We start from the raw sequence: 72,089 nt of genomic DNA on the forward strand, positions 1-72,089 counted from the left end.
TACCTGAAGTATCTAAATATACCAAGGACGAGGCTAAGTATTTGCTTACAAATTTAGCTTTGCTTTGCTTTTTTTATTTTTTATAAACGTGTTATTTTAAAATGGCCCAGAGTACCACCGAAGAGGCATTAAAGAACGAAATGCATATCGTTATAGTTTAATACCTGTTCTTATATGCAATGCATGAAATGGATAACTGCGTTTAGTTGTTTCCAATCAATATGTGACCTTTTCATTTACACGTTTAGACTCGCCGCAAGAGTCCGTATGAGCATTAATAAATTTGATAGCACATTATTGTTTTATCTGATTTCTTAGTTGATATCTTTTTTCTATTAAACGAGTTAAAGCAAACTAAAATTTGCATGAACACCGTAACTTTAAATAAGGAAAAATAATATGTCTGTCTGTCAATATTTAACCCACTGATAAATAGCTCAGTGGCAAATATTGGCATAGATATTCAAGAGGATAATGTTTTTAAAACTAAACAAGTATTCTAATAGGTATGTTATATCGCTTACGTTTCTCGCCGCAATAAAGCCATTTTGTGCTGATGCGGCGTAAAGCAATTACCAATCATCCAATATATAGCTAACGTTTGTGCGTGGTAATGTATACCTGACTATCAAATGGAAATGACTATCAAATATTTGGGTTTTAGGGTTCCTGATGAAAGGCATACACCATTTAGCAATTCTTGTTATTAGAGGCAGTCTTGTGCGTTCCAAATTTTTTGATTTATCTTCAAGTTTTAAATAATTACACACGTAGAAAATTAAAGTAAGTATTCGAAAAGCGAGTTTGCAAATTTCTCCATGGATATGATATCAATAAAATCTAACGTTATTAAAATTCATTTTAACGACACACGAATACATTCTTGCCGTAAAACGAACATTTTGCTCTTTCTATTAACTCACTATAAGACAAGAATTCACTGCCGGTCATTTAGTAAATTGTATTTCTATATGCATGTACATGTATAGAAAAAACAAAGCAAGTATTTCATGCAGTAAATTTAAAACTGTACAACTATTATTTTGTTTCCGTGACAAATGGGATATACAAAGAAACGATTTTACCTAAAGCTGGTCTAAAAATTGTAAAGCCAAATTGAAATATCAATTGAAATTAACATTAATATAATACTAATAATCTTACTTGAGTGAACCACCATGAAATGGAGACAAACAAATATCGCCCCTAACAGCCACATATTGTCCATTTAACAACGAACTCCCTTGGTTTTTACTTGATATAATATGTTTTTGATAGGTAAATTGGATAATGATTTAATCACATCTATTACTTTCAAATTATTATTATATTAAGAGGCGTAATAACCATTATAAAATGATGATATTTTAAAACAAAAATTGCCTCCATAAAAAATATGCTAATTCATATATGTCATAAAGTATTTTTGTACTTAAGGTTGTTGCTATGTTCCACTTTTATTTTAAAGCAAAGTTGATGAACTATTTTGTAAATGAAGGCCAAAGTAATATACCGCTGTTCAAAACTCATAAATCCATGGATAAAAACAAAATCGGGGTAACAAACTAAAACTGAGGGAAACGCATTAAATATAAAAGGAGAACATTAAAATGTAACACACACAGAAACGGACTAAGCATTTAGACAAAATCCTATGAGAATAACAAATATAACATCCAAACCAAATACATGAATTTGGGATAGATAAGTACCATGACACGTCTTATAGTATTATGAATTCAAACTCAAAAATAAAAGAAACCAAACACAACTTTAAAATGTAACACACACAGAAACGAACTATAATATAACAATGATCATATTCCTTTTTTAAAGCAAAAAAAGGTGGTTTGCCAAACCTCCCTCTTTTCTGGCCATGTGAAATATAACATTAAAATGTCAACACAACATTACAGGACTACAATATCAATACATAGAACACAATTGACAAAGAAACACCCGAACAAAAGTTGGAAAGCCGAAACAAGTACAAAGTTGAACAGCATTGAGGACAAAATATTGTGAAATGTTCAAGTCCATGTATTGAAATTTGGATCCTAAGATTTCCTATTGGCTATACATATCGGATGTATATCGTTATACGATACTGATAGGTGTCTGTCTATTGCCTCTTGCCGTGTACAATGTACAAACTTCCGAAGCAAGGTTGTCGGCTCTCCGAATTTCCCTAAGTCCTGTGTTTAACACCATTGCATTCAGCCGTACTCACACGTGCAAGATCTTACAGAACGTAATCATCCGCAACGCATGCATACATATTTTCGTTTATTGCATATAAAGACATTCAAAACATATTTAATATTAAATTTTAAGGTTCAATTTTAACGTCACGATAATTTGAACCCATTTGATCGTTCTGTTGAAATTGCGTACATGCAAACTGATTGGTTTACGTTTTCAAAGTTGCCGACCGCCTGCCTGCAAACCTTACCGGTATCATTATGAAGTTGACTTTAAACAAAATAACTGTTCAGAATCATTGTCTATGAGATCATTTAATTGTTTAGATGCTATGTCTGGATTTTAGTGTACCATTTAATATAATCCTCGTTTCTGGATACATTGTAACTACCAGAAATTAAAAAAGGGGAGTGGCATTTTGCACAAAATGTTAGCGTCTTTCTCATGAAATTATAATTAATGTACAGGAGTTTGTAATCTAACAATAACGATGAGATAGAGAAGAAAAGACAGAAACTCTACTGTAAAAGTAACTCCTGAGGTCAATGAAAATGTCTGCCAAAAAAAAAAAGAATCAAATTTTGACTTTAAGCCCAGAAAGTATACTATAGGTAAGAAAAACAGGCAGCTTTCATGAAATTCATCTAGTTAGTATTGTGCTGTCATCAATGTTATTTGTACAAGGCTTAGAAATAGGTAGAAAGCGAATGATCTGATTGGCTTATACTGACATGTCATTATTAATTCAAGTCGCAGGTGACGTGATGTTGGTTCAAATCCAACTGGTGACTACAAATACATATGTTTTTAATAAATCCTTCATGCTTTCCCTTTGGTGGACTTTGGTGACCTAAATTTTTTATTGTTGTTTTCGAATAAGCGACATGATTGTAAAATTTAAGCGATTTCTGTAAAAATTTTTATTTATTTCTATATTACCGCTATTTCTCATAATAGTTCAATAGAAAAAAAAGAACATTAACAAAAATGTATGCTTCATTCGATGGCAGATTGTGAGCGTAAATGAACAATGACCCCATTTTTTTATTTCATTTTTCTATTAAGTATAAGATAAAGTTCATTTAAAGAAAATATAGAGAAATCCTATATTAGATAATAAAAAAAATGATTGAGACCCGCGAGCCCCCTTAAGGATCTATAATTTAATTGTAAAATTTGCAATGATTGAATTTTGTCCAATAATATTTTTGTATCTTTTTCCAATTGAACAATATTTCTCAACTAAATATTTCATACTATAATACATGTACTAATATCATGAATATAATGGGAATGATTATTATCAAAGGTACCAGGATTATAATTTAGCACGCCAGGCTCCCGTTTCGTCTACTTAAGACTCATCAGTGACGCTCATATCAAAATAGTTATAAAGCCAAACAAGTTGAAGAGCAAAATGTCAGATCTCACAATTAAACCTTTTTTGTATCAAGCATGTACCATAACAAAAGATCTGTTAAATATAAACAGGAGAATTTTTACCTCACAAACATGCATGCAGGTTTTTTTTTAATATATGAGCATACGCCATTATTCTGCAGACCTTTGATTGGTTCTTTTGTTTTTGACAACCAAATAACAGATATAATGAAAAAATCTCATCGTATAATATAACTGTATTGCTTATAAATTTAAATTATATATCTTAATATTAATTGATAATCTATACATGTAATTATTGATTTATCATTTTTTTTTTTTTTTGTATATTGTTTTTAACACTGACAAGGATAATTAAAGTTGATTTTTAAAAATTAAAGATATGGAGTTGAGAGGTCTGTCGGTAAAGTTGAAACCAAAACAGGAGGAAGCTGTTCAACACATCCTACAGGAGAGATATGTGATCTGTAATTTGCCAGTTGGCTATGGGAAAAACCATGATTTTTATGTCCTGCCAGGTACATATTATGATATATAGTTATAAGATGTGGTTTGAATGGCAGTGAGACTCTGCACAGAAAGCTATCAAGGGCACCATACAAAATAACAAGATAAACCATTTAAACCGGAAAACCAACAGTTTATATTAAATCAACAAACACTTATGAACCATTTCAACAAAAGACAGCCACTGAATATCAGGTTCATGACTTCGAAATGTATTAATATGCTCCAACCTTAACTCAAACTAAAACAATAGTTTTAAATACAAATTATAGAAAGACACACTATGAATACCAATTTGAGAGGGCTTGTTTGATCTTGTATTCAAGTATTCAACAGATACGTAAATATATATATTGACAGTTTTATATGAATTTAGCAATCAAACCTCCCACTGAAACAGTGGTGTTAATGCATTGTTCTTTTTTTTGGGAAGGAGGTAAAATATATGTCTTATTTCATTTTCAATACATTTGTTAAGGGCTTATGTTTTCCAAAAAACACAAAAACAAAAATTTTATTATGTGAATCAATGTGTTGTGTATACAGAGCTTCTTAAATAAGAGAAGAGTGCCTTCAAGGTGTTGGCTGTGTGTCCTCTAACTGCACTAATGGAGGACCAGCTAGAAAGACTAAAGATTAAACAAATAGCTGGATTATTGTGGATGCTGCTGTTCCTGTGATAACAAAATGGTTAATCATCTAAAAATAACATTGAATTTCTATTTATGTTGCTTATTTTGGCAGGCGAATTATTGACAGTACTCATTTTATGTTCATGATGTTGCTGAAATTGCCTTTTCAATTTTGATTCGTATCTTTTGCAAATGCAGTCCTCCTAGATATGACATTGTGGTTTTTCATCATTTTCTTGCGACTTAAAACGAAATCTCGGAGTTGGATTTGAATTGACACTAGCCATCTTCTGAATCGCACTTAGTGCATGGGCGTAATGACATAGTTTTAGTATTACGTAACGTCCTTTGGGCTTCCAAGTGGAGCTGAAAGGTTAAGTTTTTCAATAGGCTGTTTGGCAAAAAAAACCGTCTGGTTTTCTCGAATACAAAGACGAATTTAGAGGATACAGTCTCCCATTTATGGAACAACAAATACGATTAATGCATCATCTTTACAAATTAAGATATATTTTATTGCTAATCAAAGCACCCACAAGGAGCAGAACAATCAACATTAAGTACATACAAGTGATTCAATATGATTAAGACACAATGTTATAAAAAAAAATATATATTTATTAAGACAAGTACAAGAATACAACAAGCACAGTGTTTGATAATATATGAGGGGTCACTGGGCATTTCTATATCTATATATTATTTAAGGAAACTTTTCTATATGAGGATAAATTTTCCAATAATTCTCCCAGCTTCTGGAGTATGAAAGTATCTTCAGAGGACATTAGCCAAAACAATTGTGATTTAATATCTAAACCAATAAAAATTTTAAACCGTTGTTCTATTTCATTTAAAAAGATGAAACAAATATTCGAAAGTTTTGTGGCACTGAAGAAGAAAATGAATTTCATCCTCAATCTCAGTACCACACAATTTACATATACGTTCTGACACTGTCAGATTTTTGTACCTTCCCCTCTCAATCTCTTAATCGTGAGCACTGATACGGAATTTTGTTAAATAATGTCTATATCTAAAATTTTCCTGCAAAAGGTAATTTTCTAAGCAAAATCTGCTTTTAAAAAGTCAAGTTCTGAGATTGTTACCATGTAGTTTATTGCCTCTGAAATCATTGTTAAGCTCAATTTGCCATATTAAATCATATTTTGATTGAATCTTTTTGCATAAATAGTTTTTTAACTTTGTCTTTAAATTTATTGCATAATTTTCATTGATGCTAAAGTATTTAAATAAAATTTGAATACTGTTATACCAGTTCTTTTTCTGCTCATCATGTAGAGATTTTGAGAGGTTGAAAGCCTCTTTTAATAATAAGTCATCAGATTTTTTTAAACGTATATAATATTTAAACATATTTAACAAAACCTCCAAAAATAAAGGATATCTGCCCAGTTCATCCATAACTGCAATATTAGTCGCTTTTTTACCTACTCCAAGTATAAACTTACAAAAGCTTAAATGAGCCTGCTCTACTGCCAGGTCTCCGCATAGTTTTTGAAATAGTTATCCCCTTGAGTGCACGTGTTAAGTTTGTGAAAGTTAATGTCACCCCATATTTCACTGCCATACATTAAGACTGATTTGACTGTATGGTCAAAAACATGAATAAGAGTGTTTTTTTTTTGGTTTATGACCTGAGAAACACTTTTTTAGTTTAAATAAGGCCTTTAACCCTTTTTTATACATTTCATGTTGGGCAACTGTAAATTTGCCACTCAAGTAGGTATAATTTTTTGTGTTCGTTAGGGGGTATCATTTAAATGAAATTGAGTAGAAAAAAGTCTACCCGAATTGCTAAAAATCATGACTTAGGATTTAGTAATATTAACGTCCAGTCCCCCGATTATTGCAATAGATCTGTAGTTTATCAAGACATTTTTGTAGACCCCATGGAGTTTCAGAAAGCAAAATTAAATCATCTGCATACATCAGACATTTAAGTTTTGTATTATTTAGTTTAACTGGAAAGCAATCCTCATCAAATATATCTGTAATATCATTAACAAAAATGTTGTATAAGATGGGACTTAAATCATCTCCCTGTCTCTCTCCTATAAATGATGAAAAAGTGTCAGTTACATGATTAGTGTCAATTTTCACTGACGATAAAGTTTTACTATATATATCTTTAACAACATTAAAAAATAGATCACTAACACCAAGTTTTCTTAATTTATAAAATAAGCCTTCATGCCAAACTTTATCAAAAGCTTTTTTGAAATCAATAAAGCAGGTATACAAATGTTTTAAACTTGTTTGAGTATATTTATCAATAAAACATGTCATGACAAAGCTATGATCTGAAGTACGCTTGCCTTTGCAGAAACCAATTTGAAATGTTATTTCTTTTAATACAATTTTTTTCTAATCTTTTAGTAAGAATTTTTGTAAATACTTTACTGAGACACCTAGTCACAGTTAGTCCACGATAGTTTGATGGATCATCCTTTGAACCATTTTTAAATAAGGCAGTTATAAAACCATTACCCCATATCTGAGGATAGATTCCAGTTGAAAGTATTTTTATTAAAAATATGATTTAAACTTTTAATTAGAAAACTTTGACTGTTTTTTATCATTTCATTTGAAATACTGTCTGGGCCACCTGATTTTTTATTCTTTAAAGTATGAATTGCATTAGAAATTACTTTATCTGTGATAAGGATGTCTAACTCAGTAAAAACTTAAGCATTTTTTAAATTACGTAAAAATTCTATTATGTTAGGAGAAGGAGTTACTGTTTTTTTTGTTAAGATCTTTAAAATATTCAGGACACTCCGTGCTTGTTATATTTGATGATTTTCTGTTTTTTTTGGCTGAATTTTTAAGGGATTATAATAAAGTCCAATAACTTTTTGGGTTTTCCTCACGCAAATTATCAAGTTGATCTATAAGATCAGCATGGAGTTCTCTATATTTAGTTTTTCTTGCTTTTCTGTATTTTTTTAAGTAAAGCAAAGAATGAGGATCTAATATAAGGATCTTTGTTATATTTTTTTAAAAAGCTTTTCTTTATCGCATAACTGGTTTTTTTTTCCATATTTATGAGGAGTAGGTCAAACCATTTTGACTGTTGACTTTTCTTCACTTTAGCAGTACAAGTATTTACCTTTTTTATAATCTTTTTCTTAATAGAAATATAAGCTCCTCATAAAGGATATTATTCAGATCTTGTATCATAATATTTGAGTCACCAGTATAATTTGTATTATTAAATGTTTTTATTTTTTCTTGAACCAATGGTGAAGCTAGAGCATTTTGGAATTTCTCTGCAGAATTTTCTTCCCGTATATATTGGTTAGGTATAGAGTAAACATCTTTTTGCATTGCATTAAATATGCAGTTAACTTTTAACATTGTGGTCACCTGGCAGTGATCAGAGAGATCGGCTTTAAAATCATGAACCTTAAAAAATAGTATATTACTTAAAAGACTTTCGGAGGATAAAAATTAGTCTACCACACTACTACCCATAGGGGTGTGGCAAGTACGCTGACCTATATAATCACCAGGGGTTACATGTAAACGCGCGTTTGGCGTACTAAATTATAATCCTTATACCTTTGATAACTATTTACTCATAACAGCACTTAGTTTTTTGCCCTTTTTGATGCGACTGGCATACAAGTGATAGCGCTATAAAACCCGGTTCAATCCACTGTATCAAGTCAAGTATATATATATGACTTTTTTTTTTTTTAATTTGCCAGTTGATTAAGGACTTTCCGTTTTGAATTTCCTCGCAGTTCGGTATTTTTGTGATTTTACTTTTTATTTGTATATATCGGTATCTTACTAATTATGAGGATTGTGCATGCCAGGCTTTACTATCTAAACTTGATGTTTTTGGGTTTAGGACTACTTAAAGTTTTGATTTGAAATTGAACCACTGAATTTTACTTTCTTATTATCCACTTGTTTTTGGATTAATAATAGTTGTTTCTTGCAATTTTCTTCGCTAGTTTCAGGTATAAGAATAAGTATTGGGTGTTCTTTTTGCGAAAGTACGGTTATGATGTTGTATTTTTTTTTTAGCGGATAGGGATTCTGCCATATATGTACTGTATATAACAGAGATCTTGAAACAAGAGACTCTCAAGAGCCTGAATCGCTCACCTTAATTTTTTTTGTTAAATCTCTCATCAATGATTATTTTGGCTTTTCAATTTATTTAAATGTTCTTTGAATCGTCCTATTTTCTTCAAAAGCAAAAAAAAATCATTTTCTCCTATGTTCTATTTTAGCCATAGGAGCTATGTTTCTTGACATACAAGGAGAAAAAAATATAAAATTTATACTAGATACTCTGAAACTAATTTAGCCTAAGTTTGGCTGAAATTGATACAGCAGTTTCAAAGGAGAAGATTTTTTAAAGTAAGTCAACATGATGAACAAATTGTGAAAAAAGTCTTTTAAGGGCAATAACTCCTTACGGACAATTTTGGTCTAATTGACTTATTTGTAGATAATTCTTTGCTTGACATTTTTGCTATACATTGTTTATCCGTATCTATAATAATATTCAAGATAATAACCAAAAACTGCAAAAAATTCTTTTAAAATCATCAATTCAGGGGCATTATACATGTACCTGCAAAACCAGTTATCCGATTCGGCTGAAAATTTCAGGACAAGTAGACCTTGACCTAAGAAATACTTCAACTTTCTTGTCTTATTTGCTCTAAATGCTGGAGTTTTTGAGATATAAGCCAAAAACTGCATTTTAACCTGTGTTCTATTTTTAGCCATGACTGCTATGTTTTTTGACGAAATAAAAAATAAAACACAAACTTTATTTTATACACTCTACTGATCATTCAGTTGAAGTTTGGTTGAATTTGGTTTAGTAGTTTTAGAGGAGAATATTTTTTAAAGTTAGCAAATATGATGAACAAATTGTGAAAAATTGTCATTAAAGGACAATAACCCCTTAAGGGGTCAATTGACAGTTTTGGTCATATTAACTTTTTTGTAGATCTTACTTTGCTGATCATTTTTGCTGTATACAGTTTATCTTTATCTATAATAATATTCAAGATAATGACCAAAAACTGCAAAATTTCCTTAAAATTACCAATTAAGTGGCAGCAACCCAACAATGGGATTCATCTGAAAATTTCAGGGCTGTTAGATCTTGACCTAATGAACATTTTTACCCCATGTCAGATTTGCTCTAAATGTTTTCGTTTTTGAGATATAAGCCAAAAGCTGCATTTTACCCCCATGTTCTATTTTTAGCCATGGCGGCCATGTTTGTTGATAGATCAAAACTTCGGATACAATTTATAAACTAGATACCCTTCAGGTTAAGTTTGGAAGTATTTGGCCTTGTAGTTTCAGATGAGAAGATTCTTGAAATAGTTTACGACGACGACGACAGACGACGGACGACGACGGACGCCAAGTGATATCATAAGCTCACATGGCTATGCCAGGTGAGCTAAAAAGCAGAAAAGAAATGTGGTGATTGGGGAATTTCTTGATTGTTTGCATTGTCGTTAGAATGCTTCCTCTTCACAAGAATGTTCAAATTTTCTCCATTTTCATTACAGTATGACCTTGCCATTTCGAATAAAACAGGAATAATATTTGATAGAACTTTATGGCTTTTTTTATCACTTCGTTAAGGTTCCACTAAAGTCAAAATATAGGACACTTCATAAACATATAAACTTTGCCTGTATGTATCAACCTATAATGAATAAAGTCAAAAACTATGAGAACATATGTTCATTTCGAAATACTTAACATAAACACACATTGTAAATTGTAAATAAACCTGAAATTGTTACGTTGTGGCCAAACCAGGTCTTGGGGTGAGCACTTAATTTTCAAAAAAATCTGGAGGCCTGCTAGACGACTTGATTTGTTTAGAATTGGTGTAGACGAATACTGTTATATATAGACTTTTGTACATGTTGTGACTTGTGTTTTTGCATTGTAAAAGTTGTGACATATACATTATTTTTGTACATGTTATAACCTGTACAAAATCGAAAATTGTACACGACATATGTGACGAAAGGCTATGCACTAATAAGGGCGAATTCAGTAGTTACTGTCCCCTTTCTTATTTGAACAATAAACAACGAAACATTGGAATTAAAAGGTACAGTTACAATTTCTTTATCTGTCTTAATACTTACCTTAAACTTCATCGTATTATTATGTTACATGTTATTTAAGTTACAGTGAGGTTAATCATTTGATAACTTGCATTATTTCGGACTACATTCTACTTTCCAATTCAAGTAGTTATGCATATCGCGGACTATTTCATAAACTGGCAAATGAGTTAACTTGTATGAAGAATCTTCGGGTACCGTAATATCTTCCTTGAGATAAGGTATTATCGTTTCATTACTTGACATCCCTTGTTACTATGATATGCTCAACATGTCACAGTCCAATAAAGGTATACTCATCCAGGGTTGACACACCCTCGTTACTAGGCAATATTGGATAATGGTATTGTCCAAAAGTGGTATATCCCAATCATCCAGGGGTATATAAACAGCAGTCAGCAGTCAGTCAGGGTTGGTATTACGATTGGACAAATATGCCATTAAAACATATGTATGTGACAAATCAACATGAGCTTGCCCTGCATTACATGTAACAGTAGCCGTCCATACCAATTTTAAGCAAATTAAGTCGTCTCGCAGGCCTATAGAATTTTTTGAAAATTTGGTGTTCACCCCAAGAACCGGTTTGGCCACAACGTAACAATTTCAAGTTTATTTACAATTTACATAGTGTGTATATGTTAAGTATGTTGAAATGAACATATGTCTCATAGTTTTTGACTCTATTCATTATAGGTTGACAAATATAGGCAAAGTTTAGGTGTTTATGAAGTGTCCTATATTTTGACTTTAGTGGAACCTTAACTTACAACGTCATCAAAACTCATTTTTTAAACACAGTGAATAGTTATCAAAGGTACCATGATTATAATTTAGTACGCCAGACGCGCGTTTCGTCTACTTAAGACTCATCAGTGACGCTCATATCAAAATATTTCTAAAGCCAAACAAGTAAAAAGTTGAAGAGCATTGGGGAACAAAAATTCCAAAAAGTTGTGCCAAATACGGCTAAGGTAATCTATGCCTGGGATAAGAAAATCCTCAGTGACGCTCATATCAAAATATTTATAAAGCCATGAATAGTTATTTTCAGAAATTCGATTTGAGCGACGCATTAAAAACTTTTGAACAGTGAAAGGTTATTTGATTCAGGTACAGAGTTAAAATGATTAACGTGCAGAGTTAAAATAAAACAAGCTATGCCCTGAAAGAGTAAAAATTAAACAAAAAAGTATGTGCAGAGAGCATGGTACTTTTTTTACACGAGGCACCTTATTTAACGTTCCCATTCTGACTGGAGGTGGTTGCGTCTTTGTACATCCCTCACAACTTAATGAACGCCCCCCCCCCCCCCCCCCCCCCCCCCCCCCCCCCCCCCCCCACACACACACTTTGGAAAGGGTACCTGTTGGTCGGTAAAAGACCTTATGCGGCCATATTTCTATACCCTATCACATTTACTGGTCAAATTCGTTAGAGTAGAGATAATAGTGTACTTCGTGAAGATGAAAGGGTAGCATTTTGTTTACTATACATCTTTCGCTTTAATATATGATGGAAATGATATTGCAAAATTTTTACTTGCATGCTGTATAAAGTCTATGAGGAATAATTTAAATCAGAAGTCCAGAGTAAATATGTGATTTTGTACATCATCTCTCAAACAGTAAATGGTTTTACGACTTGATTTGTTATCCGTGGGAAATATATTTAAGTTGATATTTGGTGTAATTGCCAACACTTTTGTGTGGGATAAGTAGGTGTAATGGTTTTTTTTGTTTTGTTTTTAACATTTAAATGTCAGAGTAATGTTCACTGTTTAGAGAAATAAATTGTTGTTATAATATGGACTGGAAGGAAATCGCTGTTATTTTGAAAAACTGGTGATTTCGGCAAGATTTGATATAATCTGAGTTGTTATGTTGAAAGTTTAAAACACTTGACATTGAACTTTTTACCTAGTACTTAATTATAATTCACAAATTACAAGAGGTTCAAAGGCGTTACAATATCCAAACATGGTGAGGTTCATTACTATCAACCACAGAGATATGTTATTCCCTGAGGACAACGGCCGAGGGTGATTGACATACTTTAGCATTGATAAATAATTGTGGCAAGAATCAACTGAAATCAAGTCAACAATTGTTATATCCTATGACTTTTTGTCTTCAATAATCTAGTATTTGGTCAATATAGAGTACATTGTAGTTTGCAATTTATGTGTACGACTTTTAATGTTAATATAGAAAATTGTTTTATAATATTTTAGGCTGTAATTTCTAAAAGAAAAACCCACATTACTTGGTAATAATCGTTCATTGGATGCAACTTGTTTAACCACGTGAGACAATGTAAACAAATCAATCCGCTGTCAATGTACGTCCCTTTAGACAGAATTCACACCAATAAACAATAATTAGATTTCTTAATTGCCATCGACATGATATTTGATCATAGAAATTGGAAAGCGGCTGCTGACAAATGCATTTTAAATTTATTGCATTTAATAATTTTATCGGACCAAATAAGCTCATCATAGATACCAGGAAATTTAATAAGTGTCCCGAGATGAAAAAAAAGATTCATATAACCGTTGTATACAATACGTGGTACATTCTTAATTTTTTTTTATTCGAGCGTCACTGACGAGTCTTTTGTAGACTAAACGCGCGTCTGGCGTATATACAAAATTTAGTCCTGGTATCTATGATGAGTTTATAGTAATACTTGAACTCTCTATATATTGAATTAAGGAATGCAACATAAATTTGATTCCACTATAAGTTTATTTATATGCATTTTGAGAGGTTATGTTTAGTTTTGGGAATGCATGTATAGCACTATTTTCTTATATTTATACTTTACTATAATATTTTGACTGAATTGTGACATTCCATTGAATTTTCAATTATAATATAGTATTGGCGCATCTACTATTACCATGCTTTATGGAAGGAAGACAACTTTTATTTTTGAAAACAAATATAAATTAAACACAAATTAAAAATGGAGTTAGAACTCCATTTTTAAGTTGTGTTTAATTTACTTTTCCAGCCAGTTCCTTGTGTCATTTTCATATATTATTTAAACAAAATGAAAATAATACTTTTAAATATTTTTTTGTGTCCGAATTGCTTTTCTAGATTTACCTTCACCAGGAATGCTCAAAGCCAAACATTTGAAATCCGAAGATGAATTAGCTTTGTTTTTATATGCCTATGACGCAGAATTTATCCAAGGGTTTGTACAGAAAAGAGAGAAAAAAAATAAGTCCAGTCTTTTAATTTCACCTTTCAGTATATTGATGATGTACTGTCTCTTAATAATAATAGTTTCAGTTCTCACTTACATTTAATATATTCAAGTGAACTTGAAATCAAAGATACTACCGACACAGATAAATCTGCTTCACATTCAGACCTTTTTCACGAAATGACTACTGATGGTAGGTTGAATACAAAAATTTATAACAAACACGATGATTTTAATTTTCCTATCGTCAACTTTCCATTTCTGTGTAGCAACATCCCAGCAGAACCAGCATATATGCTTCTCAATTGATACGTTACTCTACAGATAGCTCAAAGTACGTTGATTGTGAACGAGGAATATTACTTCTCAAAAGTTGATAAGACAGGGCTATGAATCAATCAAAGCAAGTTCATCGCTCAAGAAATTTTACGGTCGCCATCATGATCTGATTGGCCATTATGACAAATGTGTGTCTTTCCGTCATTACCGAACTGAACAAAGAAATAACACGACGGGTGCCGTATACGGTGCAGGAAATGATAACCCTTCCGTATTTCATTCCCGGTTTTTAGTGGAAATCGTGTTGTTTCTTATTTATTATTTATAACTGTTGATGTAAATGTCCCTTGGTCTTGTGAGTCTTATTTACTCCTTGGTTTTGATTGTTATTGTCTTAGTTACGAAACCATTGAAAAGCTATATGTTAAAAATATCTAAATTAAATAGCCAACTTTGTCTGAGGGATTTGAACCCTTATTTTCTTTATAATTTCAAAATTTATAAACGGACAATTTTAGTAAAGTTTGTCAAATCATGTCAGTACCGAAGTACTGAATACTGAGCTGGTGATACCTTAGGGGACTGATAGTCCACCAGCAGAGGTATTGATCCAGTGATGTAAAAAATTGAAAACAACACGTTTAATAATGTCTTACGTCAGGAGCGCTTTTCTGGATTTAGCTTCCTCAGGAATGCTCAAAGCCAAACATTTGAAATCCGAAGATGTATAAGTACCGACACCGTTGAAGAGCTAAATTCATCTAAAGCCAACTTTGGGTTATCATACTCGTTTTCGTAAGTATCACTTATAAACCAAGTTAAGTTTGAATCTTGTTAAATAGACGTTATTAACCTTAATGATCAGTATTTACACTAAAACAGTTTAGCTATCGTCCGAGTTGAACAGGTATGATAAAAACATAATAACTGGCATGGTGCTCAATACAAACGGGTTTCTTTCAATCTTTGTTATTCAAAACTGATAGATTTGTGTGTCTGAAGCTTGAATACCAAGTAAAAAAACACAGATCATTCAAACGATCCGACAACAGTAAATCTAGAAATTGTTTTAAATCATCAATACCCTGCATTCATGTGTGTTTGAGCATTTAAAAAGTTGTCAGTGTACTCTAATAATTCTTTATATGTGATGTACTTTTAGTCATATTTTCAACAACAATACACTACCCTATTTTATCGTTAGATATGTATCACATTCGGACATTTAAAACGTCTTTCGTTTATAATATAACAACTTTATAAAAATGGTATATTTTATGAACTTCTATCTATTATCGTGGTTACATTCAAATTTAATTGCAAAGTTTCAACATGATAACATCTTAAGATGTTGTAAAGTACGTTGATTTATAAACATGGTGAAAACAATATTACCGCACCCAATACGTTGGTTCGTTCATCAATTTCATTGTCATAAAACTGTGTAACTCTATTCGAAACAGTTGGGACTCCAAAATAAATACGAATGTGACCGGCATTCATTACTGATAACTTTTTTTGCCAAAATACGACTAAAACAATTGATGCCTTGATGGCAGTTTGTACAAACTATCTTGTGAATTTGCCATATTAAACTATTGTTATGTTATTGGTGATATAAAACTTTTGACTCGCAAAATTGAAACTGCACATTAGAAAACAGAACGAATTACATTGCACGCAGTCGCAAAGCAAGCAAGCTAGAGATGCAAATGCAACAAAACATGTAAAAGAAAGAAATCTGATTTACTTGTGGCAGCAAGTGTCAAATGGAGCTAGAGTGCCAAACTGGGATTTAGATAGAGAATAAGAAACAGAATTATTTCATTTCAATTGGTTTAATTTTAAATTATTGACTTGATTCATCTAATTGTAATACTCAATAAAAGTTTTTTGATAAATGTTGTCTAAAATAAACCCATATGGTTGAATTACATGTATGCTCGTGCTAGACCTTATGGGTATACTAGTACAGTCCGATCGTACGCGTTTGGTCGGACCGTACGAGTATACGCATACGGTCCGGATCGTTCACGTACGGTTCAAATTCTCATATAGTCTGGGACATGTATATTAATCCGTGAAATTATAGTACATTACTGTTTGAATTAAATATTCAAAAGTGTTCGGTGAGGAATATGTTTATGAACACATTTACTTTGTTGTTGTCCTTAATGTACGTTGAATTTGTCCTCTTAACGTTTTAAAGAAGACAAAAATAACTAAATTTTAACAAAATGTAAATTTGTAATAGGGTATACGTATCAAAGATTGACATCAACCAGGATTTTAATTTATAAGCTTTTAACGCGTCTAATAAACTAAGTGTATACATTTGTACTTGTGTCTACTAGTGCCATCCTTCATCATCTGATAAATATATTTTGTTATAACTTCAGTTGTTCATTGCTTCATCTTTTCTCATTACTTAATGTAATGTATCAAACCTGTTTCAGTAAACATTGTAAAATGCGTGCAATTAGATGATATCTGCAAGAAAAGCAACATGATTTTAATCAATTTTGTTCTTATAGAATATTTTTTATAAAACAAACAGTGGGATTCACATGAATGATTGAAACATTGAAATCTTGAGTTATATGTGTGTGTGTGTTTTTCAATCTAGCTGTGAAGAAAATATTATTGAAAGTATGGATGAAAATGGAAGTATTTCGTTCAACTCTAGCGAAACAGTCTTTATTTGTTCATTAGATAGCACAAGTATAGTTGATTACCATTATTGGATATTACATTTAGGAGCTGCTATAGTTTATATGTTCTCATGTTTTGTAATTTTTACAATTATTCAATTAGTAAAAAATGGAACATGGTCAACAGATAATATTATGTTTCTGACGTTACTTTTATGTGGATGGTGTAATGGAATATTTGGATACATCCCGAATCACATTATCCGTATATTTGAGAGAAACGGTGATTCACATTTTATAAACAGTGATGGCTATGTTTACAATAAATATAGTCGGTATCCGATTTGTCGTATAAATTATATACTAGAAATAGTTTTACCTGGGATATTTTTTGATGTTTCTACATTTGTTTTGACAATTCTCGCTGGTTTAAAGGTTGCTGCAATTCAATTTCCAATATGGATTCGATGTAACTTGAAAACATCATATTGTTGTCGGTATATTTCAGTTGGAATACTACTGTCTATAACCTTAAACATGTCCCAGATTTTTATTAGGAATTTTCCGAGAGATGCTAACAAAAACACATGCTGTGATGTGATTGAGAAGAATTATAAAGTGTTTCATAAAGTGTGTGTTTATGCATGGATAATTTTACAAATAGTAAACTTCTTAGCATTTTTTATCGCGTCAATATCTATTTTGAGAGGTGTGAGTAAACACAAATTGAATCGTAAAAACAGTAATGATAGTGTTAGAAAGCGGAACAAACAAGCGCTAGCGAAAAATATAGCAATTGTTGCAGTTTTTATTCCGACTAACACTGCAAAGATGTTGTATCAACTCCATATCAAACTCAATATTTTTACATTAGGAACTACCATACAATCTTTACAGTTATTTACATTAGTTGGATTTATTTTGTGCTCATTCCTATACATTGTTATCAGTACAGAACTTACTTCGGTCTTTCTTAATATTCATTGTTTTAGTTCAAAAGTAGAAATGAAACATTGTAACGTTGAATATATACATCATCATGTTAAAGAGTTGCAACAAACTCAGATCTGCAGAAAAGACGGTCAGTAAAAAGTTGCGAAAAAGTTTGTAAATTTTTATTACAATTATAAATGCATGTTCTATAGTCGTCAATGCTTAAAACATACAATTGTATGGTTTAGCAGCTTCAACTATTGGTAGAATTGCATGTGCGTTCTCCGAACTGCATTTTTTAATTACATCGTATGTACAACTTGCCTATCTATCTATTATTCTGAAAAAAGAAGAAAAAGATCAATTAAAATAAAAGCCATCACCAACCTACATCTGTACATACAACATGTCAAACCAGTAAAAAAAATATGCCAGATAAAAAAATTCTATATGATGACCTTAGTTATTAGTAACAAAGTTTTAGGCAGTAAACTCATACCAAGTCTCCGTGTTTTAATATTTTATTATAACATATTTAAGTTATGTCCATAAACATTAAAGTTGTATCAAGATATACGTTGTTTCAGTGCTTTTTTTTTTTTTTTTTTTTTTTTTTTTAACATAGTCACATATAGCATGTGCAGTCAACTGTTGTATTTTAAATGGAAATAAATATTATACATAATAGGAGTGCTTTCGTATTTTTATGACCCAACTAATGGAATATGGATTTGAATGAAACTTAGATGTAATGTTATAATTGTACTACAAAAGAAAATTTGAAATAAATATAAGTGCAGAATGTTATCCATGTGGTGTATTGGTCAATTAAATTCTAATGTACTGCAGATAGAGAACTAGTTGTTAGTTTACACGTCTATGTTATTGTTATTAACCCTTTTCTGCTAGGTCCCATTTTATTTGTTTTGTTATTGTTCGTAATTATTGCAAATCATCAATCGTCAAGGATACAAATGGTAGTCAAAATAAAAATACTATTTTTAATAATTCATAGAAATTTGGTGAATACCTTGATGCGACAGCAACACAAAGACATAAAAATATCAAAAAGATATTCAGAGGGCAATATAGATTATTTTTAACTCTCAATCAATCCAATTCTTTAGCAGCAAGTGTGACAAAAATAATTGCAATAAACCAAATGCAAAACTTCATCACCCATCTTTTCAAATAAACAATAGCCAGTAAGATATGAATAAGAAAACTTTAGAAAATTCCCAAGACGAAAATTAATTACTAAAATCATAATTATTAATTAACTGTTTACAATAGTTGGTTAGACATGAGGTCAGGTTATTGGCAGTGCGGCCTTGATGAACGAAATAGAAAGTAGAAAACAAGAAAGAACGGATAGTAATGATAAAGAAAATATGGGCATGAGCCAAGTCGAGTTAAAACGTCCAAGCTCCTGGAAACTAAAGAACAGAGACTGGCTAAAATCCGATCAGTTTTAAATGACTTATCGAGTGAAATCGGTGATAATATCACCATCTGCATGGACTCAGATGAGGAAGTAAAATATAGTAGGGCAAAGAAAAAGGGTGATAATTTAGATCTTGAGCTTCACCTATCAGAAATGGAAAGATCAAGCCTGGATAGAGTGAGGAAATAAAAAACCTATATAAAGACAAAGGTCCTCCTCTACCTCTTCTTTCGGCTCAACCATTTCCTCTTCATCCTCCTCTCCGTCAGATTAATCGGAAAGAGACTAATCCAAGAAAGTGGAAAACACATATACCATATATAGTGGAACCGATTAGTGTTGTAGAAGAAGATAGAACGGTAGTTATAAGTAGTTCCACAGCACAAGTAGAAACATTTTTGCAAACGTTACAAGACACCAAGAGAATATAGTCACTTGAAATATTGATGAAGTGAGATTTGAAACTAGCAAAACTACTCTTAGAGCCTACCCGTCATGTGTTTTCGCTCAAATGCTGCAAACCTTGAGTCCGATCAGGCCATCTTAGAATGTGTATGTTTTTATAGAGATTCAGCCCACTTTCAAAATTATTTTAAACTATCTGCGCAACAACTGTATTGTGGAGAAACGTTACCTCCCAAGAGAATATAATTATGTACATGAGTTGATGCTAGAGCCTTAAAACTACCAACTGTCAGGACTAAGTGTGGCTGTTGAGGATAGACTAAATGATGTGTGTATGCAAGATGAATGCATATTGATTGAGTGATTGAAAATAATAATTCCTTAACTGTTTAATTTTAATTGTTGTGTTGGTTTGTGTCTTTAAAAGATACAATTAAAATAAAATAAATAAAATACTGAAAATCAAAGCACCTAAGTCCTGTAAATGTAGGATGATACCTAGGAAAAAGATGTACTGGTATAGATGAAGTTGTGTGTTATTCAAAATGAATAAATTAGTTCTCGTTAACTTAAACTTACAGACTAATGTATTTGGGGACCAAATCCTTAAAGGTGGGACAATGTAATGCCGGCCTCCTCCCCCCCCCCCCCCCCCCCCCCCCCCCCATTTTGTAGTAAACTTATGTTTTTATAGTTCAGGAAATTATTGGGAATAAAGGGTTAATATAAGTAAGATGCCCCAGATTGGAAAGAATAAGAGAATTTGCTATTATTTATTTTCGGTTATTGGTACAAGAGGAGTTTCCCTAAAGCACGGTAGATTTTTGTTTGTCAGGAAGTTTTGTTCTCGTACGGCCTCCTTATTTTCTTGGTATTATCACATGACATGCTTGTCATACTTGTTTTTGTTGATAATAAATAGAATATCCACACTAGTTCTAGTTCGCTTAATTGGTATATGAAGTAGAATACAATCCAAACTACACGAGAAGACTTGCCCCAGATCAGCGGGTTACAATAAAAAACGGACAATTGTTCAGTTGGGATTTAAATCTCATTTGCACACTTGAAATATTTACATTAATATAAAAGGACATATGTGTATTGAATAGTTACTTTTTCAACAATAAACTCAGATTTAACTCTTCTTATGTTCTATTAACGATTTTAACATGTTTACAGTCCAAACCCATCTTTATTGATGAAGATCAAGCCATATTTACCAATAATATCAACATTACGGGAATTTCCCTTTTAAGGTACATGGTTGCTGATTGGTAGACAATATGTAACGAGCTCTGTCATTGGTCAGTTGGAAATATAAAAGCAAAAACAACACCAGGACGGAGAGATTGTTGGGTTAACAAAGTTGGAAAGCGGAAAAAAATAAATAAGAAGTTAAACTGTGTCTGATAATTACAACCAAGTGTTAAAAGTTAATAAATACTGTATATAATAATATATATAATATAATAATATATGCTGAATTCTCTCTATTGATTGTCTTTGGCATAAAATGATAGAATGGATCCAAAGCTATGTATGTGACTTGTCATTAAAAAAAAAAAAGACACGGAAAATTCTCGTTTGCTGTATGTTAAGTTAGCATCACCTCACAGATTTCTTGTTGTAAACAAGCAATACGTCGGGCGATTCGACGAAATTTACAATACGACCGACACGAGTTAAAAGAGTCAAACAGGCAATTTTTATTCAAATATTTGTTTGATATGTTTCACCTAACAAAATTAAGAGAGATGAGGGGTTCCAAATCAACCAAAGGCTACGAATGAGTCTGAAATGACAATGAATTTATGAATGACGGTCGACAAATGAAAACATAAAGGTAACACTCAGCAGTCAAGTTGCTGTCTGGTCTTGAAAAAAGTATTCAATATATCACTTCGGCGAAACAGACATTCCGGCCAGACATGCAAACCCGGCCTAAAAAAAAACGTTCGTTTTTAATTCATCATGTCAATTTAATGTTTAATAATTCTGTTGAAAATTTTCATTTCTTATAGCAAAAAAGTCAACAAGATTATTGTTTTCAATCAAAATACGGCCAGAATTTTTATTTAATGCAAAAATCAGTCAGATTTTTTTCTCTCTCAAATACCTTAGACTGCGTCAAATCAAATGGTTCGTACCTTAGACTTTAAATCTATCTAGAGCTTATACTGACTGAGGTTCATTATTCAGCTATCATGTTATTTTAAAATTGGCTGGAGCGTTTGGGGTTAAACATGTTTTCGTAGGTAAATAATATTGATGTAGATTTTTCTTCTTCATGAGAGTAATAGATAAAGAGTATAACTTTCTGTTTTGTTGAATTGTGAAATAGAAGTCACTACGTTCTTATTCAACCATGTGTCGCTTTGAAGGTATCATGGTTGTCATCCTCAGCCTAAGCAATGTGTTGCTGTATAATTTGAATTTCAAAATCATGGACTGAGTGACGTCTTTTAGACGCACTGGTCAACTCCACCATAGCGAATCACATGACTTTGACATAATTAGTAAATACCCGTGAAAAATATCTTTATAAGTAAAAAAGTGTCGCATAAAAATTAAATACACGGGAAATGGCAAAGTTCACGAAGTCTAGTCTGATTAATCATTCTAAAAAAAAAGTGCAGGCAAAAAGGGGGGGGGGCGTACGTCCTCTACGCTCCCTCCTCTTGATCCGCCACTGCATATGGTCGGACTGTACGCGTATAAGAAATCAGTCATTTTATTAGATACAAATGTATTCTACAGATCAACATAACTGAAATCTCGAATGAATATAAAAAGATCAACTATAATTGGAATTGAAACTTAATGTTTTAACCATTTGAAAGTTAAGCTTCTGTATATCATGACAGAATACGGAAGATACTGGACAGAAGTTATAAAAAATCTGTTCAAAATGCAATGACAAAATATAATGAAAAGTGTCGAAAACTAATGCAAAGACGGAAAAAGGTAGCTAAGCTACCATGGGAAAAGCATCGGATAATGTAAAGTGGTAAATATGGCAGTTTGTACAAACTATCTTGTGAATTAGGCATATTAAACTCTTGTTATGTTATTTGACAAGCAAAATTGAAACTGCACATTAGAAAAAACGAATTACATTGCATGTAGTCGCAAATCAAGCAAGCTAGAGATGCAAATGCAACAAAACATGTAAATGAAATAAATCTGATTTCCTTGTGACAGCAAGTTTCAAATGGGGCTAGAGTGCCACACTGGGATTTAGATAGAGAATAAGAAACAGAATTATTTGAATTTCAATTAATTAAATGTTAAATTATTGACTTTATTCATCTTATTGTAATCCTGAATAAAAGATTTTTGATAAATGTTGTCTAAAATAAACCCGTATGTCAAATTACATGTATGGTGCAGCTCGACCGTATGGGTATACTCGTACAGTCCGACCGCACGCGTTTGGTCGGACAGTACGAGTATACGCATACGGTCCGGACTGTACGCGTACAGTCCAAATACTCGTATAGTCTGGGACATGTATATTAAACTGTGAAATTATAGTACATTAATATTTTAATTAAATATTCAAAAGTGTTCGATGAGGGATATGTTTATGAACACATATACTGTGTTGTTGTCCTTAATGTACGTTGTATTTTGTCCTCTTAACGTTTTAAAGAAGACAAAACTAACTCGATCTTAACAAAATGTAAATTTTTAATAGGGTATAAAGGGTTTACATCAACCGGGATTTTAATTTATAAGCTTATAACGCGTCTTATGAACTAATTATATATATATATATATATATAAGTGTATACATTTGTACTTGTGGCATCCTTGATTATCTGATAAATATATTTTGTTATAACTTCAGTCCTTCATTGCTTCATCTTTTCTGATTACTTAATGTAATATGCTATCATACCTTTTTCAGTAAATATTGAAAAAATGCGTGCAATGAGATGACATATGCAAGAAAAGCAACATGATTTTAATCAATTTGTTTTTGTATAATATTTTTTATAAAACAAAAAGTTTGTTCACATGAATGATTGAAATATTGAAATGTTGAGTTAAATGTGTGTGTGTTTGTCAATCTAGTTGTGAAGAAAATATCATTGAAAGTAGGGATGACAATAGAAGTATTTCGTTCAAATCTAGTGAAACAGTCTTTATTTGTTCATTAGATAGCGCAAGTAGAGTTGATTACCATTATTGGATATTACATTTAGGAGCTGCTATAGTTTATATGTTCTCATGTTTTGTTATTTTCACAATTATTCAATTAGTAAAAAATGGAACATGGTCAACAGATAATATTATGTTTCTGACGTTACTTTTATGTGGATGGTGTAATGAAATATTTGAATACATCCCGAATCACATTATCCGTATATTTGAGAGAAACGGTGATTCACATTTTATAAACAGTGATGGGTATATTTACAATAGAAATAGTCGGTATCCGATTTGTCGTATAAATTATATACTGGAAATAGTTTTGCCTGGGATCTTTTTTGATGTTTCTACATTTGTTTTGACAATTCTCGCTGGTTTAAAGGTTGCTACAATTCAATTTCCAATATGGATTCGATGTAATTTGAAAACATCATATTGTTGTCGGTATATTTCATTTGGAATACCACTGTCTATAATCTTAAACCTGTCGCAGTTTTTTATTAGGAATTTTCCGAAAGATGCTAACAAACAAACTTGCAGTGATGTGATTGAGAAGAATTATAAAGTGTTTCACAAAGTGTATGCATGGATACTTTTACAAATACTAAACTTCTTTGATTTTTTTACGGCGTCTATATCTATTTTGAGAGGTGTGAACACAAATTGAATCGTACAACAAGCGCTTGCGAAAAATATAGCAATTGTTGCAGTTTTTATTCCGACTAACACTGCAAAGGTGTTGTATCAACTCCATATCAAACTTAATGTTCTTACATTAGGAACTACCATACAATCTTTACAGTTATTTACATTAGTTGGATTTATTTTGTGCTCATTCCTATACATTGTCATCAGTACAGAACTTACTTCAATCATTCTTAATATTCATTGTTTTAGTTCAAATTTAAAGTAGAAATGAAACGTTGAATATATACATAATCAAGTTAAAGAGTTGCAACAAACTCAGATCTGCAGAAAAGACGGGCAGTAAAAAGTTGCGAAGAAGTTTGTAAATTTTTATTAAAATAATAAATGCGTTTTATTTAGTCGGCAATGTTTAAAACATACAAATGTATGGTTTAGCGGCTTCAACTATTGGTAGAATTGCATGTGCGTTCTCCGGACTGCATTTTTGTATAACATCGTGTGTACAACTTGCCCATCTATCTATAATTCTGGAAAAAAAGAAGAAAAATGATAAATCAAATAAAAGCAATCACCAACCTACATCTGTACATACAATTGCATGCTTATGTTGGTGATTTTGAATCTGTTCAAAGTTTTGATTTTTCTACCCTGTATACCACATTGCCTCACATTCTACTTAAGAAAAAATTCACACACCTAATTAAATGGGCATTTAAAAAGTCAGAATGTGAATATATATGTTCAAACTCTTTCATTTTTTAGTAGCAATAAACAAAAAAAACTATCTTAATTGACCATGCTTTGATACTATATATGCCCTTAAATTTTAACTAGATAATTTTTTTGTTCGCTTGGTGGATTCCGTATATCGTCAGGTTATCGGAATTCAAATGGGGACTAACTGTGCACCACTTATTGCGGACCTGTTTTTGTATTGCTATGAATTACAATTTATGACAAAAATAAGCAAAGACCAATGAAAACAACATCTGATAAACAAATTTAATAATACTTTTAGATATTTGGATGATAGTTTGGCTCTCAATAATGACGACTTCAGTATGTATATTAAAGAAATTTATCCTGTTGAACTTACTTTAAATAAAGCTAATACTACCAATGACCACTGCCCTTTCCTCGATCTTGATATCTATATCACTAACGGAAAGCTGAATACTAAAATTTATGATAAAAGAGATGATTTTTCATTTCCTATCGTTAATTATCCATTTTTAGATGGTGACGTTCCCTTGTCACCATCTTACGGTATTTATTTATCCCAACTTGTACGATTAGCTCGTGTATGTAACAATGTTTCAGATTTTAACGGAAGAAATTTATGTATTACCTAAAAAATTATCACAAACTAGTCAAAACATTTACTATATTTTATCATCGGTATAAGGACATCGTTCATAAATATAGCTCTACATGCAGATTTCTTATACGTTCGGATATTTCACATTCAATTGTTTATTCAAATATTCTTTATTAAGCACAAAGGTGTCAGTATTCACCTCAAAAACTAACAAAACCTTTGAATAACCTTATTAAGAAGGGAAATAGTTAGGATACTGTTTGCAGGTCATTAAAGATTGCATATGTTGGCGTCAATATTGATTCACTTATAGGAACTTTGCATCGGAACTAAACACATTTATTCAAAAACCAGTTGTTGGCATGACACGGGTTATGTTCTTCTCATATATGTTATGATGGTATGATACTAAACCCCTAACGGGAAGGATTGTGCCTGGTGTTCATATGATGAAATCATAATCTTTCAGTCGGCTTAATTGAAGTCTGGAGCTGGCATGTCAGTTAACTGCTAGTAGTCTGTTGTTATTCTTGTATTATTGTTATTTTGTTTATTTTCTTTGGTTACATCTTCTGACATCAAACTCGGACTTCTCTTGAACCGAATTTTAATGTGCGTATTGTTATGCGTTTACTCTTCTACATTGACTAGAGGTATACAGGTATCCGATTCTTTAGCAGCAAGTGTGACAAAAATAAACGAGTATACAAAATACAAAACTTCATCACCCATCTTTTCAAATAAACAATAACCATTGAGATATGACATAAGAAACATTTAGAAAGTACACAAGACAAAACTAATTACTAAAATCATAATTATAAATTAACTGTTTACAAATTTTGATTTTTTTTAAAGTTCTTTGGACTCTCTTCCCGAGCCGTATTCGACAACAAGGAGAGTTCTGTAAACGATTAGTGGGTCGTGCTGATGAAATTGTTGTCCTGGTATCTATGATGAGTTATCTGACAATGTTCCCGACATAGGACAAGCACACATATATATGTCATGTGGGGATATCTAGTGTGTGTCGAATTTAACAACCTGTCCCAGTTTTCTGTGAATGTTAGTTTGTGTAGTTTCATTTATACAAATGGAAATCATTACCTTATGAAAACCAGCTTGTGTTTGCATGACTAATTCTGCAGGCTTGTCAATTTTCGTGGATTTAAAAACATTTATATTTTAAAGGATATTTGATTGAAGAAATAAATGATGCAAGCTACATGTATACTTGATAGTAGTTTTATCATGGGTATGCATTAATAACGTGATTATTTTTGCCCGAGCGATAGTGTAGCTTGCATCAACTTTTTCGATTCTGATTAGGACAATTGTTTTTAGAGGAGTGGTTTTGAAAAGCTTACATGATTGTTGTCTTATCTAGATGAAATATGTCAATTGCGAATTGTAACACATTGAAGTCATTTTATAAATATTTAGTTAACAACATCATTTAAGAATTTATAGGTTTTCAAAAATGCATGCAAATTTGGTAAAATTTGTTTTTCTGCAGTTATCAATATACGCATGTGCAAACAAATTTTATTTGATTTCGATCATGGGTTTGTTTAAAAAGCTAAAGAAGCACGTCATATTAGAATAAGTAGTTTAAACACATTCCGCATTGAAGTCTAATTAGACACTTATATTTCATTTGTTAAATTCAAGGTTCAATGATGTCAACGAACAGTGTTCCTCAAATTTTATTGATTTCAGTTTTGATTTGTTGTTGTTTCCTAAACGCTACAAAAGTAGACACAAATACATCGTTTAACAAGTCTTTACTGACCCTGTTTGAACTTTTAATAATGCATGCACATGTTGTTGGTAAACAGACTTTTTAAAAACGTAGAAAAAAAATACATCGTTTAATGATCTTTAATCGATAGAGGGTTGCTGCTAACAAGGAAGCATTTAATCCAAGAGTTCCAAATAGTGAAGTTGTAAATTTTACAGACGCCATCACGAGTTGGTCGACCATTACGGAATAAACGTTTCACAGATGATATCAGATATGGTCCTTGCGTCGTTACTACAATCCCCTTTCATGAATGACTGACAAGCCATATTAGACGATTTACCGGATTTGTTATAACATGAGCAACATGACGTGTGCCAAATGTGGGAACTGCTTACCCTTCCAGAGCACATGAGATTACACCTAGTTTTTGTTGGGGGTTAGTGTTACTTTACTTGTCTATGTTGTGTCATGTGTATTATTGTTTGTCTTCATTTTTAGCCATGGCGTTGTCAGTTAACGATTTATGAGTTTGACTGTCCCTCTGGTATCTTTCGTCCCTCTTTATGGCTTTTCTCATCACTTTGTATCCGTCGTCGTCTGTTACCTTTTACAAATATCTACTGAATCTCCTTTGAAACTACTGGGTCAAATTTAACCAAACTTCGGCCACAATCATCATTGGGGTATCTAGTTTTAAAAATGTGTCCGATAACACGGCCAACCAACCAAGATGGGCGCCATGGCTAAAAATATAACATTGGGGTAAGATTCAGTTTTGTGCTTATAATTCAAAAACCAAAGCATTTAGAGCGAATCTGACAATTTTTTGAAATTTTCAAATGAATTAGACAACCTGTTGTTGGGTTGCTGCCCCTGAATTGGTAATTTTAAGGACATTTTGCTGTTTTTGGTTATTATCTTGAATATTTTTAGATAAACTGTAAACAGCAATAATGTTCAGCAAAGTAAGATTTACAAACAAGTCAACATGACCGAATTGGTCAGTTGACACCTTTAGGAGTTATTGCCCTTTATAGTCATTGTTTAACCATTTTTAATAAATCTTAGTAATCTTTTACAAAAATCTTCTCAACTACTGGGCCAAATGAACCCAAACTTGTCCACAATGATTTTTGGTGTATCTAGTTTTAAAAATGTGTCCAGTGACCCGGTCATCCAACAAAAATGGCCGCCACAGCTAAAAATAGAACATGGGGTAACATGCAGTTTTTGCTTGTAACTCAAAAACCAAGGCATTTAGAGCAAACCTAAACCCTAAATTGGTAATTTTAAGGAATTTTTGCCGTTTTTGTTATCATCTTGAATATTATTATAGATAAACTGTAAACAGCAATAATGTTCATCAAAGTAAGACCTAAAAATAAGTCATCATGAACAAAATGGTCAATTGACCCCCTAAGGAGTTATGGTCCTCTATAGTCAATTTTTAACAATTTTCATAAAATTTGAAACTGAAACTCCTGGGCCAAGTTCAAGGTTAGTGACACAGGATCTTTAGAGCCTCTAGTTTAATAAGGTTGAAGTCAGAAACAAATGTAGCGTTTGTACTAACAAACGATGAACAACAAACTGTAGACGCATCTTCAGCGAGTACATAGTTTTTCAGAGTTTATGTAAACTTTGCTAACGTATGTTAGAAACAAAACATCAAAACATGTGCGCGCCTAGCTGTTTCCATCGTTTGTGTTAGAAAAGAAATGCACTCTTTCTAATCATGACACAGGTCTACTTTTAATAATACGTACATGCCACTTGTTAATGTCTGTAAGTGAGATTTGTACAAGTGACCACGTGTTACAGGCTGCGTCGATTTGCTTAAAGTAAATAATGACTATAAAACGACATCTTAGTGAGGTGGGTCTCATTGGGATTAGTCAATTTTTTTAAGACACGACACGTGAAATTAAATAATTTTAGCGCAAAAACGTAAAACGACGTTTGGCGGGATCCAGGATCATTCCCTCTCCCCAATGAGATCCCAAGTGGGTGGCCTGCTCAAAAGGAAAAATGTCTTAAATATTCAAAACAGGCTTGTTTTCACATCGGAGTGTAATCTTTCCGCCCGTTAGCGTTATTTTCAGAACCTTACTTTTTTTGGTCCTGAGTATACAATGGATTTGCCACTTCATGGTCTTTATCAATACATATCTTACCCACAGTCTAATGTGTTTGCTGTGCTTTGTGTTTGGTTTCTCCTTCTGAACCTCAATTCGTCCGATAAATCGTCGTAACATTTGTCAACCAACTGTTTTTGATACACCGGGTCATTATAGCAGGAAGAAATCATTCCATTCAATTCTATAATTATAAGACAATGTTGGGGTTTGTTTCTCAATATTTTTCAAAGTATGCCATAGCATTGAATATTTCTACTAATAAACATAAATACATATTAAACAAAAGAGCTTGTATGATTGTCAATTTCTGAAGAATAAAACTTATCATTATGCAAATAAGGAAATGTGAATAGTCTCATAGTCGCATGCGTATCAATTAGTTAGGTATGGCTTAATTTAACAGATAACATATATATAAACAGAAGATGGAACGTAGCAATCGTCGAGAACTCAGTTCATGAAAGCTAGTTTGAGGACAATACAGTTCCAATAACTGAATCATGTTCGAAGACTACATGACAAATCAGTACACATCCAACGAAATTTATGTCAAGGCGTCATAACCATTTTGAGAAAGGCATGATCCTGTGCATTGTCAACATATAAGTAAAAAGCAATGACAGAAATACATATTATTATGTTCTTCACATATATGTTATGATTGTAGAATACTGAACCCTTAACTGCAAGAATTGTGCCTGATATTCATATGATGAAGACATAATATTTCAATCAGTTTAACTGAAGTCTAGATCTATCATGTCAGTTAACTGCTAGTAGTTCGTTTTTATTGATGTATTATTGTTATTTTGTTTATTTTCTTTGATTACATCTTCAGCTGACATCAGACTCTGACTTCTCTTGAACTGAATTTTAATGTGCGTACTGTTATGCGTTTACTTTTCTACATTGGCTAGAGGTATATGGGGAGGGTTGAGATCTCATAAACATGTTTAACCCCGCCGCATTTTTGCGCCTGTCCCAAGTCAAGAGCCTCTAGCCTTTGTTAGTCTTATATTATTTTTAACTTTATTTTCTTGTGTACAATTTGGAGTTTAGTATGGCGTTCATTATCACTGAACTAGTATATGTATTTGTTTAGGGGCCAGCGGAAGGACGCCTCCGGGTGCGGAAATTTCTCGCTGCATCGGAGACCTGTTGGTGACCCTTTGCTTGTTGTATGTTCTATGGTCGGGTTGTTGTCTCTTTGACACATTCCCCATTTTCATTCTCAATTTGATATTAAGTAAAAAAACATTCAGGTAGAATATAGGAATTTATGAAATATATCAACATCAACGTTGGGGACGTCCTATTCCGTTTAAAATAAAAATCAGACATAATTCAATATCAAATATCTATGAAAAGTAATATCTTATTTTAATATATTTTTTTTTGCAGTACTTTATAGTATTGTTAATGTTCATTTTAGTATACTTATAGAAATGACTGAAATATAAATGACTTTTTTGTGTAAATAAGAAATGTCCAAACAAAATCTGCTTCATATTTATCTGAGATACTCAATGTCATTGTAACCTTAACCAAGCTAACCATCCGATAAAAATATCATCATGGTTACCCTTGAAATTTAACAAAATTAATGGTCATATGACACTTGTCCATTCGTTTGGTGTATTTGAGCATTTGATTTTGCCATTTGATAAGGGTCTTTCCGTTTTGAATTTTCTTTTGAGTTAAGATTTTTTGTGTTCTTTTCTTTTCCCTACCGAATTGAAGATGATTGCAATGATAATGATATATTATAACCTCAGGCAATCCTACGGTACTTGTGTCGTCTATTACATACATTTACTACTAGAACAAATACAAACGGATATTTCTCTTAAAATTCAAAAGTAAAGGATATTTGATCAGATCTTTATATAAGCCGACATACCTGCTTTGTAAATGATGCAAATTGGATTGTATGTGTTTTTCATCATTCCAAACAATTGTTGTTGTACAACATCACATGTTGCTCCTATGTTCTTAATGCAAGGCAGCATTTCCGAGAAGTACCTGGAAATAATATACCTTGTACAATAACAATTTTCTCAAAAAGGAAAAAAAGTAGTTTTAATCATTCGTTCTACATACCCGTCCTAAACATGCTAAATGGAGCATTATCTACGAGATATAAAAAAAATTATTGAACAATATATTTTTCTTCTATCATTAGTTAAAATGAACATGACAAACAAGTTAAATAATAACTAACTTTTAGTTTGTTCAATTTGGTAAAGATAAACTAACGTGGATGAATAATTCACCTGCAAGTGATTAATTCGACTTATTTTACCATATTCGTGTAAATTTTAATGTGATCTTCAGGAAGAAATGATTGATTGATTGTTGGTTGCTTAACGTCCAGTGGCAAATATTTCATGCATATTCAGGACGAGAACAAGTTCACAATAAATACAATAGGTAGGCTGATACAATAGAGGCCATCTGGGTCGGAGAAATTTGGACTGCCACCGGAAAAGGAGGGTATATTGGATAGTGACAGAAATTTTGCCTTGCAACAGGCCACCTACGGACCCCTCAGAGAGTTGTTGCAAGGGTTCTTAACGTGCAAAGAGCGTGGCACTCTCTTTACACGAGGCAGCGGATTTAACGTCCCCCTTCTGACAGGACGTGACTGCGAATTTGATACATCCCGCACAGCCAAACGGACGCCCCACTTCGGCAAGCGTTTTACTGCCGGTCGGGAGAAGACCAATTCAAGTGACCATATTTCTATACCCCAGTCACCCTTGGGGATTAGGAAGAAATGAGTTACACATGCATTTGATGTGTTCAATGATAAAAAGGAACAGAATGTTAACATTGAAAGTGAAAAAAATAAATTGATTTACCGATTCGATTTACAAAACCTAATGGTTATAAAAACAATGATAAACATAATTTATTAACCTTAAATATGAAATCAAACAAATTTAAAAAAAAAAATCAAATTGCACGAAATCGCTATCTTTTTGTTTGTATGTTTATATTTGGTTAAATGACCGTCGGAAGTCTTCGGAGTTCACCTCCATGGTTGTTAAGATGGCGTCTAGACTAAAATACACACGAAATGTTGATGTATTGGCTTCCGAAGCTACACAAAACCCCTTACAAATATAGATTTATTTCGTCTTCAAGCCATTGTTCAACTACTAAATTGTCTATTATTCTTACCAGCACACTTGGTACAATTAAAAACCTTATAATAAATTGTTCAAATAAGGCCTTCGAAAATAGTGGAATAAATTACTTTTGGAGTGTCAAGAACTCGTTGGAAGTACTTGATAAATTGCATGCTTATATTGGTGATTTTGAATCTGTTCAAAGTTTTGATTTTTCTACCCTGTATACCACATTGCCTCACATTCTCATTAAGAAAAAATTCACACACCTAATTAAATGGGCATTCAAAAAATCAGAATGTGAATATATATGTTCAAACTCTTTTAGGTCATTTTTTAGTAGCAATAAACAAAAAAACTATGTTAATTGGACATGCTTTGATACTATATATGCCCTTGAATTTTTACTAGATAACATTTTTGTTCGCTTTGGGGATTCCGTATATCGTCAGATTATCGGAATTCCAATGGGGACTAACTGTGCACCACTTATTGCGGACCTCTTTTTGTATTGTTACGAGTTACAATTTATGACAAAAATAAGCAAAGACCCATCAAAACAACATCTGATAAACAAATTTAATAATACTTTTAGATATTTGGATGATATTTTGGCTCTCAATAATGACGACTTCAGTATGTATATTAATGAAATTTATCCTGGTGAACTCACTTTAAATAAAGCTAATACTAACAATGACCACTGCCCTTTCCTCGATCTTGATATCTATATCACTAACGGGAAGCTGAATACTAAAATTTATGATAAAAGGGATGATTTTTCATTTCCTATCGTTAATTATCCGTTTTTAGATGGTGACGTTCCCTTGTCACCATCTTACGGTGTTTATATATCTCAACTTGTACGATTCGCTCGTGTATGTAACAATGTTTTAGATTTTAACGAGAGAAATTTATGTATTACTGAAAAATTATTACACCAGGGTTTTCGATATCACAAACTAGTCAAAACATTTACTAAATTTTATCATCGGTATAAAGACATAATTCGTAAATATAGCTCAACATGCAGACTTTTTATACGTTCAGGTATTTCACATCCAATTTTTTATGGAAATATTCTTTATAAAGCACAAAGGTGTCAGTATTCACCTCATAGACTTACAAAACCTTTGAATAGACTTATTAAGAAGGGATATAATTACGATACTGTTGTCAAGTCATTAAAGATTGCATATTTTGGAGTTAATATTGAGTCACTGATAAGGTCTTTGCGTCGGAACTAAACACATTTATTCTAAAAACAGTTGTTGGCATGACACGGGTTATGTTCTTCTCATATATGTTATGATGGTATGATACTAAACCCCTTACGGGAAGGATTGTGCCTGATGTTCATATGATGAAATCATAATCTTTCAGTCAGTTTAATTGAAGTCTGGAGCTGGCATGTCAGTTAACTGCTAGTAGTCTGTTGTTATTTATGTATTATTGTCATTTTGTTTATTTTCTTTGGTTACATCTTCTGACATCAGACTCGGACTTCTCTTGAACTGAATTTTAATGTGCGTATTGTTATGCTTTTACTTTTCTACACTGGTTAGAGGTATAGGGGGAGGGTTGAGATCTCACAAACATGTTTAACCCCGCCGCATTTTTGCGCCTGTCCCAAGTCAGGAGCCTCTGGCCTTTGTTAGTCTTGTATTATTTAAATTTTAGTTTCTTGTGTACAATTTGGAAATTAGTATGGCGTTCATTATCACTGAACTAGTATATATTTGTTTAGGGGCCAGCTGAAGGACGCCTCCGGGTGCGGGAATTTCTCGCTACATTGAAGACCTGTTGGTGACCTTCTGCTGTTGTGTTTTTTTATTTTGGTCGGGTTGTTGTCTCTTTGACACATTCCCCATTTCCATTCTCAATTTTACATATTATCGAGCCCATGCAAATATTCCAATTTGAGTCAACAGAGAACAGGAGTGTATGCTCCTTTAATTATATTATTTCAATACTATAAAAAAAAAATGATGATTATAACCAATTTATTCATGGCTAGCTCCATTGCAAATGCAAATGTGCCCTTTTTATTTTTCTGCAGCCTGGTTCAGTTCATCAAACTGGGTTATGATTTGAAAATATGGCAGGTAATTAATAGTCGTGTTTTGAAGCCATAGTTTACCGACATTCACCTTGTCGTAAACCAATAAAGAAGATAGATATTGAACATGTGTATATCATAGGTATTTACAACACCCGTGTTGTTTTGAGTCTGGAGTAATAACAACAAAAGAATGCGTATGACAAAGCATTTTTTGATGCCAATACATTTTTTTTTTCAAATAATAAATATATAAAATATTATCCTTCAGAGGTTCATCATGATCACTAGACATATTATTCTGAGGTTTTAAATTCCTGATTTTTTTCTTCTTATATGTAATTGGCATTAGTTTAAAACTTGTACATTACATTACGTACAAAATCTCAAACATTGACAGAGACATTGACTGAATCATTCTTAGAACGAGGTCAAATGAATACAGTTGACAAAAATAAAATACTCACGGACAGAAAACATCAAGGTAATTCAAATGCATAGTCATCTTCCAATTGTGATTTTTTACATCATATTCATAATCCATCAGTTCACTTGAATCAAACCTTGATTTTGGACATGTATGCACGTCATCACAAGATCCACCTAAAGTTTGAAAACAAGATCGTGATACTTAACTGATAGCTTAAAGTTTAGAAATTATAATATAAAAAAACAAGTTGTCTAACCTTTATACTGTTTATGGATATGTTTATCCTGTCTTTTCTGTGCTTATTGTATATTATATTAAAGATTTTTTTATGACAATACAACAGTTGTATTTGTTATTTGGATAAATATTACTTTATTAACACAACTTTGAATACATGTTTAAGTCAGGTGTACACCAATCATCACTGTTTTACTAAGAGTTATCCGATAAGATGATACGTATGAAACACGACGTAACATCTAATTGGACCAGTAATGCTAACCTGTATATATAGACAAATACCTCCAACAAGTTTAAATTAAGTATTTCTAGACAATTCCAACAATACTCTGAAAAATTCGTCAATATAATTGTTAGAGCCACGACAAATTACAGAAAACATACATTTAGAGTTCACTTGACCCATAGGTCAAAGAGAGCTTTTTTCATCACTTGGTGCCCATTGTCATTCGTACATTTTTACAAAATCTTTTCCTCTGAAACTACTCAAATATTACCACAATGATCATTTAGGTATCAATTTATAAAACTGTCTCAATTACCCCCATCCCCTCTTCTTTTTATTCCCCTGTACACCACAACGGCTGACATAAATAATAAAGGCAACCGTAGTATAACGCTGTGCAATCTGGTTACACACTTAAACCGAAGGAAATACATAAACTAATAGAGTAAAACTGTTTTAACACCGAAGGAACAGAAACTGAATTAACTGCAGTAAAAACAAATTAATGTCAATGCAACACATCTAGAAACGGACTAATTGGCAACATTTGCCATATTTCTGATTTGGTATAGGACATTTTCAGAAAGAAAAACAATAAACACATCAAAAGTACCCGATTTATAATTAAATACGCCAGACGTGCGTTTCGTCTAGATAAGATTCTAAGATAGGAATTAAGTTGAGCAGTGAGGACCTAAAATTCAATAAAGTTGTGGCAAATACGGCTCACGTTTACCTTGCCTTGGATAAGACAACCATTAGTATTTCTAAAAAAAAAATATACTTTTGTAAAGAGGAACTTTATAAACAAACCTGTTTTGAAGTTTAACGAATGTAAATCAGTGGGCGAACTGGTGACAAAATATTACCTCCCCTGTAAACAGTGCGCTCTTCTGACTAGAGGTAATCGGTAAAGAAAAACGGATGATGCTGTAATTGTTTAGCTTGTTTAAAATGAGCTAGCATGAACGAAAAAAAACGTGTCAACATAATGTGAATATAATAACGAATCAGGTAAATTATTTCTTGTTAGGTTTATCACCCATCGTATCATCATATGATAGGTAAATGCGTGATTTTTCGATTTTCAGTGTCGTCAAGGTTCAAACTTGTAATCATGCCATCCTTTAATTATTATTTTTTTAATATTATCCAATGGTCGGAACACCTTGATTTTTCTCCCAATTGTTAAAGTTGATTATGTTGCATGATATATATTTTTTTCGGGGAAAAAAATTGATATGCAGCAAAGATTGGCAGTTTTTAATTTGTGTTGCTATGTGAAATAATGGGAGGTAAATTAAACTATAAGAAGGCGCGCTTTTTCAAATAGTAAACAACTTCATTCAGATGCATAGTATTTTGTCATATGATAAAGAATATCGTAGAATCTGGCTAGAAATTCATCTCATTTATAAAAGAATCAGATATACAACATAACATACTGAAATCTGAAAAGGGGTAAAACCACCATATCTTGAACAAATTCACACAGTTAAAAAAAGGGGGGGGGGGGGGGGGGGAGAATACTACGAAATTTAGATTATATTTATCTGGGGTCGACAACCAAAGGATGATGGGACATGCAACTAACTACTTTATCAATTTCATTGTAAAGTCAAATGGTTGGGTTTTTGGGGTTTTTTTTAGCATCTCTGTTCAAACGTACGTTGCCGGGTCTAATATTTTCAGGTTCTCTTTGGACTGCCAACTAATATTATAATCACCTAATTGAATGTTCGAATTATTTTTGCAGCGATGTTCTGTATGGAAGGAAGACTGTCATAAAATCCAACAGTTCCGGATGGTCCGTTAAACTAATTGCTTAACGTCAATAACGATGTAAGCTTCAAGTGTCTGATCCAGCACAAGTTAGCCAGATTTTCCACTAGACAGTGTCTGGCATTGAAAGGATATCAAACGGATGTTTTATGGATCGAATGATTCTCACGTACATATGACAATCATATGAATAGGAATATGGAGCTAGACTCTTCCGTGCAACACTTTTTAATTTCCAATATAAACTCCGAAAAGACAAGAGCATAGAAATGTACATTAATAAGAAACATTCTTTGTGAATAAAGTCCTTTCAAAACTTAAATATGTCATTAGTGTTGCATTATTTATCAGTAGAGATAATTATATTCCAGTCAGATTGCCCAACTGAAGTTTTTGTTGGAAATGTTTTGTAAATCTTGGCTGTTCTGCAAGACAAGCTTGGCTGTGCAGGTTGCTCGGCCGCCCCTTTTAGTATGAGACAATATTTGTGTTCTTACAAAATGTACTAGTATATACTAAATCACTGACGCAAGACTGGAGCGGGTCCCCTTTAAGGCAGTTAGTGCGAATCACCTTAGGTTTCAACCATTACATGCAAAACGGGGGGAGGGGGGTGGTTTTTTTTTACAAAGTCAAACATTTTTCATTATAATAATACATTGAGATTTAACATATACATGTACTTTCCTATATGTAGTGTTTGTTTTAAAGTATTGCCAACAAAATTCCTCAAATTTAGGACCATAATATTGTTTAAGAAAAAAAACTTATCCCCTGAACTACATATAAGTGCAAAGTCTTCTTCAACACACGTGCATGATTAATTCGGATTACATACATGTGTTTTATATTCCGATAATATAAGAATTCGAAGGTTCATATCATATACAATATCATTGATATGAACCTTTAAAGTCTTATATTATAGGACTCATGTTTTTCAAATATAATGTGTTGATCATTTATGTTATAATGATTTTAATAAACTTCACATTAGGTTATTTGTCACGTATATTGATTACATTATATCGAGTTGTCCCAACGATACACTTGTCGGTGTTCTCGATCATACGAATTTACCGACATTCATGTAGACAAAATGACCCAACTTTGAAAAATCCTTGTGACGAAACTACATTTCGGAACACGTTAATAATTGGATACTCAGAAAGCTGCATTATTAAGTTTTGATAAACATTTTTTTCAAAAAAAAGTAAAAATATGCAGTCAAATCTGGCAGTTTTTTACACACCCCTATGTTGAATAATAGATTGTTCAATTAACAGCATGTTTGGCAATTAAAAATTCATATATTAATAATTTTAGCTTTAACATATACTTTACGTATAGTGGTTGTATACAAATTGTATAACAGTTTTGTGTTTTAAGAGATATTCATCCCTATGCATATCGGATTTTATGCGTAAATTGTCTCTCCTTTTTTTCTACCTTTTCTATCTCTTTCATAAGAAGAGTGACTTTTCTATTGTTCTAGCGTCACTGGAAATCCCACTGAAATGCTATTGCAAAACTTGCTCAAAATGTGGTGCCCTTTAGGACATAAACTGCTAGCTTGAATATTCAAAAAACCGTTATCGATTATTTCATAGCCAGATATCAGTAGTGCTTTTGCTTATTTATATTCATATGTAGATTAGAATTGTACCACGTGATAATAGTTTTAACTGGACTGGCTTGGTATCACCAAAATCTTTAAAACACGGATATTTTAATTTGCCCGTCACAGAGTCTTTATCTACAATCACTTTGCTATGTTAGAGTTGTCAAGCGGTCAAATAGCTCAGGAACCTTGATTTTTACAACAGTTATGCTTCGTTAAAATGTTGTATATTGTTGTGTATACTTATTTTCTGCCCCTGCAAACTGTTTATCACTTATATTGAAATTAAAACAGACATTTTTTTTTAAATTCCCTATCATTTTAATATAATTTCCGTGACCCGTATCCGATTTCTTTAGTATACTATTCAAATAAGCAAAGTGGCGTTGATATCTGGATATGTCGTATATAAATATTTCTTTAAAAAATGAAATTAAATTAATACAGCTATAAACGAGTCGAAATTGAGATCGTTGAGTATCTGAGACAAAAGGGTTGAAGAGCCAGACGATTTTACAACCCAAACCCGGTCAGGTAATTGTAAAATGTAAATAACAGATATTCATACTTGCGTGAACCACAATCAACTGGAAAAAAACAAATATCCCACCAAAGATCAACATACTGTTTTTTTCAAAGAATAACGAATGATCTTCTTTTAAGAATGCATATGATTTATATACATAGTATAAGTTAGTTCATTGCAAATAAATATAATCGCCTCAATTACTTACAAATATCAAAGGTGTAATTTTAAAAATCGTTATCACTTAATGTAATTTTAATACAATAATTGTTTCGAAAGAGAATTATCCAAATTTTAATATGGTCAATTTAGTGAAAATTAGAGAAATCATAGTCTTTAAACTTTTTCGTGTGAAAATCCCAAACAAGCAGACAGTAATTTAATATCAGGTTGTTATTTTGACAATTTTTTATTTTTATTTTAACAAGTTTAATTTCACGTTCTCTTTAAAGATAAAACAACATATTAGCCTATTTCAAAATAACATGAACATGATGAAATGAGTAATAGCAAAAGCTTACACGCAGGAAATGTTGAAAAAATAGATTGTAATTTCGACATTAGCTACAAGTATCGTACATGATATAATACAGCACAAAATTTTAATAGCATATAACATGTATAAGAAAGAACTGGTTTCCGAATCTGCAGATGTACCAAAACAAGTAATTCACATCTGACAAACTGTATCCTTTTTTTGAAACACTCAAAATTCAAAAAGCGTTCTACAATGATCACCAGTCATTCAGCTTTCATTTGAAACCAGACGTACCTAGATATTCTACATATTTTAAAAGTTAATCATATGTAGGAACATGTTTGTGTCAAATATGTATTTCTTACTGGTATGTGGTTTCTGGTCGGAACCGATTACACAGAGGTGCACGATTTCCAAATCAGCAATTTTTCCGCACTTCCAACTTGTTTTCCATTCGCCTTAATCACAAATTTGTTTGCCGAAAGCTCCGTTGTGGAATACTTACAATGTACAGATGTTGTGCTATATATTGTGCGATTCCACTGTATTGAACATTTCATGGTTATATTACATTGGCAACAACTTGTTCATTAACTGAAACGAATTAAGACATCAGTAGTAAACCGGTTATAAAAAGTCATAGATCGTTTAGATGAAGCAAATCCGGGTTACAAACTACAACCTTTGGAAACAAATCAACTGTAAGAGAAAAAACGAAGGATTAACAGGAATACTGAACAGATGTTCAACAAAAAAAAAATACCAACATATAAGATGTCAAATCAAACATTAATTTTCAATTCGGGAGTTAATAGTTAGTACTCGTAAATACTAGATTTTTTTCAACTTTCGTTTCTTTTGGGTCTCCCCGTTCCTTTTCCTCCGCCTTAAGATAAATGTACTGTGATCAGCATTATTAGACAGACAGACATCAGGTGTGTCTATGTTAAGATTTTGCATTGAAGTTTCCACAGAAAAAGACGAACATTTCATTTTTCAATATGGTATTTCTTCATTATATCTACTATCCTGACTGGTGGCTATTTAGATATCAGTTGATGTTGGGTTACTGTTACTGTCAAATCTAGCAGTTTTCGGTTACTACTGATTCATACGAACACATTTTTGGCTTTCATCTCTAACAATAGTCACTATACAAGACGCGCGTTTCGTCTACATAAGACTCACCAGTGACGCACAGATCAAAACTAAAAAAGCCAAACATGTAAAAAATTAAAAAGCATAAAGGACCGAAAATTTCAAAAAGTTGTGCCAAATACGGCCAATAGTGTTTCTTTTTGTTTTTTGGATAATTATCATGAAACTGTTTGAGTGAAGTTTGGTGGTATGATCCTCACCATTTATTAATATCCGTCTTTTAGTGTGTAACTGCCTGTAAAAGACGATTTGATATGGATTCTTATATCTTATTTGCTCTATGGTGCCCATTCCGTGTTTAGCAATTGTTTCTTCAAATTTCAGGTATTTTAGTGATAACATTTCTGCGCTTGTCATAATTCTCATTTTGCCTCTCCTGTGCTTTTCTAGTGTTCACCATCATATTTGTTCTTGTTCATCATTCTTCTGTTTCAACAAGTTTATATTGCTTGCTACATCAGACGTTGATATCTTTTACATTTTCAACATTACTGGTTAAACTATACATCATTTCATTCGGTATATTTGGTGTTCTAGCATACATGGTCTCAAATGGGTCTTTTTAAATACTATCGTGAACAAATGCATTGTATGCAAATATTTTTTTATTTTTATATTCATGCCATTTCGGTCCATTTTCCTTAACTGTTTTATTTGTCATGCTTTTCAATGTGGAATTGAACATATCCGCTAACACATTACCCTGTGGTAATACGGTTGATGACATGGTGTATTTTATATCATTTTAAGTCAACAGTTCGTTCAAATTATTGTCGAATTCACCACCGTAATTGGATTTTATTTCTATGCATTCTTCAAATCTGTAAAATGACTTTCAAATTTAAGACTAATTCTTTTGTCGTTTTATTTCATATAGGAGATGTATCAAGTCATTCAGATAAATAATCAACCATAGTTAACAAGTATCCGAAAAAAATATTTAAGTGAGTAAACTAATGATTTATTGAAGAAGAAAAAAAAAACTGTCGATCCGTCCATCAGAGATGGGCACGATTACATTCTACTAAATAAAAATAAAGAACTATAACAAAGTTACAACACTATTACTGTTCAACATATTTATAGTAGAAAATAACAAAATTTACACTAACATCAAATTAAGCTTTAATGTCAAAAGTTAGAATTAAATTAATCATTATCAGTTTGTGGAAAGTATTATAACTTATCATGCTCAAGCAACATCTGTCAGGACGAAATATTTTGCGAGTAATACTACATAGTCATAAACTGTTGCAGAAGAGGCCGGTATTGAAAGGAATCTCTTAGCCATTGATGGCAGTTTTGTAAAATTATGTTCATTTGATACAAAAAACCTTATTGGGATTTTTTCATTGCACGACTCCATCAAGTATTGGTTGACTTCAAGTTTTGCAGGATCACTAGACAAATGACGAAGTCTCTTTTTATTTTTTTTGTGTCATGAAACTAAGAATTCAAGATGCTGGTGAGTTAGTTCTAGACTTTTTTGTGGTGTGGAATCCCTAGTGTCAAATGATCCTGAATCTATGCATGCATTAAAAAACGTGGTACGTTTTTGATTTTTTTTTGTTCTCCATCTCCATTGTTTCTGAACTGTTGCACAATCTTAGTTTTATGGTCGGGTCAAACATAGACATAGAACAAATTTAAAGTTTCGACCATTTTATTATTGTATGTAACATATATAATTCATCGAGTTAAAGGAACAAATAAGCTTGCAGACACTACCTTATCTTTCTGAACTATAATTGTGGCGTCTTCAAATGGTTACAAAATAGAACAAAGTTCCTTCAAAAGTGTTCTTTCATAAAGAGACAACTGAACTGATGCCCCAGTTTTTGCTAGTTGTTCCTCTGGTACTGATAGAATATACCTTATCATAATTATTTAAAAGTTCCAACGATTTGCATGGTCAAGTTGAAGTCTTTTCTCATTTTCAAGATCATCTGAGGTAACAGCTTCTTTTCTTACAAATATATGTTAAGCTTTTGAGATTACTGGAACTATATTTAACCACTAATTGTAATGTATGGGCAAAAGCAGTCGCCTAGTGTAGGGAAATTATCATCTGGTTATTTAACATTAAAATCATCAATTTCAGACTCGCTTTCGGATTCATCCTCACTTTCGTTTTCAGACTTCACATCAATCAATGTGTCAGGGAAACCTGGTAGTAAAAAGGTGACCAGCCTTTTTCATTTTGCAGATTTGTATTTTGATGAAACAGTTCACTTATTATAGTTATATATCCAGTGCCTGTACCTTTTAATTAAATTATGAAATTTTCCTTTTGTCAAGTTGTCACCTGTTAGATACGTCTACTTAAAATTAGACACCTCCTGTCTATCGTACTATAATTCCAGTCTCTGTTAGGTCTTTGATGATATCAAATGACTATGTTCCTGTCGTGTTGTGCCTCTAAAACACAGTTGGTTGAATTGCTTGTTGGTTTGACCTTGTTTGATTTTCTACAACCTTTAAACAAAATATTTTGTAAACTTCCCATGATTGAAGATGATTTTTGGTACAGCTCACTTCTAGTAAGATGCATATCCAAATTTTTGTCTTTCCGGACAAACTAAGGTTGGAAGGCGTCTAGGTTTTTTCGATTCATTACTAGTATGAAATATGTCTACTGAAAATTTCACATCTCCTGTCTTTTGTGTTATAATTCCAGTCTCTGTTAGGTCTTTGATGATATCAATTGAAGTGCTTTGTTCCTGTCGTGACTGTTCACCTAAAACAAAATCAGTTGATCTCATTGTTGGGTGGACCTTGTTCGATTTTCGACAACCTTTACAGCTATTGAACTTTGTCAACTTAGTTCCCTTGGTTGGTTGTGATTTTTGGTACAGCTTACTTATAGAACGGTGCAAAAAGGACTCAAGCAAGTACGTATTGTGACGTAGAGCAATGACGTGTGTATTCATAATTTGATGCTGCACTTTGTAGTTTGCTTATATGAAATACCTTGTCGTTTGATACGTCCGGGATTTCTGTTTTTGTCGCTTTTGCTTTTTGTCTGACACTAATAATTGTGTAAAATATGTAAATGTTACGTGAACAGGCCGTTGTTGAATGATGAATCTGAAACTTCATCACACGGTAAATCTGACTTATACTAGTGAAAATGCGAGCTACTTTTTACGTATGATACCCTCTTCAAAATACTTGAAAAGCGGAAAAAGTATCACACAGTACTTGGATGTATCGTGTAAAATGATGCAAGTGTTCGGTAAACCAAAATATGTTGCTTGGTGATGAATCTGAACACGCATCACCCGGTAAACTGACTATCATCAACCTTGAAACCAAATTCTGATATCCGTGTAATGCAGAAAAAGTGACGATAATTTTCAATTTGAGTGTCATGTGTAATATGACATCCTTGTTATGTAGTTACTTAAATAAATATTAATGGGACAGACATACAGATAGAGGTAAAACAGTATACCAAAACTTTTTTTTAAGTGGGGGTATAAAAACTATAATTTGGTGTAATCTTGAAGCATCCAATGTGTGTAAATCATTGCGAACTCAAGCGACCTTAAATAAGGGGGAAAAATCTATTTAAGCACGCATCATGCTTCGCTGTATTAAAAACCAATTGTGGCCTTCGACTGTTTTCTGCTATTTGTGCGGCTTGTTGTATGACACATTCTCATCTTTTATTATATATATTTTAATGCTTTTTAATAATATATATATATCGAATAGTACGCACCATGTCATCAACTGTTTCTGGATATGACAAGAATCAATAATAATTTACATTATCCATTTATTTTTTTCAAAACTTTTTCCTCTTCCTTTCTTTTTTTTGGTCAAAATATTCTATTTTTAATGTTCTATATCACGGACTTCAAGTATTTGTTTGTACATTTGTCTATTATGAGTAAATTCTCATCTAGAATTTAGTGCGACTAAAAATGGTGTAAGATTCGTTACATAAGGTAGAAGCCACTGGTCTTTACTTCGTAAGCACATAAAAACTAAAACGTTTAGTTTGTGTCTCCATTGAACTTGTATGCTGATCTATCATGGGATAAATCAACTGACTTTAATAAAGGCATCAGTAGTATACCGATGTTTGAAAGTCATAGACCGATTGAGAAAAACATGCGCGAGTTACAAAATAAAACTGAGGAAAACAAATCAACTGTTGAAGAAAACTAGTCTCTAAAGAGCCTGTGTCGCTCACCGTGGTCTATGTGAATATCAAACAAAGGACGTAGATGGATTCATGACAAAATTGTGTTTTGATGATTCTGATGTGTTTACATCTTACTTTACTGAACATTCTTGCTGCTAACAATTATCACTATCTGTAATCAACTTTGCCCAGTAGTTTCAATGGAAAATGTCAGCAAAATTTTACAAATCTTTTGAAAATTGTTATAGATTGACTATAAAGGACAATTACTCCTTAAAGGGTCAATTGACCATTTTAGTCATGTTGACGTATTTTTAGGTCTTACTATGCTGTACATTGTTGCTGTTTACAGTTTATCTCTATCTATAATAATATTCAAGATAATAACAGCAAACGGAAAAATTTCCTAAAAATTTAGCCCACTCAGATTTGCGTTGTTTTTTTAGTTATAAGCCTAAAACTGCATTTTACCCCTATGTTCTATTTTGAGCCGTGGTGGCAATCTAAGTTGGATGGCCGTGTCGCCGTACACATTTTTTTAAGATACCCCAACGATGATTGTGGACAAGTTTGTTAAATTTGGCCCAGTAGTTTTAGAGAATATTTTTGCAAGAGTTAACGACGACGACGAACGCAAAGTGATGAGAAAAGCTCACTTGACATTTTGGGTCATGTGAGCTTAAAAGTAACTCTAAAGAGCCTCTGTCGTCACCTTGGTCTAAGTGCATATTAAACAAAGGACCAAGATGGATTCATGACAACATTGTGATTTTTTTGTAGATCTTACTTTACTTAACATTCTTGTTGCTTACAATTATCTCGATCTATAATGAACTTGGCTCAGTAGTTACAGTGGAAAATATTTTGTATTAAAGTTAACAAAATATATGAAAATTGTAAAAAAAAAACTATAAAGGGAAATAACTCCTAAAAGGGTCAATTGATCATTTTGGTCATGTGGACTAATTTTCAGATCCTACTTTTCTGTACATTATCGCTGTTACCAGTTTATCTCTATCTATAATAATATTCAAAATAATACCCAAAAAGCTGCCAAATTTTCCGAAAATTACCAATTAAGGGGCTGCAACGGTGTTGCCCTATTCATCTGAAAATTTCAGGTCAGATAGATTTTTAGCCAAGGCTGCTATCTTGATTGATTGCATGTGGCAGGATCATCGGACACATTTTTTAAACAAAATACTCGCGATTGTAGCCTTAGTTTTGTTAAATTTGACCTAGTTGTTTCAGAAGGAGATTTTTGTAAAAGTAAACGACGACGGACGTCAAGTGATGAGAAAAGCTCACTTTTCCCTTCAGACTAGGTGAGCTTAAAAAGGAACAGCAGGAACACTGAGGTGCAACAAAACAAACACCAACATCTTATTTTATGTACACTTATAATGAAATGTATGTCAAATTTGACATTTATTTACAGTTAAGGAATCAATTTCACAAAACATCGCAAGTTTAAGTCTTAAGTGGTATACTTTTCTTATTGCACTTCTAAGACAATTTCACAAAGCATATCGTAAGATAAAATCATACACGTAGGACCGCTCTTACGATTAATTCTGAAGTCTTATCTTACGAACACTCTTTTTAAGATATAAATACCTTACCAACGAACTTTCGTTTCATCGAAACATGCGCAGCGGTGAGTTCCTATATAAACAAAACATTGAATTCTGCTCGTAGCTAGCAGATGAAAGGACACGAAATACCGTTCACAGATATAACAGATAGCAAAAAGGAAGCCAAACTGGTCATAGAGTGAGCTTCTTGCACTCTCTGTCACAGGTAACGCTAATATTAGTGTGATTAGGGGACCGTTCGGGCCTAGTCTGACTGTCCACGACAAAAACGAAGTGTTGGGCAGATTGCCGAAAGATACAACATCAGGACTTAATTTGTTTTAATTAAGATATTTTCATCACACTATGAACACAAATAATATATATTAAATCGTAATCTGCCTTTATATAGTCTTGATGCACCAGAGTTATCGTTCTTAAAGCAAACAATATCGTCTGGTGGCAATTGTTGAGATGTATGTTATATTCATGAACCTCGAATACGATTTTCAGATTTATTTCCTTTTCCAATACGCGATTGGATCGTATTTACATATTGAATAATAAGTGCCTCCCACCTCTATTCATATATATCAACAAAATACAACATCGCGGAAAAGCATTTTAACCATGCTTTAAAGGAAATTTTGAAGAAAAAGAAATATGTCGTCACTCTGAAACCCTTACAAATTGAATGTATACGTTGTGGTTTATATAACAAAGATGTATTTGGAATGTTTCTAACTGGCTCTGGTACAAGCCTCATTTCCTGTGTATTACCCGATCTCTTTTGGATACACCAACAATAAGCAACTGTCAGCAGCAACACTATACTCGAAGAACGGGACTCATCCATTTTAATAGTGATATCCCCGCTTATAAGTCTAATGAAAGATCCGGAAATAAGCATTAACACCATTGGAATCTATTGTGCATCTGGGCGGGAAAAAACGGTGAAGGTACAGCTATATATGTGTCCATCCCCCTTTTTTTAATTTAAGGTCATTTGATCTCTGGTGTAGAGTTGTCTTTACCAGTGGCAATCTATTTATCTTCTATTTATATTATATAACTCTGTCACAACTTTGAATATAACCATGCCATTGTAATGTGCTGCTTATTTATTTTTCAGTATTATTATGTTACATTGAATTGGTGCATTCACAGTGTACATGTAATAAAAAATGAAAACGACAAGTTTAATAATTATATGGGTCCAAGTCGGTATTCTGGATTAACCTTCATCAGGGACACTCAAAGCCATAACATATACTTAAGATAAAAGGTTACTAGTGGGGTTTCATGTAATAAAAATCTTATAAATCATTGTTTGATAATGTGTTTTTTTTTTATTTAATAATCAATTTTAACAATATTGAGTTAAGAATGAGGGGCAAGTTAGTTATGCACCTCGGGATACAGCGTTGCTGGAATAGAAACCCCGACGGTCTTTTCCTCGGTCTATAACTATTACGGAACTCATCTTTTAATTATATCACAAGTGAAATCACCTGTGGTATTATGAACGAGATTCACTAGTAACCTTTTAGTACTACAGGATTTCACATGACAGGAATAATGTCTTTCTATCATTGCAACTCAAAGTGAAGGTGTTATACCCACATTATTCTGGACAACAGAATTACCAATAAATTGCGAGGATGGGAATGTTAATAAATAAACTACATGTTACTCTTACAGTTTCACATGTTTTAAGTGGCATCACTGTTCTCGATAAAGAACTACCTGCACTATTAATTGAAATTCTCTCTCATTTAAAAGAGGTCTTGAGAGCTGATGCAACATACACTTGTAAATATGTTCTTGAAAATATTTCCATTAACGATGACAATTTGAAATTTAAAGAATATGGTGACAGTGCCTTTTTTAAAGATGATTTTAATAATTATGCAATTTTCATTTTATTGAACATGGATTTGACTATTTCTTACATTCTATTAATGTCAGTTCTTATGTAATGCTGAAGGACGGTACTATATAAAGAACCCTCAACAGTAAGAAATGCTAATGTATTTCGTAATCCATCCGTAGGATTCACTGGGGTAAAGCTGATGACCGTAACTGCATTCACGGTCATTCAAAGATGTCCGACGAAATATTAGGTCAGTATTTTTATCGTCTGTTAAGTTGTTTCTACATCATTTTCTTTACAAAGCATACATTGGTACGATGTAAATTTATAAAAGATTCACACGGAAGTCACAAATTTCTTCTGAGGAACGTGTATAGAACGGGAAATTGGATTTGAAAAATTCGCTAAGATGACCGTAAATCATCTTTAAAATATTTTCAAGATGACCGTAACATATATTAAGGATGACCGTGATTGGTAAAATGCATGATGACCGTAATTTCGAAAGGATGACCGTAATTTATAAAGGATGACCGTACCTTTCATAGTATAACCGTCATTTCTAAGAAATATCCGTATTTGTATTACCTTTTTAGTATCAAATTATTAATCGTGTTGGTGTAAGACTTATTTATAAGACAACATTAGTTTAAACAATATTTATTCAGATAATTCATCATGATACAATATTATACAAAGGAAATAATATTCAGGATTCAGAAACAAGCAATTTGCTTTTACAAATATGTCTCCTTTACAAAAATAATACACTTATTGAACAATACATATATATAAATACTGGCATGCTCTGTAATAAATATATGAATATGAAAAAGGTGAAAGAAGAAGAACAAATTAAATGAGAAAAAAAAAAAAAAAAATAAACATGAATTGTTGTAATGTATACAGTGTGAAATGCTTTGGTTCCTATGGAGTGATGAAGCATTAACATCAAGGGTTAAAGCGTTTACTTTTAATACTATATGTCTGCACCAAACTAAATAAAAGACAAGTTTGCTCATCTGAGAGTACCGTTGATCCAAAAAGCAAAATTGTTGTGTTTACTTGGACAGGAAGAACTGAAACAGAATCCAATAGTTCTTGTCTTAAATTAGTATATATAGGACAAGATAACAGGAATGAGAATTTGTTTCTACATCACCACAAGTTCAATGAGCTTGAATCCATTCTTAAGCGGGCATGAAGAATTTGACCAAAACGATGTCCTATATAATAATACGCTGGGATCTTACTATTTTGGGTACTTATTTGTTTTTTGAAAAATGATAAAGATTCACATTTTCTTATGTTTAAGATAAGACTGTTCCATAGTTTTGTTGTTGCAGGGATGAAATATTCAGAATATAAACGGGTCCGTGTGTTGACTTGTGAAATATTATTTCTCTGTCTTGTATTATGATCATGCCTACTGCCTACTGAATCAGGCAATAAGTCTCTTAAATACTCCGCAGTTTTATTATTCAAAATTTTGTGATAATGAGTTAGTCTGTGATTGCGTCGTCTTTCAGATAATTTTTCCCATCGAGTTTCAACATATAAATTGTTTATACTGGTAAGTTTAGTACCCTCGTGACGATACGCGCTGCGTCAAGCTGCATACTTTCAAGTTTAGCAATCAAATTCTGATTTTGAGAGTCCCAAACGACATCGCCATATTCAAGAATTGGGCGAACAAATGATATTTAATTTTTTTCAAGTCAAAATCTATCAAGAACATTTTTCATTTTTCTCATTATATTTATTCTTTTGTAAAATTTAGAAACTATATATTCAATATGGTCGTTCCAGGATCCGTTGTTAGAAAAAAAAAGACACCCAGATGTTTGTGTTTACTTACTGTTTGTAGCTTTTGGGTGTTCATATTTAATGGAGGATGAAAGGGTCTATAGAGCCGTGGTGTAGTGGTTAGTGCATCGGACTACTAACACAAAGGTTCCTGGTTCGATTCCCGTTTGGGATGAAAATTTCAGGAACTCAAGTTTCGGCTCTCCCTTGACACCATTTGCGAGTATGGTCTTGAGGAAACGATGATAGTCCGTCGGACGGGGACGATAAATGGCTGACCCGTGTTAAGAGAGAGCCATATCTCTTGCACGTTAAAGACACCCTTGTAGATTTCGAAAAAGAGTAGGCTAATGCCGCTACAAGGCAGTACTCGCACCCGCAAAGTGGAAAGGGATTAATATAAGTTGTAAAAACTTGTTTCCCAATCCACTATAAACAAATATGTTTAAACTTATGGTTAATTACAACTTAATATTTGATGAAAGCGAAAAGACAAAATGAATTGAATCGATTTTTTTCTTCCCAGTCAAATATTGATGATTCAAGTGCTGTGTTACCTGAAGAACTTCAAAATATTAGTGATGACATTAGTTATAAAATCAAATCAAATATGTTTATTTCCTAATCAAAGGGCCCTTAAAGGCATATGAATTACAAACAAAAATGATTATAGACAAAACATAAATTAAAATACATATTTAGAAACAATATGAAATTAAACATTATAATATGATTCATATAAAAACAAAACAATAGTTATATATAACTTACTTAGCTCCAGACCTCATAAGTCCCAAATTGTTAAAAGATCTTAAAAGAAGCATCTTCTGTTTTAAAGTATCCAGTATGTAAACTATTTAACTTATCGTTAACATGGTTGTGTGCGTCTACTTTTCCAGATCAATGGAAAAGAGCAAATGTTACCCCAGTTTATAAAAATAGTAAACCGAATGACGTTAAAAACTATAGACCTATTTCCTTGTTGAGTGTAATATCAAAGTGTATGGAACGATGTGTATATAAATATGTTCACAATCACTTTATGCGCAATAATATTTTAACGAAAAATCAGTCGGGCTTTACACGGAGGGATTCAGCAGTTAATCAATTAATTAACATTTCGAATGATTTTGGGAAGGCTTTAGACAGCGGTTAAGAAAGAAGGGTAGTATTCTGTGATATAAGTAAAGCGTTTGATCGAGTCTGGCATAAGGGACTGCTATTTAAACTTTAACAAGCGGGCATACCGGGTTCTTTACTAAGGTGGTTTAAAAATTATCTTACAAATAGAGTCCAGCGGGTGGTTATTAACGGTTAAAGTTCCGAATGGTTACATGTAAATGCAGGCGTCCCACAAGGGTCCATTCTAGGCCCTCTCCTTTTTTTTTATAATTATAAACGATATTGTAGAAGACATTCAAGCTCAAATTAAGCTATTCGCAGATGACACTTCATTATATATTATGTTGACAATCCAACAGAAACAGCTAAAATTTTAAATGACGATCTATATAAGATTTGTCATAATATTGGTAAAAAAAAATGGCTTGTTAATTTTAATGCCCAAAAAACTGAAAGTATGATAATTTTAAAAAAAATAGACCCTTTCATCCTCCATTAAATATGAACACCCAAAAGCTACAAACAGTAAGTAAACACAAACATCTGGGTGTCTTTTTTTTCTAACAACGGATCCTGGAACGACCATATTGAATATATAGTTTCTAAATTTTACAAAAGAATAAATATAATGAGAAAAATGAAAAATGTTTTTTTACATGTATTGCATTGCAGCATAAATTCATTGTTTATATTTGAACAGAATGTGCACTCAGTGTTGTTAATGTTCAGCGGAGATTCTTTATTACTCTCAGTATTGGTGTTCAGCTGAGATTCTTTATTACTCTCAGTATTGGTGTTCAGCTGAGATTCTTTATTACTCTCAGTATTGGTGTTCAGCTGAGATTCTTTATTACTCTCAGTATTGGTGTTCAGCTGAGATTCTTTATTACTCTCAGTATTGGTGTTCAGCTGAGATTCTTTATTACTCTCAGTATTGGTGTTCAGCTGAGATTCTTTATTACTCTCAGTATTGGTGTTCAGCTGAGATTCTTTATTACTCTCAGTTTTGGTGTTCAGCTGAGATTCTTTATTACTCTCAGTATTGGTGTTCAGCTGAGATTCTTTATTACTCTCAGTATTGGTGTTCAGCTGAGATTCTTTATTACTCTCAGTTTTGGTGTTCAGCTGAGATTCTTTATTACTCTCAGTATTGGTGTTCAGCTGAGATTCTTTATTACTCTCAGTATTGGTGTTCAGCTGAGATTCTTTATTTCTCTCTGTATTAAGGGGGTCACATTTTATCATTATTGTTTTCAATGTTAATTGATTTTGCAGCAGTTTCATCACTATCTGGGTGTTTATTGATCTAAGATTCATCACCACTCTCAGGACAGTCAACAAACTCATTCATGTCCGAGTCATATTCAAAACTGGGGGCGGTATCATTTTGTAAGTTCTGCCCTCCACGTGGTTCCAGGTTATTGACATTGGGGTTCACATCGTTACTACAGTTATAATTTTCATAAACATCCATTGTGACCCAATTCCCGTTGTTAAATATTAGAATCGGGGATAGACCTGCATCTATTTAGATTGTTTTTGCGGCTTCAAGGGTCTGACAGCCCTGATAAATGGCCCCCTTTTCACCCGTAACATGTCTGCTACAATCAGCCGTGGTGTAGTGCATCGGACTACTAGCACAAAGGTTCCTGGTTCGATTCCCGTCTGGGATGAAAATTTCAGGAACACCATTTGCGAGTGTGGTCTTGAGGAAACGATTATAGTCCGTCGGAAGGGAACGATAAATGGCTGACCCGTGTTAAGAGAGAGCAATATCTCTTGCACGTTAAAGACACCCTTGTAGATTTCGAAAAAGAGTAGGCTAATGCCGCTACAAGGCAGCACTCGCACCCGCAAAGTGGAAAGGGATTAATATAAGTTGCAAAACTTGTTTCCCAATCCACTATAAATAAATATGTTTTAACTATCAGCCCATTGGGTAAATATACCATATTCATGATTGTCATTCAAGTTTTCTCCCTTGCATACTGCTTAAAAGTTAGGTTTCTTATTTCTCCAGCTCATTTTGCAACAATTCCTATACAGTTAAGCCTTTGATTTGTTGTTTTTTTACCAAATTAAAAAGTCCGTCATTTGCATCGGACCGGAAGTCAAAATTAAAACAAAGGTAAGGTCAAACTCATAAATCGAAAATACACTGACAACGCCATGGCTAAATATGTACATGATAAATAATAGTACACATTACACAACATAGCAAACTAAAGAATTAGCAACTGGAACCCTACTAAAAACAATTGGGTGATCAAATATTTCATATTTCGGAGTACTTACAGTGTACATCCTTTATCAGTAAGATGAAAACGGTGTTGTAATTTTTTTAATCGACTAACTACAATCAATCCGGGTAAAAATTAAAAAACAGGGGAAACACATCAATTAGGAGAGGAAGGCAACAGTAACCGAAGTGCAACACAATTTAACATCAACACACATCGAAACGAACAAGTGTCCTATTCTTGTCTTGGTACAGGACATTTAAAAAAAATGGTAGGTTAAATATGGTTTAATGTTATGTCAATCACCTTGCTCTACGGCAATGATTAAAAATATCACTGAACTGCAGTCCCTACTCAAAAGGCATAATGAAAAAACCTTATAAAGTACATTAAACATACATTGTACCGCTGAACAACAACGAACATAGTCAACGATTAACTCCAGTTTATCTAAACAGTGACGCCGCGCCTAAGTAAAAAACATGCAATCTTGAAATTTATACAATTGAAAAAAACGATATTAACAATATTCATCCTATCAATTCTCATGTCAATGATTGTGTAGAAAGAAAATTTTATTAATATTTGGACTGCAAACGACAAGAACGAAAAATATAAATAACATCTAAAGAGTTGAGGAGGAAATACAAGGCTAGTTAAATTCGGTATTTAACTGAGAGGACAACAATCCAAGACGTTTTCGGCAAAGACACATCAGTTAAACGTTTTTCCTTTAAAAATATCCTGTACCAAGTCAGAAATACGGCCATTGTAATATTATTGTTCGTTTCTTTGTGTGTTACATTTTAACTTTGCGTCGTTTGTTTTTACTTAATTTTTAGTGTAAATTCGCAACGCGATAAGACGTGTCACGGTACTTGTCTATCCCAAATTAAAGTATTTGGTTTTGATGTGATATTTGTTTTTCTCGTGGGATTTTGTCTGATGCTTGGTCCGTTTCTGTGTGTGTTACAATTTAGTGTTGTGTCGTTGTTTTCACTTATATTTAATACGTTTTTCTTGGTTTTAGTTTATTACCACGATTTTGTTGTTTTGTCCCTTAATTTTTGAGTTTTGAACAACAATATACTACTGTTGCCCTTTTTTAGGGGACGACCATCAGGAGGATTTTGAAAATAGATTACTAAGCAGGTCTAATCGACAGTATGAGATGGCACTAGATTCTTCTCAAATTCATCTTTTTCCCCAAAAAAATCTGTGAAACACTTCCCATTTTTTTTAATAATAAAAGTATTAAATATTATTTATATATACTTGAAATGTCTGAAAATTGGTTTCTTTTAATTTGAGGTATAATGTCTCAGGAAATTTTACCACACTTCTATTTTAACAGAGCCGTAACTACATTGTGGCAAATGCCTCATGTAGGAAATTTCAAAAACAAACGCTTGTCTCCATATCAAATTGTGTTCACGGCGAGTGCCTTGCAAGAAGCAAGTTCTGTTTTCTCTCAGACGTAGCCTTGATTTTTCGGGATCTATGTTCTTATTTATTTGTCTCTTGTTCATTGATTGCCCTTCTAGATTCTGTTAGTTTTGCATTTCTTTTGTAATCTAGTAATTTTGTTTTTAAAAAAAACCAGCATCCACAGACTTAACTATGTGAATTCATTTTTTGCTTTATCATGCACATTGGTCTTTTGATGTCTGTAGAAACTAAGTCTTACACTGAATTTATACATTTTGCTTTGAGACAAAGATATTGTCAAAACATTATTTAAATAAAGCTTGCATTTTTAGATTAGAAAGGGTCTTCCGAACACCCATAAAGCATGATTTTGCTTCATTTGTTCCATAGCTTCTTAGGCCTTCAGTGGCTCTAAAACCTTTCAAAAACAAATTTGCATCGCTCCACTCAGCAAAATATGTTTCAATAATACTTCAAAAGAGGCTAGTTACAACCAAACTTTAATACTATGTTTGTATGCAATACATGTATATGCAGTTGGGAATATTAAAATATTCATTTCTGCAAAGGATGATGATTAAATGGTACATAATGACTTTAATTGATAACATGTATTATATATAATAAACAAATCATTTAAAATTTGTATGCTTAACTTTACGAATATCATAAAAATAGTTGAGAAAATGAAAAATCCGTCACTTGCTTTAATGAAAATGAAAAAAGCTTGCTTCAATAGTGCAGAAAATGAATAATCTGTTCTCTAAGTTTACAAAAATAAATAACCAATAAATAAAAATCCTCCTGCCCCACCGTCAACACCCCTCCCCCTTTCCCCCGAATATCTAAGAAATATTTTTTTAAATTGTGACAAGATCATTTTTATTGCTTATTGAAACATTATTAGGGATATATAGAACAACAATATGTCAATAGAACACTGATGCCTCACTTGCACTGTTAATTTCAATTATCAAGCTAGAAATTGAAAGGCAGGATGCCATTAAAGATCAGGGCAGTTAAGAAAAATGTGACTCATAATAAATATGTATCATAAATTGGTTGTTTTGATTAAATATAATATAAAAGTCATTCATACATTGTCATTATGCATAGAAATACACATCCACAAATCACATGAATAATAAAACGCTATCAAATAAAAATATTAAAACATGAATGAAGATGCAGCAATATGACATCTACGGTTCTTATTTTTCCAAACTCAAAGAGTTGTTTCTTCAGTCTTTGTAACTGTAGGTTAAAGTAAGCTATAGCTAGCAAACATGTTGTCATCACAGTTCAGTTTTACATTAAGTAGTAGTTGGTTTAATGTTATCTTCGTGCTGTTTCCGTGACTGTTTTTTATAAGTTTCACCTGTGATAATGCACTCTCAACCTCTGCTGTACTAAGTGGAAGAGTGATGGCCACACTTAAAAGTTTGTATACTAAGTGTATACTGTTGTCTGTCATATGGTCGGGTTGTTGTCTCTTTGACACATTCCCCATTTCCATTCTCAATTGTATTGTATACCAAGTGTAGTAGTTTAGTTGTTGACCTCTCCTAGGCTGTCAGGGTGTTAAATATATGAATGAAGTCTTTAGTTCTATTGCTATGTTAATTGGGCCGTGATATAAGGGTCAAAACTCTACTTCGACATTAAAATTAGAAAGATCATATAGAAATTATGTGCTCTAAGTTTAGATTTTAACTTCAATACTTAAAATAACTGCAAATAATATAAATGTGTCTTTTCAAATTGAAGTGCGTCTAAAAAAATACAGTTTAATTGGGCAATCTGTTAACAAGCTTTCTTGAATCGACGAATCTCAACCAGTTTAGACCTCTCGTTGTACTTCAGCTTTCATTATTGATCAAGAACATTATAGTTAATTAATGGATAATGCACGTTGGTTAAAAATTAATAATTTTTCTCCTTAATTGATCTCGGATGTAGATAATTTCTTTTTAGTAATGACCATTGATATGCAAGAGTGTGGAGAATCTCATTTCTTAACATATTAAAATAAACATTTAAAAAATCAGTCTGTGCATCATCTCGCGAATACAAAAATATTTGTGATAAACATTTCAGTGTCCTGTGAAGTATTGTTTTATGTATGATGGGGCATATAAAGTAAAACCAAAAAAATACTTAACTCCGAGGATAATTCAAAACGGAAAGTCCCTAATACATTGGCAAAATCAAAAGCTCAAACACATCAATTGAATGGAAACAACTGTCATATTCCTGACTAATTAATCCTGGTTGTACAGCTAGCTAAATCTCTCACTTGTATAACAGTCTCTTCCCGCCGTATTTTAGAAATCAAATATATCGAAAAAAGAGCTCCAGGACCTACCATAATATTAAGTTTATTTTTGTCATAAACTAATACTCTTCCAGCTCAAAGTATCAATTTTGAATTCTTGATTTATTAAATTTTACCTTAATTCATCCAAGTACATCCTTTAAAGGTCCTTAAAATGTTTTGTTGCAATGCAAATCAGTCCATACCAAAATTGCACTCTAATCACAAGTCTAAACTACTTGCATAATACAAAATAATGGTAATATTCTTATTATACCCCACGCAACGAAGTTGCGGAGGGTATATTGTTTTTGACCCGTCAGTCCGTCCGTCCGTCAGAACATACATGTATGCAACTCGAGCGGAATAATGTATCGGAAATTTTAATCCGTCTTATTTTATACGTAGTAATGGTCTCGACCAACGAAAATGGAACGATAATTAGAGTAATCGAAAATTACATTCGGAAAGGCTGTGGAAAATATCCGCTTCGACGTAAAAAAAAAACAGACAGAAAATAATAATGTTTTATTGATGTTACTAAGTCAAAAAATATATTAATAAAAAAAAATATCGCATGCAGAAAAAAGTTCAATGCGTTATAGACATTTTTACCGGAAACGATTATCTTGATTAGCCCACGCGCTATAATACAAACATAAATAATAGCACATTACATCTATGAAAAGTAAAATTAATATTCCTTTTGAATAATAGAAATCATGATTTTAGGTGTTGTCCGACCTGGCAGAGTTTTGTTGAACAAAGTTTTGAATACGTGAGGTTAACTTGTCCAAAACTTCATCATTGTCACCATCGCTACTGTCAAATGTAGGTGTGTCTATGTCAAAATGTTTCTCTTCTTTGCATATTTTTTGTATGAAAGTGGTTAAATCGTTATACATTTGACCTTTTTCAGCTGGAGGTTTGCTTCTGCAAACACCAATTTGTGCTCGCAAGAATTTATTTCTCACTTTTTCAATTGTCTTGGACATATATAACTTAACAATGTCAAGGTCATCGTCCCTAACCGCTAGACCAAAAGAGATGACAACTTTGGAATATGCTGCTTCATTAACCCTGTTCAACTCTGATTTTAATTTTTCATACATTTCTTTGGGACTTTTTGTATCCTTACATATGTGTGAAATTTTTATTTTTTCGTCTTCTTGTGATGGACTATCTAAATGGCCTATTATCATGATATTTAGTTGCGCGTACGTAGGATGCACCATCACATGTCTTGACCAGAAGCTTGTAGATATATTACACGCAATGGCACACAAACTTTGATTGGCAACTTCCTGACTTTCTTGTGGTTGTTTCTGTCCTTCTAATGCGGGTACCGGATCTTCCGCGTTTACTGTTCTTTCTACACCAATACGCAATTCCCGTCTAATAGTACAACAAAACCAAAAACAACCAAACCAACAAAGAAATAGAGAAAACAAAAATGTTATAACTAATATAATAGAAAAAGTTCGGTCTTTCGTGTCATAACAGTTTTTCAATAATGCGCTAATCGACGCACCGATATCTATACTTGCAAGTATGGTTGTGGCTATTGAGAAATCTGTCATCTCCCAATCTGACAGAATAAGACTGTAGAACAATACAAATACATCAAATTCTATTTCAAGTACTCTATAAATTATCATAACCCTCAAACCTGTCTCCGTTTCGTCGTCGCCAAAGTGTTGAAACACTTCTCGTAACAGGCACGTAAGACCTAAAAAGCCTCCATAATAAATCAGTATAAATGTTACAATGAGGATAAAGAATCCTGAAGCAGCATTGCTCTCCTTGTAAGTTTCATTGTTTACCACAACCACAGCTATAAATCCAATGATGTTAAAAACTATTCCAAGAATAATTCTTATCTGTAAAATTCTATATTTACGTAATTCCCTGTTTTCTAAGATGTTTTTAAATTCATGATTCTCACAAGTGTTCCCAAAACATGCAAGAATGCAAGCTGTTGCTGAATCCACGTAGAAATCCGGATCAAGAGACATTATTTTTGAAAAGAAAAATCTCAGCAAAATAAAAGGTTCTACACCACCAAGTAATGTTAGTACAAAATCAATTGTGGTGTCGAAGAATTTCATTTATATTGGCGATAACTAAGTTATATGTAATTTAATAGTTGATGTTCAAACAATTAATGTGATAAGATACATGTATTTTAAATTTTGTATTGATTTGATGTTAAGGTGTACTGTAAGGACACATTTTATTTGCAACACGATACTCATATTATTATTTTTTATGTCAAATTCATATTCACCGATTAAACTCAAAGTCTCATATTTGATTTATAACCATGTAAAATATTCATCCAAATGAAAAAATCTAAAAAAAAACAATTTGTACAGCATGGGCTCGATAATATGTAGTTTCTTTTTGTGTGTATTTAAGTCGTGATGCCAACTTATGTGATATAAAATAAATAACGATATAAATAGAAAGCAAACTCGTGCATTTGGATCTTTCTATGTCTGTTATTTTTTTTAAAAGATTATGAGGATGATTTTTTTTTTTTTTTTTTGGGGGGGGGGGCAATTCAGTCAATCAAATGATTTACCTTTGTTGCATCTTTCCTAAGTTTTTTGTCCCAATTACCCCTTAGCGCTTTATTTCTTTGGCCTAGCACGATGATAACATCAATAATCGAAAGAAACACTTTTCTGTTATAACTAACTTTATCCTCTTACGCTTTACTGATGCTACTATAAATTAAATATTGGCCTTTTCACCTTGACTTCCGGACAATAGATTCTCAGACTTTTCCATGTCTTCTGCATGCATTTTACTTATTTCATGTATTTTAAAAGTCCTCTTTTTTTCGCCAACCGCATTTTTCCAGTCACTAAAGCCTTTTGTTTTAAAGAGCCCATCACACTGGCCGAATGAAACACAATCAGATCAATACGACGCATCTTCCGAAACTAAATACCTCAGCCAACTGTTTCGCTTTTCCCATTCTTTTGAGTATTTACGTGCTTTAGTAGTTGGATAAACTGATATTTCTTTACCAAAATCTCTAGAACTCAAAATCTGGATAATTTAGTATTCAGATAACGATTTATTGGTGTAATTTGAAAAATTATCAGGATCAATATTTGACGAACTTGGTATTTCAGAAGCTAAACTATGTACCGGTACTTCAATATTCGATATTTTGCTTTGAGGCACGTTTTGTCACATTTCCGAGTCTTGACATTCGGTAGTTTCATTTGGATTTGTTGCACACCTTTCTTCGTCAATATCAAGATCTGAAAATAACATGAATCGGGGTTACGATTTGCTTGGTTTTCAACACTATTGAATTCATTATACAATTTTTGACACTTTTCGAAAAGAAAAGGGTGCGATAACACGTCCCGTACATTACCCTCGGGCCTCTGCTTAGTACGACTACGGACCTTTCAGAGCCAAAATAAAAACTAGAAACTGCATCAATGAGACAAAGGATGACCCTCCCGTACTGCATATCTGACATTATATGAACCTAAACCAAGAACTTAACAAGAGTGTGACTGAAGGACGTACTGACAGACAAGGGTACCACTTATTTACTATATATCCCGTCGACATATGAGGTCGGGTCAGAAAAATTAATGGAATATTAAGGGATACCCCGCCACATTATATCTTTTTTATTTTATTGATTTCAATGGCAGATCCAGAATTTGCGAGAAATAACGGGAGTTGCAGTTATTAAGATTGGACCCTGCGGCCATGCCTGTTCATTGAGTCCCTACATAATCACTCATATTTTATTAAAACTAATACCTGCACTGCTTCTTTGTCTACATGATCCTGTTTTAAGCCACAGATCCATGATTAGGAATCTGATGTACAGTAGTTGTCGTTTGTTTATGTTATATATACGTGTTTCTCGTTTTTTTTATATATTAGATTAGACCGTTGGATTTCCCGTTTGTAATTTTGGGGCCCTTTATAGCTTGTTGTTCGGAGTGAGCCAAGGCTCCGTGTTGAAGGCCGTACATTGACCTATAATGATTAACTTATTTTTAAATTGTTATTTGGAAGGAGAGTTGTCTCACTGGCACTGACACTACATCTTCTTATTACCGTATCACCATGTCACCATGGTGATACGGTCTGATTAGTCAGAGGCTAAACGTCAGGTTCGGGTAAATCTGTTTACGGTATTTCTGTTATTTCATTGGTTATAAATACTATCTAATGGCTGTTTCCGGAATGATTCTGGGAGAAATGAAGGTCATTTTAACGTCTGATTGGCTATAAATGAGTGGCATGTATTATATGTTCCACGCGTCCGTAAGTGGGGTCGGATTGAAATCATGATACTAGGTTATAGGTACATATTATCATAAAGTGTTCATTTGCTATAGTGATTAGTTATGATGATAACACACGACAAACTGTCAATTTGGTGCAGATTATATAATCATGTGACAATGTGAGGATTTAATCTTGAAATTATGTTGCTAGTTTGGTAAGAAACAGTACATTTGTGTCTTATTGCTATTCTCTTAAAATAGAACAGTAATGTGTATAATTTACACTTTACACTGCGTATTAAAACGGTTAAATGATTGAGATACTTTTGTGTTAGATTTCTTCGTATAAATCTTAAATTTTAAATAGTAAATACACAAAACGTATGCTCTATGTATAAAACTAATAACCATTTATTTTTCATTGCTTGGACATATTGATTAGAAAATATTTAATATCACGGAATTTACCGAAGATGAAATTTCGTTTCAAGCACTTTCATCGCTTCATTGATTCTGGTGTAAATAAACAAACCCGACGATACTGATTAGAAGAATACAAAAAATACAAGGTGAGCAATATGTGCAAAGAAGCCTACACCAAGCATCACGGTATTGTTACTGTCAAGGGTTTATTGCATTATAGAATACTATTGTGTCAGCTGTTGCAAATTATATAATTTATCGTTTTACAATGCACAGCTCTATATTTGACAATGACCCCCAAGGCAATCATTCATACGATCCTTCGAACCCAAAAAACTTGCAACACAGCGAACTCCCAAAAAGATGTTTGCATGTTGGGGTAGACAGTTTGATGATCTTTGATGTACTCGTATATGATGATTTATTCTTTGGAGTTGTCAAGAGGCTGATTTAGAAGGGGACCAGGGGGCATGCCATTCTTTTCTGGGAAATTTTGTGGGCCTGCACGTATGAAAATTTCTGGATCCGCCACTGGTTGTTGGACCATAATAGTCCCAGTATGGACACAGTGGTGATCAGCAGTCCATATTAAAAAGAAGATGTGGTATGATTGCCAATGAGACAACTATCTACAAGAGACCAAAATGACACAGACATTAACAACTATAGGTCACCGTATGGCCTTCAACAATCATCAAAGCCTATACAAAATAGTCAGCTATAAAAGGCCCTGATATGACATGTAAAACAATTCAAACCAGAAAACCAACGGCCTTACATTGTATTTATATAAATGATTGAACAAAAAACAAATATGTAACACATTAACAAACGACAATCACTGAATTATAGGCTCCTGACTTTAGACAGACACATACATGAATAATGTGGCGGGGTAAAACATGTAAGCGGGATTCCGATCCTCCCCCTAATCTTGGACAGTGGTACATGTATAACAGTACATCATAAGAACGAACTATAAAAATCAGTCGAAAAAGGCTTAACTCATCAGATTGTCCATTGATATATCAAAGGCACTGAAAATTTCATTTGATATGTCTGATTTCAATTTATTCACATCATCAGATCTTACACTTAGTATATTTTTTCATGATGATCATTACTATTTGGTTGATTATGTAGGGAATCACTATAGCATGACTGGAGAAGTCGCCCACCTCCCCACCCCCATGTATTGTCCCAGACCCCAGGTCTATCTATGCATATCTATCTATATACCACATTTTCATGGTCCCTACTCCCACAAAAATGTTTAAAAGTATACATTTTACTTCTTTCTAGCTTCTCATGTGACAGCCGTACCTTTTTGGTCACTATTTATGTGTTGCGTTTAAATATGAATTGTAACACTTTACAGTGACTGAACAGGTAAAACAAATACTTCTCAAGAAACAGAAAAAAGAAGACTACTTGGAACAGCACCAGACTACATGTATGTATGAATAAAAATTCAGATCAGAATAGCATGAAGGATATGATATGATAATGTCCTTGTGAATAAGCAAGGCAAGCTTTTAATAATAGTGCCTATTTTTTAATTTACTAGATTTCTCATTCATTATCTGTGCAAATTTCAACATAATTTGTCATAAATTAAATTGTTATCTATTTTTACTCAAACTTTCAGTGGTGGATCCAGAAATTTTCATAATCGGAACCCACTGACTGCCTAAGAAGGGGCCAACTCCAGTCATGCTTCAGTGATTCCCTATAAAAACAACAAAAAATTTCCTACAAAAGGGGTGGCCAAGGCCCCCAGAAAAACCCTCTAACTCTGACCTCTGACTTTAATTTAATATGACAAGTGTTTCATTCACCAAAATACTGGTGCTTTCTGTGATAAATATCATGCACAATTTTATAAATGGGAGGGGGAAAGAAGATCTACATGTGATATACCTGCACATGACAACTGCCCAATTTTTTTTTTATCACAACCAATCAACTTATCATGCTGATACTGACATTACCAGAGAGTACACCGGTACACATCAAATGAAAAAATCACACATAACCGATACAATATATTATCAGACATTACAGAATTAAATATAATGTTTTAAATTTATTACAAAAAAATGTTTTCTCAATCTTGTAGATAGATATTACTGGATCTCATATACATGTAAGTACCAAAGACAACTGTCTATCCAAGTCACAATTTATAAAAGTAAACTATTAAAGGTTGTAGTTTGCTCTTCAACGCAAAGCTTAGTTCACACCAAACAGCAATTTTATATAGTCCATATCAATCATGACAATGGCGTTTGGGTTAAACATGTTTTCGTAGGTAAATAATATTACCATGGAACTTTTTTCATGAGAGTGTTATAGTCTATAGAGTATTACTTCCTGTTTGGTGGAATAGTGAAATAGAAGTCAATATGTTCTTGCTCAATCCTGTGTCGCTTTGAAGGTGCCATGATTGTCATCCTCAGCTTAAGCAATGTGTTACTGTAATTTGAATTTCAAATTGACTGAGCGACGTTTTTCGAAGCAGTGGTCAACTCCACCATAGCAAATCACATGACTTTGACAATCAGTAAATTATGGCGAAAAATATCTTCTTAAGTAAAGAATTGTCGCATAAAAATTAAATAATAGAGTACACAGGAAATGGCGAAGTTCACATAGTCTAGTATGATTAATCATTTTAAAAAAAACAAGCAAAAGGGGGGATGGGGCGTACGCCCTCTACGTGCCCCTCTGGATCCGCCACTGCCTTCTGTTGTTGTCCATTTTGTCAAGTAGCAATCCTCAAAAGTATATTTACGTTATATGCTATTTTCATCAAGTTGATTATAGACACAGAATACATTTTATTATAATATTATTCCCCATTTTCCATTCTCAATTTTATAAAGTCTCCTTCCATTATAACACGGGTCCACCAATAATACAACAAAATAGACATATTAGTAGAAAAAGCGCTATGTTTTTATATTGCTTGAAGTGCAATATTCCAATAAAAATAAACTACTCACAAACTACTGATCTCAATATAATCAGCTAAAATACGGCAAGCTTTTTAGAAAAGCTATTACTTGTATCTATTAACGTTCATTGATCACGTTAGTCTCGATCATCCAGCCGCTTTATTTTTCAAAGTAGAGCGTCTGGATGACAAGTGATATAAAAATGGTAATTTATGACATTCGGAATGGTATCGGATTTTTTAACTTGTATTTAAAGATAATGTCCAAGACCAATAACCAAGAAGTTGGTTATTGACTTCGGAAGAAATTATATTACGATAATACTATTGAAAAGCCAGACTGTACCGATTGTTGTTTAAAGCTATTTATATTTTTTTGTGACGACATACAAGTCGTGGAAAACACCAGACAGCATGGTTTCCATCACCGCGAAGGAAAATAACAGCACATCAAACTTTAGTAAGATAATATGACACAAACTGTTAGTACATAAATTTTATTACAACCTGAAACATCGAGTAGTTATATTCTTTCATGCATGTCCGTGCTACACAAGCAAGTTAATAATTATATACAATAAATGGCAATTTTTGTATTGACTGGGACCACTCGAACAGTCGTGTGTACGTTATAAATACATTTTGTGTTTGATTTGTAGTATCTTTAACTATATAAATACTTAATTGAAAAGTGCTATGAAATATGAACTACATCCAGGATAAGTTTGTTGTATTTGTCTGTAGTGTATAATAAAGTTCGCATTTTGATATGTGTAAAAAAAAAAGGGGGAGAGGAAGGATGCGCAATGTTGTACACATTTAAAGGAGGGAACGCAATCCAAAACCATTAGCAGAAGAAAATCAAACAAAATATATCTAGAAGATGCCAATTTAAACATACACCAAACGGTCAAAACGATTTATGCTGGATTTTTTTTGTTTAAACAAATGCATTTAGCTTATACCAACATATAAGAAGTGGGACATGTTGTTATAACAAGTAATTTAAATATACTGTTAGTAAACATAGTCTGGACTGGTCAACTCAACAATACTTTTTTTGTACTTTTAAAAGGCATTTTTCCACACACAAAAAAACATAAAAGAATACATGCAATGTTGTCGGTGAATATATACCAATTGGCTTTCTAAACCTTGAAATAAAACCATGGCAAAAGAAAGAGGAAAACACTGAAAATTCGTTTTTATGCAAAACAATAGATCCAGCATCAATGAAAGGAGGTGTCAAAAAGGCAACAACTGGTGAACCCAGTGATGTACATTACCAAAAGTAGACATCAACTTGATTTAGAGGTCATACTGTAGACTAAAACAAAAATTGAGAATAAAAGTACCAAAAGATCAACATTATACAAACAAGACGATGCGGTATGAATACCAATGAGACAGTTATCCACCCAAGTTCAAATGAGGTAGATGTGAGCAATTATAGGCAACTGACTGTATGACCTTCAATAATGATTCAAGTTCATGCATGATTTTGATAGAGAACAGGGAATGAATCAATGAGACATCAACCCAACAAAAGAACAGGAAACAAACCAATGCCACCAATGGGTTGTGTCATCAACACAGCGAGATAATCTCGCATCCCGTAGCGGGATTAAGCTTGCACCAAGACATTTTAAAATGGATGTTTTTTCCAAACATTTTGTTTTTCATATATATGCTATGCTGGTGACCAAAAATTAATATGATTTTGACATTTACTTTCTTTTGTAGACAAACCAATGAAGATTTCTGGACAAAGATATTATGTGTAAAATGTGAAGAATTAAAAAAAATCTATAATACTTGAATTTTTATGGTATCATAAACAGCTCCAATGTTATAAGAAAAAAAGATTCAAAGATTTGTGTTTAATTACTGAAGCAAGCAATCATTATAATCACAGTATAAACATTATTCTGACAGCAACCATAAAGCGAAAAAAGGTACACAGACATTTTATTAAGTAAATAAAACAAAAATCAAGAATCACATTGTTGTCAGATATGTCAGAGAATTAAACAAATTAAAAATCATATAAGAAATTTAACAGTTTTCACGTTTGAATTGTATCTCATTTGCATGTCTGGCCCTTCTCAGTTATTTATATGGTATGGAGTTTTCTTAATATTGAAGGCCGAGCAATGATTATATTTGCGATCATCCATGTCATTTGAACTCTGCTAGGTTGTTGCCTCATCAGCAATCTTACCAATCTCCTTTTTTTATATAAAGTATAAAATAGAAGATATGGTATGATTGCCAATGATACAACTATCCACAAAAGACCAAAATGAAAAAGGTTTACATGTACAGGAGAATTTTTGTGAAGCTGTCCTTTAATACATGATGGATATTGGAATCGAATTCGTATTACGTGTGAACTCGGCATAATAGTTTGTAGTAGGAGAATACACTTTTTAGTTATTTTTTTTAAAAGCTAGCATGCAGTATGGGATAAATCCCATTCCATCAATTCCATGTGATTGATTCAAACATGTATTCAAAGAGTATTGGGTTTCATGAATGGTTAACTTATGTATTTCTTCATGGACACAGAGACTGGCAAAGTGGTATTGTGTGAATAATGGTCCCTAAATGTTTTCTTCCCAAAAGGATTAGGCGACATAGATTATTGTGAAACATTCAGACTATTCTGTCGTTTGCAATTTTAAGATCAGTTAATTTCGTAAATAAAAATGGATTTGGCTTATTGTATGATCTCACTGATCTGCCAGTAATAAGTTGTTATGGAGGTTTTTCTACTTTGAAATCTTAGTATCTGTATGAGTTGTTTTTTTCTTTCCATAAACGAAACTTGATGTGTACTTTTCGAGTAAGGTAAGCTGAAGTGCGTCAGATATCTGAAAGATTATATAAAAAGGAAAGCATAGATTATAACAAGAATTTACAGAAATAAGAAAAAGGGGAAAATAGAGAATACATGACTAATGTGGATACAATATAGATCATTCAATATACCGACTGTTGGTTGCTTAACGTCAAGTGGCAAATATTTCATAGAATAGAGAGTGTATGCTATAATACAAAAATATAGAATAATGGCATTTTATAGTATGAAGATAAGAGAATATTAAACGTGGTGTGTTATAATATATGCCCTTTATGGGCCCTGTAATTTGGGAAATAAAAATATACAAATAGATTGATTTTGGTAAATAATGGTAATGTTAAGGACGGAAAAATAACAATAAATATAAAGCTGAGGTCCTAGATTATAGGCCGTTCGGGATACATGTCGGAGAAACTATAACTCACCAGAAATTAGGGTATATTGTATGGCTTTATGTACAACAGTCCACCTATACGTATCCCTGGGCTCTCGTAGCGCACAGCGAAGCTGGGTCTCACTAATTAGCGACAAGAAGCGACAACAAGCGTCAACAAGCGACAACAAGCGACCACAAGAATTATTTTAGCGACAACAAGCGACAAGAAGACTATTTAGCGACAAGAAAACATTTTTTTTTTATGAAATATTAGATATAAAGAAATTTGTATGTAATGTTTTTTTTTAGATTTACGAGCAAATATGTTTAATTAAAATGTTTTCTTATATAGATAGACGAAGAACTGAAACATTTGTGAGGAAGAAAGAGATTGTGAAGTTTATAGTAGTATATTGGTAGATGAAGAAATTAAACATTTGTGAAGAAGAAAGAGATTGAGCTTCTTTTTTTTATTTTTAAATATGAAGATAATAAAATTGAGAATGGAAATGGGGAATGTGTCCAAGAGACAACAACCCGACCAAATAAAAAAACACAACATCAGAAGGTCACCAACAGGTGACTGGTCTTCAATGTAGCGAGAAATTCCCACACCCGGAGGCGTCCTTCAGCTGGCCCCTGAATATGTATAAGATAATGGATGTATCTGTTTTCTTCAAAGTCAAAGTATGAATAAACGAATGGAGATATATATGGAGCGGGCATAATGGAATATAATATTTTAATTTATTTGCTTGATACTATGCTCTTAGTGTACTCTTGTTATGTCAATTCGATGCTTTATTTGTAGAATTCTCAGCCACGCTTTGCCAGCTTGGTAGAGCAAAGGGAATGCATGCACACTCTATAAAATTGAAACAAATACAAAAAAGGTCAATTTTCCTTTGAAGGATTTATTGAAACAAAAACATGAAATATTTTTTTCCCTTTCTAATAGTATAATTCATTGTTCTTGATAGGAACAACATTAGATGTGGCTTCACCCTAAGGTAACTAACAGTACACACAATGTGGAACATCGAATGAGATTCACGACGCGCGTGTCCCCTGTTTTATTGCTACAATAACATCCAATTAACACCTTCAACTTTGTACACGCGTCAGACTATACAATTACACACGCCAGAATATACAATCATTGTAAATAGTGAACACCTGTTGAAAACTTAAGATTGTCATTAATTTCCTTTCATCTTCAATCAATATGCATAAACATGATAACTATCGTTTAATGAGACAATAAACAAATAAAAAAATGAAAACATTCACATTTCAATTTTCTTTTCCTCTTGTTTGTTGTTTGATTTCAGTCCTTTGTATTTCACAGTTTGTGTCAATATTTTCAGGACAATGATGCACAAATAATTCACTTTGCGAGCTTAATATATATTGCAAGAAAAGAGTTTTAAAAGACAAATTATAAGATAAATAATATGTTCTAAAACACAAGGAAAAGTAATCTCATAATACAATAATTAAACGACAAAACGTAATACTGGCTGTTATACATAATAGATGATAAAATGAATATGTAAATAATGTTTCATTTTTTTCTATCAATTTTAACTTCCTTGTCGCTAACATTATTTTCTTTTGCATATTCTTTTAATATTTATTGCAATAATTAATTTTGATTAAAAAAAATATGTTTCTTGTCGCTTGTTGTCGCTAAAATAATTTTTGTTGTCGCTTCTTGTCGCTTGTTGACGCTTGTTGTCGCTAAAATTCTTGTTGTCGCTAATTAGTGAGACCGGCGGAGCTTGGTACCCCCTATACACAAACAGTGGCTGATCCAGACCTTGTTATAAGGAGGAAACTCTACAATCAAGCTAAATTGTTTCCCTTTATAATCAACTAATTCTTTAATTTTGTTTTTACATGTGTCACAAAATTCAGGAAAAAAACCCACCGCTAATTACAGTTTTTGATCGTTCTTTTAAAATTGCCCATCTGCAAATTGGGCAAAATAGGGTAAAACAAAAAGTCAGTTTTAATAATCACATAATTTTTATACACTAGAACACACCCGTGATATCGAGGGTCCGTGACTGAATTAATGTATATAACTAAGCGTATGCCTTATTTTAGTATTGGTATTGTCATCTGATAAATTCATGTCGATAATAAAAGACGCACAGTTTTCTCTGCTTTCAAAATCTTTCTGTTTGAACCCGTCGACCTGGAACCTATCAATTATTGGTAATATTAATAATTTGGAAAACAAAAGGGCCTGGAATGGATTATTTTTTACTCAACAGTATACAGCAAAATTCTAAATACACCTTTTGGTGGTGCGCCTGTCAGATGTGGAACGTACATAAAAGGTAACAGGAAACAGGTGAATATACTATTGGTATCGGTGTCGGACTCGATCCGGAACTTCTTAATTATTGGCAATATTAATTACGTGGAAAACAAAGGGGCCTGAAGTGGTGTAATTTTTAATCAACACCTTTGTACTATATTAGATATATATAAAGTTGAATTCTGTGATTCGTCGTTTTTACGTGATGACGGCTGACAAATTGGACCTCGTAATTTTTAGTATTATAGATGTAACGTTACACTGTTTACCGTTTGTATTCAATCTGAATTTTTTTTTTAAATATAATGGGGATAACGGAAGTGCTAATTATAGATATGTTCTATATTTAATTATTTGTTACGCCCCCTATAAATATCTGACCAGTCCGGTTAATCACCCCAGACGCTATATTTAAATATGCGTCTGGGTTATCGAGACTATGATCACGTTCGATTTCATGACCTATTGATAATTATTGATTCGGATACTGAAACTGACACTGATAAATTCCGGACACGATTAGTCAGAATCAAATAATTTACCGGGTTATATACGATGATTACAATCAAATATACGTACCCGTCGTGTTTTAGGATTAGTTTTGGTCATTGCTCATTATTTGGATATATAAATGATTTTTTTTTAAATAAATACCATACTTGGTCATTTTTTTAGTGAGGCATTTGCCTCACTTGTTTCAATGGAAGCTACGGCCTTGGTATTTGCTGCCCTTGTATATGAAATCTGGGTCAGCTACATTTTATGTTCGCCTTCGACTCTTCGAGTTATGAGGATACATTTGCAGTACACAAATTTAATAACGCTATAGTATCGAAAATTCATAAAAATTAATTATAACCAAGTTTACAAAAATATACTTTGTTCTTTTTT

At 32.6% G+C, this 72,089-nt stretch overlaps 2 protein-coding genes across 2 annotated transcripts in view; both read right to left on the bottom strand.

Moving 5' to 3' along the window:
• LOC134707734 (uncharacterized) overlaps positions 1–1,262 on the bottom strand; it is an 8,341-nt gene extending 7,079 nt beyond the window's left edge. The window contains exon 1 of the mRNA XM_063567754.1: positions 1,165–1,262. Within this exon, the coding sequence (XP_063423824.1) occupies positions 1,165–1,228 (64 nt within the window). The 5' untranslated portion in view covers positions 1,229–1,262. The remainder of the gene's footprint in view (positions 1–1,164) is intronic.
• A 23,714-nt stretch (positions 1,263–24,976) lies between these two features.
• Positions 24,977–40,000, bottom strand: LOC134707741 (uncharacterized). Its single transcript, XM_063567766.1, has 5 exons — positions 39,880–40,000; positions 35,480–35,615; positions 31,723–31,844; positions 29,859–30,003; positions 24,977–25,149 (listed from the first exon to the last, which is right to left on the bottom strand). Exons 1-5 carry the CDS (start codon positions 39,932–39,934, stop codon positions 25,032–25,034), a joined length of 576 nt encoding a protein of 191 aa, XP_063423836.1. The 5' UTR covers positions 39,935–40,000; the 3' UTR covers positions 24,977–25,031.
• Positions 40,001–72,089: the final 32,089 nt, after the last annotated feature.

The sequence above is a fragment of the Mytilus trossulus genome, chromosome 1 (genome assembly GCF_036588685.1).
Source record: "Mytilus trossulus isolate FHL-02 chromosome 1, PNRI_Mtr1.1.1.hap1, whole genome shotgun sequence".
Classification (NCBI taxonomy): domain Eukaryota; kingdom Metazoa; phylum Mollusca; class Bivalvia; order Mytilida; family Mytilidae; genus Mytilus; species Mytilus trossulus.

What these genes read in the sequence shown, in the direction of transcription:
- LOC134707741 (XM_063567766.1), bottom strand. Translation starts at nt 39,934, where the DNA reads ATGTTGATCTTTGGTGGGATATTTGTTTTTTTCCAGTTGATTGTGGTT. An exon ending in TACCTTGATGTTTTCTGTCC is followed by an intron (nt 31,845 to 35,479) that starts GTGAGTATTTTA and finishes TATTATTTCCAG; the next exon opens with GTACTTCTCGGAAATGCTGC. An exon ending in TTGCATCATTTACAAAGCAG is followed by an intron (nt 30,004 to 31,722) that starts GTATGTCGGCTT and finishes TTATAATTATAG; the next exon opens with AATTGAATGGAATGATTTCT.